Below are 72,089 nucleotides of genomic sequence, written 5' to 3'. Positions count from 1 at the left end.
GAAAGATTTTGCAAAACCTCAAACATAAACTTGAATAATCTGGTTAATTTTTGTAGCTACAAATGCAAATTCGAGAGTTACGCACATTCTGAAAGCTAAGTAGCTGACCCATATAAAATGTGGAAATCAAACTCACCGGAGTGTTGAAAGAGCGCTTACAGGGATAAGATTGAGTTCGTAGATGCCGATCAAAAAAAAAGATTGAGTTCGTAGCAGAGAAAAATAAATGTTTAGATCGAGCGATAACTTGACTTCTCTTACTTATATAGAATCTGCCTTGCTGTCGGACACGATAAATAAAAAAAAAGTAGGGTGTTAAATCAAGAAATAAATATTAATATAATAAATCGCCGATAATAAATATATTTAAAGACTACGAGACAAACGTGACATAACGAAATTTCGTCAAGACAGGACGGGCCTAAGGCCAAGGGCTAAGTGTGGCTATTATCCTTGCTTGCTTTTACTATTCGAAGTTTCCAGGCCAAGGGCTAAGTGAGGCTATTAAACTTGATTTTTTTTTTCACGAAAATGATATATAAACCTCAAACCCCTTCTCCCTACTCCTCCCCTGAGATTTTCCTATATGTTTGTTGAGCTTTCATGGCAATAAAATACCAAAAAATTCTTTATACTTGGAACTTTCATAAATTCTAGGTATACCAAGAGCTAACCGGAAAAAAAAGATCTATAACTTGGACAACTAATATTAGTCTAGATCTAGGACAACCAATCCAGACCTTCCATCATTTAAATCTTCACCCCACTACCAATTTCGATGCTAGAATCATTCCCACTCTTCAAAATTAAGATTGTGCCACATCGTGTCCCAAGATTAGACAAGCCCCGCTGTCCTGGGTGTCCGTTTTTCAGCTGTCATATAAATTATCTTAGGCAAAAACATCTTCCTCGCGATTTAAGGGAAAATGCTTACCATGGGACGATTGCCGAAACAAAGGAAAAAAACATGGTCCAGATATTGGACAGAGAAAAAGGGAAAGAGGAAGTGATGTGACACCCATCGATGGATGCACACAAAAGCAGCTCCCTGCTAATCTATAGTTCCAGGGGCGCCACCTCTTGTCCCATATCTGGACAAGGCCAATTGTCCCAGCTGTAGCAGCTTCGCGATTTAAGCACCAGAGTTAATTCATTTCAATGGTATTGCATAACAAAGAGTAATTATCGACGGCATAATCAGCGAATCTTAACAAAATTTTATTGAGGGTGGATCCCCTCACACTTCTATAATTACATTATCTCACACTGACACTATTTTTCGTACAAAACCAAATGGTAGCGTATTTGAAGCTAATATTTTGGTAATACGTTCGTCTTACCATGATCTACATACCCACAAAAATTGAGCAAATTCCGAAATGTATAGCTCTACTATCTACCACTTTGAAAATCAAACGTCGAAAATCAATGAATTTTCAACGGCTAAAATAAAAATCATAGATGGTGAGGTTTGGAATTTCGAAATGAGATCATTTTTTATGGGTTTGTAGAGCTTTGTTAGACCTGTATATTCCTAAAATATTAACTTCATATACTCTACCATTTATATTTTATCTAAAAAAATATCTCCCAAAATATGAGATAGTGTGAATATAGAAGTGTGAAGGGATATTCCCACCTAAGCGTTAACCTCTGTTAACTGTCATTTTTTTATTTGTTTGAATAAAACGGTCAAGGGAAAGGCACTTTAAAAAATTTATAAAAAACGGAGGCATTTTTTTAGTGTAATGTGAAAAATAAGGGTACTTTATCAAAAAGCCCAAAGATGTATAAAGTGGACTTAGTTTTGTTACGGAAGTGCTACACTTCCCCCACTTACTTCCCTCACTCCCTTGTTACGGCATAATCATCGTTCTTAGCCCTCGGTCCCTGGATTGAGTTTAGCAGGGGTCCCACTTTGAGTCACTGAAGAGGTAGTTTATAAGTTCTGTTGTGGCGGTACGTTAACTTTTTTGGACATTTTATTTACGTTCATAGACCAAAAGCTTTCTAAAAAGAAACAATGCCGGACATTACTGTATACGGTTTGGTATTTTTCTCCCTGATGGGAGACCAACAATAAAAATATAGACCTCCGCACCCTTTTGACGGTAATCCCCATTGAAACATAAGAAGGCTGCCATGTATCTTAAGTTGTTCTCTCTGTAACGAAAGCTTGTAGTATTCCACTCCAGCCACGTAGAATCCACGAAATCACATATAAAACATTATTCGATTTTTCCATTCAAGTTGTAGCTTGATAATAATAATAGTTTAATAGTAAGCCTGCATAATAATGTGTTATACAACACAGTACAAAAAAACATTCGACAATTTGAGCAAGCGATTGATAAAACTAGCAAGGCAGAGGGCATTTTATCCGCTCAAACCAACCATTGTCAATGTATCTCACAAGTCTTGTTATTCCTTAAATAACTGTTGAGCGGTCTCGGGTCTGGCAAAGGCTTGACGTTTTTTTCTTCCTCGCCAATCTCCACAAACAGGTACTGAACAACTAATTGCCTTAGTAGTGACCGGAGAAGTCTGAAGAGCGCGGACTAAAGAGACATTGTTGCATAAGGGACTGGAATTCGGTGAGGTTCTTTTAGAAAATTTCACAATTAATGAAGGATTGCTTTTCTTAGTTTCACGATTAATAAAAGGTACATGATAGGGGTTCATCGAACTGGTACGAACGGATGGGGGAAACTTGTGAGTTGAATCTACAAGGTTGGCTGGTGATGATAATGGGGGTGGTGGTGGGAAGACCGATAAAGGAGAGAGGGACTGCTTGCTGTTTAGATCCCTGGTAGCGGAAGAGGCGGGCTTGCTACTGGTAAGAATAGATAAGGATAACTTGGTAACGGGGTCTGAGGGGATGACAGGTGATGATAATGGGGACTGAACTGTGGGAGATGTGGATGGTGGCAGAGGAATAGGGGCACTTGAATTAAAAGTTCCATTAGAGCCATAACAAATTTCATGCTCAAGGGGTTTAGAGAAGGCTATTGTATGCGAGTCTTTTTTTCTTTTATGAACACTCGAAAAGAACTTTTTCTCATGCTTAACAAATAACCCTGAAGTGGTTAGATCTGATAGTTAGGGAGATGTGATACTTGAGGAGTCCGTTCCGGAATGAATTTGGTGGGTTGAGAAGGCTTTGACTGTTGCTGGATCATCATTAGGCTCCCATCGTCAACCAGTTGGCCTTTCCCATCATGAGGCTGAGCCGTAGTACATGTGAAAGATGGATGATCTATCTCTCTGCACATGGGACAGATGTAACTAGGGAAACCACCATAAAAAATCTAACAATGATCGAGTATGTAGGATCAAACCAGAACTTAAGGGTTTCAGGAAACCTTTTGTTCATCTTCGTCTTTATTTTAGCCTTGATGTACGGATCCCCAAAATGAGCTGTGTGAGGTCTTGTATACGAAACGGGTGAGCCTAATAGCGATGTTATTTGGTCTAGGATGTCTGCATCCCATTTGTCGGGTGGGATGTTGTACATGCAAACATCGAACTCCACAACATCCAGACCAACCTCGTTGGGGTTTTTTGTATACTCGTACTGTGCTAGAGCTAGAGTGAATTTTTTGAATTTCCAAGGAGCTCGGCATTTAGCCATAGCATCATCCTCTGCTGATTCAAGAGTAAATACGAATCTATTTTCACCCTTATAGTTTCCTATGTGGTTAACTCTGGGTTCATATGGAAGTTGCCATTTACCTTTTAATTTCGAAGGCATCTCGTCTGGGTTGACGTACTGGTTGGAGAAGATTCTACCCACTAACATATTTTCACTTTGGCTTTTGCATCTTTGTAAAATTTCTGTAAGGAGGTTGAACTCAGATTGAAGAGAGATAGAGTCGGACATTACGATCACAGTTTGTTTGTTTTGACTTCTTAACAATCCGGTGCCTAGAGGGTACTTGGAATTTTAATCATGAAGGTGGATGTGTGTTTCAAGATGCCAACAGTGATATCCTTAAACGGTTGAATGTTAAGCTACTTGGAACAACATGTTGAACTGAATATAAGGTTGGTTTTGGTTGATATTATTATAGTAGACGCCAGTTGTAGTTACAGTTATTGCTACCCCACCTAACCTTGCGCAACTATATAGGTATTGTGGGAGAGATATTTTTCTACGGTCAAGAAGGGAAAATAATAATCTAATTTTTCAAATTCCTTAAATGGTTCAACTGTGAAACGTTACACCATAAAATACCCCACAGATAAGGCTCCACTGTTGAACTACCCACATCACTATTAATAGTAGGTAGTTGAGAATAATTAATTATTTAAAAGGAAAAAAACTTTTATGGTAATACTTTCCCTGGCCTCTTAGCTTTGTTTTGTGCATCTTTGTTTAACTTATCGTTTTAACTAGTGCTACTTTGGAAAAAATGTATTTCAACTAGTTTTTAAGTCGATATGTGAGTTTCACGTAGAATATTTTTCGCAATCCGTGTGAGGACATTGTACACAGCACAGTGTTTGCGGGGTTTCCTATTCAGTTTCACAGTCTTGAATTAACACGTGATATTTGGCGACACAATTTGGGGAGAATAAAGACGAAAATGCTTTAGAGACACCGGTCAGGTGTTTGGCCGGAGTCCACTAACGCATCGCCGGAATAAAGCGATGGTGAAGTGGTTTTGGTCCAGAACTCGGGTCAGATATCCATGGAGTCCATTAACGCATTCAGTAAAACTTGTTGATAAGGTTTATTGTTATTAGATAAGGTTTGTTGTTATTATCTAACAAGAGGAGTAAAGGCGTTCAGTGAAACGAGTTGATAAGGTTGGTTGTTATTAAATAAGAAGAAAAAATTGGACAAACATTGGAAAATGTGGCCCCAGTTATCTGATTCTCATCCATGATGTGGCGTCACACTCATTGCATAAAAACGGGGGATACGTAGCACTTCCAGGAAGCATTTTCGCTTCTCCACGAAGCCCGAAGCAAAAAAGGTCTATCATCATTGCCTAATGGCGTGGCATGGGAAAGGAGTGGTGGAAAGGGTGGGGAAGGGTATCACTTTCGGAAATAGTTGGGTGAAGTCATTTGCAAAAACATTTGAGTAGCAAGTAGAGTGATTTTAACTGCCATAATGTTTCTTTCTATCTATCTATCGAGTACGAATTTGTGCACACTCGAGTGATTTTATGTGCCATAATGTTTCTTTCTACACAAAATTGGTTAAAAAGACCAAAATCAACAATTTTTAGGTGAAAAAACATTTAGAATTTGATACTGTTTAAATGGAAAAAAATTTAAAAATAGCCAGGATGTAAACAGTTTCATCCTTCCCATTTTCAAATACTTTTTCTTATTTTTAATTTACACAGGATGCATCTAGTTTCATCCTCGCTATTTTTTAAGTTTAAACTAGGATGAATCCAGTTTCATCCTTGCTATTTATTTTGTGTGTATTTCACCCATACTAATTTTTACTCGTACATTTGAACCGTGTTTTATAAATATTTGGACAAATGACCCATTTTCCGTTCTTTCAATCTATCAAGTGCGAATTCGTGAACACTCGTTCACATTTTATTCTCTATCCTTGATTTTAATTAGGAAGTTATGTAGCAAAGGGTCATGATTTTAAACATAGAGGGTAATGGATCATCCGTTAAATAATCTTATACACTCGTTAGAGGAATGTGAACAGATTTGGACACCATTAGGCGTTACACGACTCTTCCCCGCCATCATTTGACACCACTATGTGTCATATGGATCCTCCTTGATTTCTAAAGCGGACCCGCCCGCGGGCTGCGTCATTCGACAGTTGTTTGGTCCCGCTATTAACCCACCCGCTAAACCGACGGGAGAGGGACCCATTTTTGTCTCTGTCAGGATGGACTGCCATATTCAACATGCGGTTAATATATCACTCCCGGGAAAAACAGGTTAATAGCCGAGTTAAAATGGAAAAAATTATTGGTTTCGGTTCAAGTAGGAGAGAGTGTACCATCACCACCGTTATCAGTCCTCATCTTGGATCCCAGATTATCTACGACCATATTTCCAAATATCAGTCCTCATCTTCAGCGGACTAAGTACCCAAATCACTAACGGGCATAGAGGTGTTATATACAAGAAGAGACGTTTTCTTTATTCCTATATGTGCATGTTGATGTACTGCCGCGTAGTGTGAGGTTTCGGCTATTCATTTCTCATCATCGTCTGATCATCTCAACCTTGCTGCAGATCCTAGATAACGATGTCAAGAATTCTACCAACTGTATGGTTTGAAATTCTAGTTAGGGTACCAATGAAAACTACTTTTGTATGCAAGTGCGTATGCAGATATTTGCGTACCCTTGTTTCCGACCCTCATTTTGCTAGAATGCACACTAAAAATGCGGTCCAAATAAACAATCTTAAATTTCTTTATTTAACCTTGGATCGACATGAAATTAAGTTTTACGGATTCTCAGTATCAAAGACAATTATCGCGGTAAGTCATGATTCCGTTGTGGCTTCTTCACGTAAAGTGGAGTATACTATCGTCTCAGATACGCCTTACAAGTATCCATATTATGATGTAAGTTTATTAGGTTCATCATACGGTGTGGTTGTACTTTCGCATCGAAATATCTATTCTCGATCGTTTTTCATTAGTCTTTGGAACCCGGCTACTTCCGAGCAAAAACAAATACCAGAGTTACATGAATTCAGAGATTACGACCACTTTGAAATCAGGTTTACTAATTTAGGATATGATTGCAAGAACGAAAATTTTAAGCTGGTAATTGTCGCAATCATTCATGGAACCTCTGATAGTTCCTCAATCCACATTTTCAGATTACGAGAAGCGTCATGGAGCTCGCAAATCATCCCTTATTTTATTCGTTATTCAAAAGGTGAGGTGTTTCTTCATGGTGCTTTCCATTGGATATGTGGAAAGGGTGGACAAACATCTGAGTTAATATTGTCGTGGGACATCAACACATAGGAATTTAAAAAACTGCAACTACCATCTATAACTTGTGTTAAGGGCCATGTCTTGAAGGATATAGGAATTATGGATATGTGTATTTGTGCACTAATACATGTTCCCACGACTCTTGTAAAAGTATGGGTGATGCAACAATATGGACATGGAAAATCTTGGTGTCAGCGTTATATAATCACCCATGAAATTATTGTGAATCACCCTCGTTTCAGAGGTTGGGGTGAATGGCACTCGTACCCATTTAGAATGGCGTTTAACTTTAGCAGTGGTGATATTTTATTCTGGTTTCCTGGGGAGGGTCTTGTATACGATCCCAAGTATTGTAGAGTAAGAAAACTAAGAATGGGAACTCTTTCATTAACTCGGGGACTCGACAACTATCGGGAAACGTTAGTTTCCCTCGGTTCTGATACTCATGTTTTTAGAAAGGGCGGATCAATCAATAATAATAGAAAGAAGCAGAAGCTGAAACTGTTACAGGAAGTGGATTTGCTGCCATAGGGGTACTGTCGGCAGCTGGCCGAGTTCTTCTCTTTGTGAAAAGGAGAGGGTACCAAAATATACCTCAAGCTAAAACTTTTCCGACCTATAATTCCTTTCCTCCGAAAGTGATTGCCTATGGATACGAGATCGAGACAATACAACTAATCGGTTCACACTTTGTGTGATTGTCTATGGATACGAGATCGAGACAATACAACAACAAAGTGTGTTTACTTGATATAAAGGTCAGACTTAACCAAACACAATAGGATTGCTTATCAAGTAAATAGGATATTAACGTTTGTGTGATTTACTTTAATTATAATAAAAACAATTATAATGCGGAAAATAAAAGTAAATGACACAGCAAGATTTTGTTAACGAGGAAACCACAAATGCAGAAAAACCCCGGGACCTTGTAAAGAATTGAATACTCTCAGGATTAAGCCGCTACACAAAATACACTTACTTCGTATAGTTGAGACCAAACACCTAACTCTATAGTATACTTAGTTCCGTCTGTATTCCCACGCCTCAGTCATGTACTTGGAATAATCCCTTTGGTTCGTATTCCAAACAGTAAAGGAACAAGAAATCTGTTTGGTATTAACTCTATTAAACCAAGTGATATGAGTTAGACAAAGGCTCTTCCGTTTATCTCAACATAAAATCCTTTGTCAGGTCTAGATCTATCTTATGTTTAATCACCCCAAAAGGTAATCAATTAAGATTAAGCCAACAACACCTTTAATACCAAAGGAATCATGTTGATGCCGATCTACTTCAATCAATCAATCTAATCTACCACAAGGATAAACCGATTATTAATTGGATCCTCTTTTCCCAAACAAGTATTGCGCACACCAAAGATTATAAACCCAAGTCAGATCTTCAATATCTTCTTTGTCTTCAAATATTCTTTGATCTTCAATAAATACCTGCACACAATCACTTTAATCTCTTGTGATCAATCACGCACAGAACGGAGTCTGTTAACAATTGACTATCACAAGATCGTCTTTAGATCTACAAACACTCTAAAGATCCCTGTCGAAACTCTGAACTAGTTTGAGTGAATCTTATATCAAAATAGAAGATTCTCAATCATAAACAAACTAGGTGCAATCATATTTCAACCTCCGTTAGTCAATCAAATCAATCGAAAACAAAGATAAACCGCAATTATCTAGTTTCCCACCAACGGGTCGCGCTAGAGATTCTCAATCCCAAACAAGACTTTAAAACGAGCGGCCGTAAGAGATTTCACCTAATTAGATTACTCTCCTCTCTGATAGGAGGCTACACCAGTAACAATGACAAAAGAGGAAGTCAATTTTTTTACAAAGGATTAGTTTGCTAGAAAGGAAAACTTCGTGTATATATAGACAAGGAAGTTTGTACACCAAGGAATTTCCAAAACCGAAAATATTCTCAAGATATTCATAAATGCACAGGTTCGGTTTTCATAATTCCTGGAAATGCTATGTCCAAAAATATAATCGAAATCTCTTGGAAAAAATAATTAGTAAATGCACATTACCAATTCCATAAGTTTCCTTCCAACATAAATTTAATAACCTTAATTAAAAGATTCTTAACTTATATGTTTCGATTCTGGGATTCTCTTCCATTTAGCCTTTAAGGAATATCTTTGAACAATTATATAAATAAACATTCTCAGCACGTGTTCAAAGTTTGTCGACATCTTTACTTTGTAAGTTCTCTTTCACACTTACAATCTTGAAACCGATTTTCCACACTTCCAAACAAGTTTAGAATTGGTTCTTCTGAGTTTCAAGAACTATGTGATTTATCAAACCAACATTCAATCACAATCATGGGTTTGTGGTTCTACCAAAACAAGTTTTGGTTCCACCTCCATGTGAGTACTACGCATAGTCACACTATCTTACCAAATATATGGTTGACTAGGTACTAGGATCGGTTCCCCACTTATATATGGTATCTAACTTATATGTGTTGCAACCCTTCACAGGATCGGTTCCACTTTCTACTTTAAACGTGTTGCACCCCATACAAGGATTGGTTCCCTCTTTGCACTGCACCCCTTACTAGGATCGGTTCCCCTTCACCCCTTACAAGGATCGGTTCCCCTTACGCCCCTTACTAGGATCGGTTCCCTTCACCCCTTACAAGGATCGTATCCCCTCTTCCATTTGGTAGTTGCATAACCGATACATACCAAGGTGATTACTTAAGATTGGTTTTACTAATAAAAGTTCTACCAATACAAAAGTCAGGACTTTGTGAACAGTTCTACCAAGAACACAACAAGTTGTGAGCGGTTCTACTTTATCACACATATTGGTTGTTCATAAGATAAGTAATGAATAAAAAAACCAATAACTCCTGGCAATTTCTTTTTCGGTTCATAACACAAGTTTATGAACTTACTTCCTTAGAACACATGTAAACATTGTTCCCTAGGATGAAATCCTCACCTTATACCCATACATAATCACAATAGCATTCAAATGATTATGGCGATGTATTATCTACAAAGTTTAGTGGTTAATCAATAAACCTCGTATTGCATTCCTTAATACTATGTCTATCTAGAGTTCAAACATGCTTCGCAGTTATGTTTTCAATATGCACGACTTGAAAGATACGTTAGGGAATGAAACAGTTCAAGTCAAATATCACTAACCTCAAGTGGAAGGATGATTGTTGTCGTTGTAGCTACTCGCTTCTTCACATCTTCAAGACTTCGCAATACTTGTAATGTCTCATATCCTAATGCTTTCAAGCTAACCTATACGAAGTGTAACTCTAGTACATAATCAAGCGACTCTTAACATGAGTTTTGGTTCACTAAAATATGACAACCAAACTTGACATATCAACACTTGGTGGGTTCAACAGAGCAATGCTCTAACAATCTCCCCCTTTGTCAAATTTAGTGACAAAACTCTTACATCATATGGATAAACAAATTACAAGAATTCATTACACCGCTTGATTCCCGATTCAACAACACAGTAAACCTGCTTACATTCAAGCCTTGAAAATGTCGTTGTTGACATCATAATAACAAAGCAAAATACTCCCCCTAAGGAAGATAGGTAGATAATCAATCCGCACGGCTTTGTTATACCACAATATGATATGTTACCCCCCCTTAGTCTGTGCTTTAACTCTTTCGTAAGATATAACATTCAAGCACCAATATTCTTTTCCCTAGCGATACCAATTGATATATACAAAGTAAGATAAAATCAATGCCAGTATCACCTGTTTACTCCATATATTTCTCCCCCTTTTTGTCACAAAAATGACAAAGAAACAAAAAAATAAAGGACAACACGAAAAGAATCTTAAAAATCTCAGAAATAGCCTTGTAAACCTGTAGAGTTAGGCACGAGGGTTCCACACATCATGTTCTGATAACCAACATCAAAACCGAAACTACAAGTAGTTTTATTTTGAAGTGTTATCAAGGAAACAATTGCCCGAAACAATTTTTCCCATATGGTTTAGCAAACCAAAAACGACTAATCACATTAGTTCCTTTGCTAAACCGATTGTCCAAGAACAACCGCTTAATTCGATAAGACCAAAATAAAGTATACACTCCATTTTTCTCATTAGGTTCTAATTATCCATATACTTAGACCTTTCAATTTCAAACAAACCAAATACTAGGTTAGTTAACTAGTATTTCTTTGTTCAGGCATTCGATTAGACTTGAATAACCGAAGCCCCACTTTGATAAGACAAACTAATATCAGAATTAACTTAGTTTCTTATCCGGAATCGAATTGGACTAAAAAACTCATCCCATCCTTATGTATACGGGATTATTTCGTTAAACCATAAATAATTCATACAAACCAATATAAATCAACTTGCAAAATTATTTACCTCAACCGGAAGCAATTGAATCAACATAATACGTTATAAGCACCGCAATTGCACCGTAATTTTGTAAGCCTAAACCAGTGATACACTACCAAAGCAAAATACCAAAGGTTTTTCTTAACCGGAACCAATTGAATTACCAACATATCAATTGTACCGCACTTTTGTAAGTCTAAACCATCGATACCAAACAAAAGCAAGACAACAATGATTTTCCTTAACTGGAACCAATTGAATTATCACACACACATCAATTGTACCACAATTTCGTAAGCCTAAACGATTGATACCACACAATAAAGCAAGATAACAATAGTTTTTCTTAACAGGAGTCAATTGAAACACATCCACACAAACATAATGTAATAACAAATCAATTGCACCTAAATTTCGTTAAGCAAAAGTAATACATATATATAATATAAACTCAGGCTTTTCTTAAACAGGATTTTTTTTCTTCTAAAACTGATACATTATATTAAATTTGGGCAATACTTTTAAGATTTCATAACAACTTGCATATCAGAACTGCTTTCCGTTGTCGCGGAGCCACTTTGCACGACATCTTTTAACAATCTCCAGCAAGGTGTCACCACTTCTCATGTTTCAAACCTCTTTCCTTATCATAAAAATATACTTGGTAACATTCTTAGAAATTATGGAGAACCGGTCACTCAACACCATCGAATCACGATAGTTCATGTTCGTTGTTTCTTCTTCAAATTTCAGTGAAACACGACCCCAAAACGGAATCGCCTGTAATTCCCCATCAGCGTTTGGATGATTAGTGAAGAAAACATAATTCCTGCAGATGCATTCATCTTCTAACCTGCTAAATTTTTGCTCTAGTGCAACTCTCCAACTATTTGTTTTTCTTATTTCATTTTGCACATTAGCTCCAAGTTCAACTCTTTGATTTTCGGCCGAATGTAGATCTTCTATGAATTGAGCCATAGACATTCTTTGAGCCATTGAAAAGTATAAGAAAATAGGAAGACGGTGTGAGTTAAAATGGAAGAGGAATTTGGTATTTATAGGGGGAGATTTATGGATGTTGGATCGGTGTAGACTAGCCGCTAACGGTGTACAGGAAACCTAACAGTGTCTCGACCTCTCGGTAGAAACTTGACTTAGCGTGGCTAAGTGGGAAATTTTCCGCTTAGTGATAAATGCCATATATTGCATATTTCTACACCTTTTTATTAACAATTATCTCATCATTGTGCTTTAAAATCATATGTTATCCCAAATTCTGTATTTTCATTGTTTACAAGAATAAATACTTGTACTAATTAATTTTGTGTTATCAAATAAAGCTTGGATGAATTGAGAAGGCTAAAGAGAAAAAGAGTCGTGGCTAGCCGAAGAGAGACGACACAAGGCTCACGCTAGAAAGCCGTGAAACGCGAAGAAAGATCCGTAAATATCCATTGCAATCAACTGGCAACTCCTCAGAATCCGCTCGCTACTCATCTACAATCCGCTTGCGGTCATTCCGCAAGCCGCTTGCAATGAATAGACGGGGCAGTGGGCTTGGTAGGAACCCAAAACCCATATCCATATCCGAGATATATGATGTGATACAACTGCTTGATCTAACGGCACCCCCACTCGAAGTATCAAATCAAGAAACGTCCGATTAACAATCCAGTCTCCTTTATCCTTTCCCTCAAGCAGAAATCAAAATCAAACTCATCTTTGTTTTTCCTCTCTGCTTCAACAGTACCAGTTGTACCTTCATCCCCTTTAATAAATCTATCTTCCAACCGTTACCACCCTCATGAACGCCATAAATTAAGCATCTAATTCCTATCCCTCTCAACCTTATCTCCTTATCAGAAACAGTAAACCAAGAAGTTAGTTTTTTAGGGTTATTTTCAACAGTTACCTACGAAAGTAGTCATTTTGAAGAGAAAAATATGGTTATACACTAATGAGCTGTTGTATTCTGTAAAGACATCTAATTAATGTTTTACAGAAAAATAAGAAAATGATGGGAAGAGATTCGGAAAAGATTTGTCCCTGTAACCTAGCATGCTAAAGCTACGAACCCTGATTTTTCTTGTTGGCAGGTCCCTCCAATTCTGTGAATTTTGTGTATATATAGAGACTTCTTCTCAATAACATACCATTCAAGATTAGTTGGTGTGTGGGTAAAATACCCGATAGCCACGTGTCAGCATCTTAAGAGATGAACATATGATGAGATGATAAGGTAGGAGCACCGAATCATCCATCCGAAAAGGAGTTTATCTCAGTCGAGGCAACTGCACCAACGCCACATGAATGACGCGTGTAGATAAATGTCTAATCTACTCAGAAGGTCAAGTATCAAAAGCAAGACCGCATTTAATGAAGGATAAAAACAAGACGTGGGTAGTTCCGCATCGTGATGGAAGACTCGGCGACCCATACTACGACCCAGAGGCGATGGGGCACCAAGTTCTCAATAGAAATCCAAACAACTCGGAGGGAGAACCTAGCAAGCCACCACGAGGGACAGTATGGAAGTCATTCCGAGGAAACCAGAACGAGGGAAGACAGCTCACCAAGCTCGGACGATCGTGCCACCACGAATCTAGTTAGGCTATAAATACCAGTCCATGTACAAGGATATGGACAACTTATGTAACATTTAGATGGTCTTTCTACAGAGAATTCCTGAGAGAGACTTAGACAAAGAGAAAATGAGAAGTCTAGAAGAGATTTGTAACACTTTCAAGGGTAAGACCCTATAATCAATAAGAAAACATCTTCTTCTCCGTGGACGTAGGTCTTCATGGCCGAACCACGTTATATGCTTGTGTTAATCTTTACATTTCATGCTATTTACATCTTTTTCATCTTTGATCTTGTATGTTTAAGTAGTTTTTAGTCTTTAATTTCACTTGGGTGTAGTAGTCAGAAAATATGCAACTATATTTTGGCGCTAGAAACAGAGAGGTATGAAGATCTAATCTACCTCCCTAGTAACAGAACTATAGTTTTCATCATCTCCATGAGAGAGATGTCCCTGTTGAGATGAATGAGTAGAGCTCGGACTCAAACTCGGTCTTCACGATCTGGGTAGTCTGGAAGAACCTCAGGATCAACAGATCTATGTTTTTATTAAATTTCTTCAAGATTTTTTCGTCAATTATAGAGATTTTTCATCTTCCTCAAGAAGCTCAGGAGAGTTGTAGATCGAGTAAACATGGAGTTTCAAACACTTTGGTGCTCAAACGATTTCGTCCATGAAAGAGTTGGGAAGATTATCAAGTTAGTAAGCTTTTCGTGATGTTCATCATCAAACTCAACAAAGTCCAAGATCTCCTTCTTAAGAAGCTAAATCTAAGTCAAGGAGAAGGATTAATGAGTATATAGTTATTCATCAAACTCTATGTTTGTTCGGAATCAAAAATCAAAGGGCGGTGAAATATGTTTCTTAGAATGGGAAAACATACTCAATCGTCATGATTAGATTCTTTTCCTAAAAAAAGGAAGGTGCGATGAAGGAGTTATTTCCTCGAAGAGAGAGAACTGGAAAAACACCTTTCCCTCCGTCATCAATACCTCATTCTTGAAAGGAATGTTTTGACATTTTCATATGTCCCCAAAATTTACTACAAAGTCTCCATGCACTAAACTGTCTAGTCTGAACTAGGGCTCAGTAATTGCACGTGAACTGCAAACTTAGGGTCCCACTTTTCTAGATAAAAGACAAATTAAGCATTATTGCATCTGTTACAGGGAAGGTAATGGTTACGAGACGAACGTCTCGTGCGAGCCAAGGTGAAACTGGTGGAGCCCAGACAGAAGGACTCGACGATCTAGAGCTAGGAGAGGCTCAAGTCTCAGGCGAGGGACAACCCGAGGACCAGTATCGAGAAGGATTGACTGATAATTCTAGCTCCGAAGGCGAGGGAAAACCCTTCGATAGGAAAGACGATGTTCATTTAACTCAACCAGGAGGGTTGAACCGCTTGCCGAGACAAGCAGTGAACACTGAGACCAAAAAGGACAAACCTTTGGGCCTCGACGATGACAATGTGACCATCGCAGCCATCCTGAAAGCCAAAGAATCTCAGGATGAGAAAATGAAGAAGCTATAAAGGCGTAACCGGAGGCTAGAACGGAGGAACCGCAGGCTAAAACTCCAAACAAAGAAGAAAGCGCCGCTCGCTACTATTAATGAAATCGCAGGGGAGGAGGACCCCTTTGAACAAACGGAGGATCGCTTCCCCAAGGAAAGCCGAGGCATACTTGACCCCGAGGATGACCCATCCGGGGGATCATCAGATGTCGACCCTAAACACAGGCGAGAAAAGAATCGAACCCAATGGTGAACCCGAGAACCTCGCAGATGTAAACCCTAGGCGAGGGGAAAGCTCGAGGTCAACTCGCTCTAAAATTGTGTCATATGTTGAACAATCGGACGATGATTCTGGGCGAACGAAGCATCGTCCTCATGAACTATCTTTCTCGCCCGAGAGAGCATTGGGTAGAAAAAAGAAGGCGGAGACGAGACGAAACGACGACGAGCTTCAAACAGGATTCAAACGACTCGAAGCGATGTACAGGGAAACGACAGGAAAGCAGAAGAATAAGAAACTAGCAGTAGTCTTGCAGGAAGCAGGACAATCTTCATGTCTAATACTCTACTAAGATTACCATTTCCAAGGAAATGCTCTCTGCCGACGTTTACATCCCCGTTCACCGGAACGGGAGACGCAGTTGAGCATTTAAGGACTTATCGTATACACTAATCCAATGGGATCATTATGACGTGGTGTTGTGTAAGTTCTTTCCTGCCAGTCTAAAATAAGAAGCCTTAATGTGGTACAACAATCTGCCTAAGGGCTCAGTCAAGTCATTTGCTCACCTATCCGAGTTGTTTTTAGAAACATACATTCACAACAGTCGGACAAGACCTGAAGTTGACGCGTTATTCCAAAGTTTAAGAGGACCAAATGAGTCACTCCGTTCCCTAGTAACACGGTGGATAAAGCTGTGTGCCGAGATTGTAAAGGTCCCTGAAGACTATGCAATCTTAGGCTTTAAAAACAGTCTTAGAAAGACGGACCCTCTCTTTGTCCGTATGCATGAGGCCGTACCAAAGAGTTTGGGTAAACTAAGAGAAGTTCAATAGGACTACGTTGCCTTGGAAGAACTCCAAGACGGAACTTATGACAAAATGGTCAAAGCCACCAGTAGAGGAGCAAATGTGGTAGAGCCACGGAACCTTCCAGCCCAAGGAGCAGGGTGATCCAATGGTGGGTCATCCCAATTCGATAAACATTGGACCGGAGGATGGAAAGGGAGAGATCAAGCCCAGCAGAAGAAGGGGAAGTTTGTAGACCCTGTCTATACGAAGCTGAACACCCCAATTTCCGAGATCCTAAAGAAGATCGACGGACAACACATAATCACCTACCCATGGAATAAAGGTCAGCAACCAGAAAGAACTAAAAATCAAACTGACTTCTTTGAATTCCATCAGTTTCACAACCACACGACAGGCTCGTGTAGGGACCTAAAAAAGGCATTGCAAGACATGATCAATGAAGGCAAACTGCAGGAATATGTTGCAAAACCAACAGCTCCTCCAACCATTGGGGCACCCATACATCGTGTGAAAATTCCTCGCGAAGCACAATATCACACTCGGCGATTACTGCCCTTGTAAGAGAAGGAAACGTCACAGGACGTATTCACAAACGCAGCTTCAAAGGAGATGAAGTTTTCAGTGTGGCTAGAGAGCCACCAATGGAGGAGTGGATGAAAATCCCCATAAGCTTTTCAGCCTCGGAGGCACTAGATGGAGGACACGGCCACATCGATCCTCTCGTGGTCACCATGTCCATCGCACTCCCCGAACACGAGGGCGAGGAAACAAAAAACAAAACACTACCATGGGCAATGCCCAAAATCCTAGTTGATGGTGGTAGCTCCGTGGAGATATTATTTTATGAAACATTCAAGCAAATGGGCCTCAAAGACGAGTGCCTCATACCGTCCACATACAACATATTTGGCTTTAACGGGTCATCAACTCGCCCAAGAGGGGAGATAACATTAGAAATCCAGGTGGGAAGAATCCTTACCCTAACCACCTTCTATGTGGTAGACGTACCGTCACCCTACACATCCATTGTCGGACGATCCTGGGTACATGGAATCAAAGGAGTAGCCTCCACATATCATCAAAGGCTAAGATTTCCAACATCCGACGGAGTAGCAGAAATCGTTGGAGACTCTGGCGAAGCGAAATATTGGTATGAGTTGGACGTTCAAAATGGCGAAAACAAAGTAAATTATTCAAAGGCACGGGCGAGGAGAGCTAGAGGCATTGATGAATCAGATGGTACCCATGACTACATGGAAGTAAGTGATGCACCAACACACTTACCCGACACCCCAACCTCGTGCAACACCACGACCACGGAGCCGACAACACAGTCCTTATAGCAATCACAAGACCTCCCCGAGGAGGGAGAAGTCAGACCTCGTACTCACACTGAGAGCGATAGTAATTCCAAAATCAGAACAACCTACATCGGCACCCAAAACACTTCGAAGGATTATCTCCACAGTAGCTCATAAAAGTTTGCTGGTATAATTACTGCGCCGGCGAGTGCCTTAATATCTTTTCTAGATTGTTACTCAGGTTACAACCACTGCATTAGCAAGGCTAGCATGCAAACATATCTTGAACAAACAAGAACCCCCACCCCAGACGACTCTGCACTAAACCCCTCGCCACTCATCAAGAAGGCAACGAAGGTTCTCAAGCCCAATCAAGCTATGAAAAGACGACCAAATGACGAAAATGTCTACTTCAAAAGTTGGGCTGCATACAAAAGCCCAACATAAATAGCAAGCTAATGAGAAGCATTAGCAAACTCATAACATCACGCGACCCACGAAGGTTGATGTCTAGTAGGTTCAGATTTGAGGTCAGGGCTCTAAGCCCCTACTTGTAAGAAGGTCATGAAACCTCCCTCGAAATGTACTAAGGGTTCACACCCTCTTTTGACATTAATAAAATAACTCCTTTTGTCTATTACTTGTTTCCATCTTGCATTTATTTTCTAGATTATAATCTCCATCATGTGCACATATATTTTCTTCTTTTACATTTAGAAAAATCATACCACATTTTCACTTCTAATAAACATCGATGAGTCCATCAACAAATTATGGCATGGTGCTGGCCACACCCCATTCTACAAAAAGCACAAGGGTAAAACAACCCTTAGTTACCTTCTACGGACTACAAACCTAAGGTAACATCGTCACGATCATGATATCGGACGATATCCTGTTTCAACAGGTGATACTCAGTCTTGAGAATACGCTTCAACAACTAACTCAAAGCACAAAATCCCAACAACGGTCTCTAAGCAAAAAAAAATAAAGGCTAAGCGAAAGTTCCTACAGTCTCAGTCCAACAACGTAAGAGATTGCATAACCATATAAGGAATTGATCACTCCTCGGATAGGTTATCCAAAGTTGGACCGGCAAAGTACAGTTAAAACCCTTTCAAAGCCAAAACATGATAAAATATCATATGGCAGTCGCCAAAACAACAATGTTAATAACAATTAGCAGCAAAGTTAAAGTGCCTCCCACATACGAGGACTTACCACAAAAACAATAAAGCCATGCCTCCCACAACTGAGGACTTTCCAGCAAAGGGCGAAAATGTTCCCACGAAGGAGCAAGTAAACCAACAAACTTATGTCCATACATAAGAACCCAAAATGAGTAAGCTAAAAGAAAAAAAGGAGCAAATTCAGGCCTGTCCATCGCCAGGAGCCTCTGTCTCATCTTCAGCCTCGCCCTCGACGATAGTAACATTCTGCACGGGCTCGGGCTCGACAACCGGTGGAGGGACAACGATGTTCGCAGCAGCAGCTGTGCCAGCTCGTTGACGTTCCCGAAGGACGGCAACCTTACAAGTCTTCGATTATCACGATCTTGTACTGCGCATGGAGATCGGCTAGACTCTTGTCTCTTTCAGCACGAACATCAGTCAATTCCTCTTCATGACTACTCACCAATTCATTAAGCTCCTGATCAAGGCTATGCCTAACTGCCCTTTCCTCTTCCAATTGCCTTTCTATCTCAGCCAAACCTCTGCAAAACAAAGCACAGATGGTTAGCCTACAAAAATATTCAAGCAACACAATGCATAATTTGATACACAAATAACCTTCATTCTCATGCAAAACAGCGGCTAAGTTCTGTTTTAATCGAGTCCTCTCGGTATCTAGAGTAATAAGCCTTGCTTCTGCTGGAGTCACAGCCGTATCAAACCGAGGACAAGATAGCATATGCCTATCTCGCTCATTCTCTAAGGCAATATAATCTCGCTTGAGACGTCTCAACGTCTCTCTATCATCCTCAGCCTGTAATACGATGGGCCTATGATCACACTGCTAGTTAATAAGCTTATCCTTCTGAGCCCGAAGCATTTTGATCTCGTCTGAACTCTCAACGGCTATCCGCTTAGCCTTATCCAACAAATGACGAAGTTCCAAAATACGATTCCGATGTACCTCAACATCTTCCTCTGGAAACACCTTCTCTTTCTCTAAGGAGTCAATCTTGCACTGATGAGCAGTCACATCGAATCTAAGACCACTGTACTCTCTATCATGTTTATGACCGACAATACCTAACTGCTCCTCCAAACGTTTGAACATCACTACCAATACAGGGACTACTTCAGAAATCTGAACCCTACTATGGAGATGCAATACTAAGCAAAGTGGGTAGAAAAATACCTTCTAATTCCTTCTTATCTTGGCGAACGACCGATGCTTCATCCTTAGCCAATTGCAATGCAATACGAAGCAATTGAACCTCCTGTTCAGCAGCTTTGGCTCTCCTCCCAGCAGCACGAACCTTGGCGAGCATACCAATTCTCAAATTGTTACTCTAAACAAAACATACAACATTACCAGTCAGGACTGGAGCAAAGATACAATATAATAAAAATACATCAAGGGGCAAAAGTTGTCCATCACGTACTGATAATACGAGCTGCTGCTGTGCAGCCTTATCCAAAGAGGTTAGGAGGCGATCTTGCTCGTCCTCACTCAGCAGTGCATACCTCGCCGAGCATATCACATCCATTGCCTCAAAACCACCGCTAAACAGACGCACCGAAGAAGTGGCGGATGGACCCACAGGGGAAGAGGGAAAACCACTAGCAAAGTTTCTTGGTACACCCGAAACACCATTATTGCTCGGAGCAATGCCATGACCACTACCATCGGCGATACCGCTGGCCTGGGGCAGACTCATCTCAGATCCAAAGGCAACATCAGGATCGATCGGGTCGGCCAACAAAGCTTGGTCAAGACCATCAAAAAACGAATCAGTAACATCTAACACTTCATCCTCACCAAACAAGGCGTCAATATTTACTTCCATATCCTGCTCAAGTGCACCAGCATTTGACGTCCCAACACCATCAGTCAACCTCCTCCTCTGCCAAAGACACAAAAAACCTTGGCTGCTAAGGCAAAAAACAGGGGCAAGGTATATATATATATATGCCAAAACATAAGACAAGTATTTTTTACCTTATCATCCTCGTTAGCCCGAGTCGGTTGAGACAAACGCCTACGAGGGACGACCCACTTGATCACCCAGGGCTTATAAGCAGGCAGATGAGCATGCATCTCAAGAAGGAAAGGAAGAATGTTGCCAAGCTCATCCCAACCATAAATGTAAGGACCCTTAACTCGGATAGGATCAAGAGGCCACTTGGATCATGGGTCTTACGGAGCGTGTACTGAGTAGCAAATTTTGGATCCAAGTCGGACAAGTACGTAAGATCTCGAGCACTCTTCCGAGACCTAGAGATTCCAACCCCAAAACCATCATAGGTATCGGACTGATGACACCAGTAGTTCTTCACAAAGGTATCAGGAGTGTATAAATCCTTCTGGATAGGATCGAACCTATTCAACTCGTGCTGGGTAACCTTCCATTGGCTTCGGAGATTACACTCTCGGGCGATCCTATAGAAGTTGTCATTGGGTTGATTAATGGCTCGTTGAGGATCAAGCTTGCACAATATCTCATACTGAAAAGTATTCAACAGATAGTATAGGGGAAGACGAAGACCGGCGTCAAGTTGACCCACCGAGACAATGATCTCGTCAGGGCCACATGGATTCACCATCAAAAGATCCTTTGAGAGAACACCATGTTGCTTCTATGGAGTGGCAAAAGAAATTTCGAAGTGCTGGAGATGGTTTCTAATCCTCGCCGATTCTAGAAACGCCTCGTCAGAGAGGCCGAATACACGCTCAGAACTGGAACTCCTCATCGGACCTTTTCCAGGACTAATAAAAGCAAACAGAACAAAAAGAAATAAGTTAAACGGCTAAACAAAGTAAAGAAAATCCGAAACTAACAGAGATACACCGGCGAGAACTGCCGGAAAAAATGGCGAAAAAGCTTCACATCCGGATCAAAAGAGGAAGTTATCAACCCAAAATAGCAATGATAACCATAAAGCCAAAAAAGGGAAAGAAGACAATGATGAGAGTCATTGATACCAACAAAACTGAATGATTACAGGGGAATCAATGGTAACCATCGGAGAAAACAAAAAGAGAAATAAAAGCAGAGGGACCATACCGTCTTGAAGTTCGAAGCGGAGAGTTCCTTCCAGACATTGTGAGCCTATTTATAGGAGACAAGAAGTTAAAGAGAAACAACAACACACAAAGGAGAGAAAGAATGAAAAAGCTCTGAACTCTGAAAAGAGATATTAAAGGCGACATTCTCTCCTCCCAATAGATTTTATAAGAAACCAAAAGACCACCAACCGGTGCCTCAAGCCCAATGGGTAAAAGCGCATTAAAGATGCAGACGTGACCAAAAAGGTGCGACGGTTACATAGTTTTCTTCTCATCGTGACCTTGGAAAGTTGCAAAGAAAAGGAGCAAAATGTGTGGGTAAAATACCCGATGGACACATGTCAGCATCTTAAGAGATGAACATATGATGAGATGATAAGGTAGGAGCACCGAATCATCCATCCGAAAAGGAGTTTGTCTCAGTCGAGGCAACTGCACCAACGCCACATGAATGACGCGTGTAGATAAAGGTCTAATCTTCTCAGACGGTCAAGTATAAAAAGCAAGACCACATTTAATGAAGGATAAAAACAAGACGTGGGTAGTTTCGTATCGTGATAGAAGACTCGGAGACCCATACTACGACCTAGAGGCGACGGGGCACCAGGTTCTCAACAGAAGGCCAACACAACTCGGAGGGAGAACCTAGCAAGCCACCACGAGGGACATTATGGAAGTCAGTCCGAGGAAACCTGAACGAGGGAAGACAACTCACCAATCTCGGACGATCGTGCCACCACGAATCTATTTAGGCTATAAATAACAGTCCATGTACAAGGATATGGAAAACTTATGTAACATTTAGATGGTCTTTCTACAAAGAATTCCTGAGAGAAACTTAGAAAAAGAGAAAGTGAGAAGTCTAGAAGAGATCTGTAACACTTTCAAGGGTAAGACCTTATAATCAATAAGAAAACATCTTCTTCTCCATGGACGTAGGTCTTCATGGCCGAACCACATTATATGCTTGTGTTAATCTTTACATTTCATGCTATTTACATCTTATTCATCTTTGATCTTGTATGTTTAAGTGGTTTTTAGTCTTTAATTTCACTTGGGTGTAGTAGTCAGAAAATATGCAACTACAGCTGGATCATCTAGTTTCAATATTGCGATTTCATCTTGTTCTTCATGCTCAAATTACAATTTCTAGGGTTTCGATGAAACCCTTAATCTAATGCTAAGCAATTCATGTTTTGATTATTGTTTTTGTTGAGCATAAACTTATATAGGAATGATCTAATCTTTGTGTAATTTAGCCTTGCCTTGCTCATAGGAACCGGCCTAAGACCTTTCTTTACATTACGAATTGAAGGAATTAGTTGTACTTATGCAACATAGGACAGGCAGGAACAACAGAACCACACTTTTAAGGTACTGTCCATAATTTTGGTTAGATAACTGCCACGTAATTGATCTGGGTTGTCGTTGGATGGGCGGTTAGAGTATTTTAGTCTAGAGGATGTGTTTAAACTCGAGAGTCCCATGATTCAGACTGCGGACTCAAAATGATACACGTAAGTTGAAAACAAAAGCAAAAATAGAAAAAATGTGCAAGTAGTCCCCAAGTTAAATCCTCCTGGGGGGGGACTTCTTATTTCTCCCACCCTAATAAAACCCAGAAGTGTGGAATCGTTGAAAAGTTTATCCACACTATAATAGCGTCCACCCCATTGCTCGTAAATTTACTAGCACCTAAAGGTGATTTGACTACACAACCATAGTCTTTACCTCCTCTCTATTCCATGACCTACCTATTTATTTATTTCGAAACAAGTGAGACTTAAATTCACAGGGTCAGTAGCTGAAATATTGAATTTACTTTGAAAATGATTTACTCCCCCACTTGGAGGTATATCTCTACCGACATAATAAACTTTAGCGTAAATGGTTGTGTAACGTTTAATATTGGAACTAGGGTGTTTCTGGCTTGGAAGTCTCAGATGATCAATGAGCTAGCAATGCGTACAGAAAAGCTAAGGGTGGACCGGACCACACTGGTGGACCATCTAAATCGATCCATTTGATGCTGTTTGGGTGCCATTCAGATTTAAAAACCTACCAAATCCTGTTGTGGAGGGTAAGTGTATTAATACTGTGGTTAAACGTTGTTTTTAAAAACCTCATCTCGATATCGCTTTGGATTTCAATTAATGTTAATTCGTATCTGTTTGGAATAATTCGTATTTTATTGGTAGTTCATTAAATGGAGATTGACCCCATCGATAGCCCTTGCTTGGAGCCGCTAGCTCATTAACTGTACTCCTTATCGTACGAGACAACATACTTGATTTACAACTTACAACGATGCAATTCCAACAACCATATTAACTCAAAAAATGCACCATTATTACAACACTGAGACTTTTAATGCTACTCTATATTGCCTATTACCTAGATATAACGATGTGACTGAATGGGACTGAGAGTTAACTCCAGCTTCTCCAACACCTCTTCTTTTAGCTTAGCCCTTAAATAATCCTGTTGGGTTCCATTTAATAGAATTGGTGTAGTAGTTGGGTGAAGTTCTGGGGGACACATCTGGGGTATGGGAAGATATCCGTTTTTGACTTTCATGAATTAGGAATGCTGTCAGCGACTCAACATATATAAGGGACCTAGAGGATAAAAACTTAACAAACCCAAGTATCTTTCTACTTTAAGTTGCATTCATCCATTCCATTTCAGAAGCAGTGAATCATGCATTCAACTTCAGGTTTCACGATTCAACCATCTTTCGAACCATTACACGTCGACTTCAAAACGATCGCGATTAGGAAGAAGTCTACTTGGCTGGTGTAATCTTTGATCCATGTGGTATCAACGTTTTCGAAGTCAGTACTTAAGTAAAAGATCTTTGGTGGCTGAGTTGTGTTCCTGTTGTTAGGCTCGTCTCCAATACTGGAAATGAAAATATCCTCATTATTAAACTGCTAAATGAAGAAAAACTATCATAAATAATTGAAGGGAGTCCATGGTTTTATAGAGGTAGTCTTTTTTATGTTCGTATATGGGAGAACACAGCAGGCTTTAGCCCTACCCGAGATTGTTTTCCTACTTATGTTCTAGTTGAATTCGTGTACCATTACCCCGAAATGCCTGAAAAATCTGTCATGCTAGAAGAGGCAATTACTGTTGCATGGTCATTCGGCCTTCCAATAAACTTTAGTCATGATTACATCCGTAAACCAAATACGGCTTTCAAAATTATTTGGGACCCTAGCTTCTCTTTACCTGTTTCTTTAGACATACCCAGATACAATTTTGGTGAGAAATTTAGGTTAGTTTTACTCTGCAACTTCATTGCATCTTATAAGAATTTTGAGGAGTTATGGGAAGCCCAACCACTCAACGTCTCGAGTACATTCTCTATGGAGACAACAACATTAGGTTCTAGTTCACCAAACCCTGTTCAGGGGTCCGATAATATAAGGTGGTCTACGAAAGCAATCACGGGAGAGTTAAGCCCTAAGATTTCGAACCCTTCTCCAAAATTAATCCTTGGGATGCCATCTCATGAACGAGTATGTCAAAAAGGGGTAAGGGTGAAGCAAGAGTGGCATGGGGAAGTTATTCAAATAGAGGATGACGATCCTCAAGAAATCGAGCTTCCAGATTTGGAAAGTGTGATGTTCTATAATAGTTGGTTGCATCTTTCACAGGAATTTGCAACCTCACTCACGGGGCTAACATCGAACCTTGTTGCTGCAACTCCGCAGCCATGTTTCAACAACGAGTTTAGCAAATATCTCGGGCAGAACATCGGGAGCCAGGATTCAATTTCTTTCACTAAATCGTCTCGTTATGAAAGTGGGTTAATGCGCGTTGAAAATGGTCAGCTGGTTCATTAAGATTGTTAAAATCGTTAGACCGCAACGATATTTTTCTCCTTTTTGGTGTATTCCTCCTTTTTTATCAATGTTCTGTAACATCTTTTTTAAGTTTTCACGGTTAGCATATGCAGGTTTTTTGGAATCTACAGAGGATTTATGCATCTTGCGCTATTGAATAGTTTTTGAATTTCTTATATTTTTCCCCATTGAAAATTTTTCTCACTCATTTAGGGCTCCGGAGCGCCTGTACCCACCTTCCCTGTCTCCCCCTGTATCCTCAAAAATTAAATTGACACTTGTAATTTGACAGCTATGAAACGTCGTTGACTCCCCTAACGGAAGCCCGTTAATTAGTAAAGATCAAAACAAATAAAGTAAAAATCTAAATTAATAAAAGGAAATGTATCTCATCTTCCATCTTTCCTTCTCGTTAAGAGAAGTTTGATACTGTAATGAGATAGCTTAACCTAGATAATTAAATTCTACCATCCTTTTAAATACTACAGTTGAATGTATAAGTTATAAAGAAGCTTGCAAAACTTCCTCCAAAAAAATATTAAGAACGTTGATTGACAATTGATTTTAAAATTTTCAGATCCTATTGATTTTAGAACAATAGCAAATGGAGACCCGTAATAATTTTGCACAACTCATGATGATTTCAAATGGATTCTTCAAAATATGAATACTAGTGTCCAATCTTAGAGAATTTATTCGTGGTGATTATGATTCTATGAACCTTACTGTTGTTGCAAAAATAAATAGAAACATCCACCAAAATAAAATATCTGATGTGGACTCAAGATAATCTCATGCCAATCCTCCCTTCCTTATGTATGTCCTTAAGAGATCAGCTGTTACCTAGATGTGATTCACCTCCTACGTCGAGAATCAGCCGGTCGTATATCATTTTCGCTAAACATACCGCCCAAAAACAACCATAAAACAACACTCTTGTACAAAATTTGGTCCCATGGTATGGAAATTAGCAGGGGGTGGGAGAACCCCACGGGAACCAGAATGCGAATCTCGACGTAGATGTGAGGCTTAGATTAAAAAGAGGTGAATGGGGAGGTGCAGAGTATGGAGCCAAATAGCATTTTTGTTGTTTTGATGGTGTCCAAAGAGGCGGTACACCAAGAATTTTTTTTTGTGAGAGGCGGTTTTAAATTTGTTTGAAAGAGCGGTACGTCCAAAATTTTTGGTATATCGTTATTTTAACGGAAAAGGAGTTATTTTTCCAAAAAAATTAAAAACATGGTTCAAATGGACGAGTAAAAATTAGTATGGATGAAATGGACAAAAGAAAATTGGCAAGGATGAAACTGGATTCATCCTGGCTTAAACTAAAAAAATAGCGAGGATGAAACTAGATGCATCCTGATGTAAATTAAAAATGAGAAAAAGTATTTGAAAATGGGTAGGATGAAACTGGTTACATCTTAGCTATTTTTATATTTTTGTCCATTTAAACAGTATCAAAATCTAAGTGTCTTTTTCACCCAGAAATTTTTGATTTTGGTCTTTTTAACCTGGCGTTTTTAGGGGCCACTCGAAAGGATTTAGGGGCCAACAATAAAACAAAAAAGGTCACCCAAAGGGAAAATGTAGCCAGCCCTTATCTCGCGTAATTCGTAATGGCGAAATTACCCTTATTTATTCGGAGGATATGATAACATTGTTATCCTCCGATTGCAATCGGAAGCCAGAATATTTCCCAGACTTCCGATTGTAGTCGGTGCAGTATTAGAATGATTTCTGTTTCATTTTTCCATTTCTTTTTCATTTGTGAGTTGTTAGAGTTATAGAGAAGAAGGTGAAGGCTTCTATAATCGGAAGGGAATACAACTTAACAACCTACCGATTATAAGGAGCCACAGATTGAACCCTTGCCATATTCCATATGTTTTGAGTGTACACAGCCAGCCATAACCACTTGGTTCGTGTTTTGGATGCAGCGTTAATCGGGAGTTAAATATATTACAAAACCTACCGATTATAAGTTGCCCCAAATTCAAATTTTGAAAGCTACCATAATCGGTAGATATGCTAAATACAATACCTATCGATTATTGGTTTATCCACATTCAACTTTCGTCAAATTAGCCGTTGGAGTTTTTGGGAAAAACAAAAAGAGCCGTTGAACCCTAAACCTATATGAAGAAACTCATATCTATCACCCCAATTGCACCAAACTCTTTCCTCTCTTCAGTTTTAATTTTCATAACAAAAAACATGGATATTGCTTTTGCCGAAGAAGAAGATTGTGCTATTTATAGAGCGTGGGTTGTGGTAACTGCTCATGATCGTGTTCACAAGCTCCACAAATCGGAATTCGAAGAGCAGATATGGAACCGTATATTAATGGTATTTGAGGCCTTAGATGGTAATCGAATTCGAAGATCATCCAATGACATTAAGATGAGAAAGAATGCGCTCGATAAGGAGATTGACAAACTTGAAGATGAGGAACGGTTTGTTAGGAACGCTTTTCCTTGGTGGACGTATGAAAAACGAGTAAGTATCTCTGTAACTCCAACTCACATTAACAAAAGTTAGTACTAACTTGTTACTCATTCGTAATTTCAGAGAAATCTTGCGGATCGCCGGTATGTGGACCTCTACGGGAAACGATTTGAACATGAAGGATGCTACAAAATCAAGAGGGACAATTTCTATGGTCACTGGAAGTTATGATCTGTTTTAATACTTTTATGGTCAATTAGGAGTATGGATTTAGGTGCTTTTGATGAAATTGTAAGGTTAAGGCCGTTTGAATTTTATGTAATGGATGTAATCGGAGTATTATTAATATAAAAACTAGCCGATTATACGAAATCGGTAGATTATTTTGTTAAACGACCTACCGATTGTAATATTCGGTTATGTTATGAGTCAACTTTCTTTCCGATTATGGTGTTGTTTGGTTTCAGGAAACAGTTTTTTTACATAGAATAATCGAAAGGGTAATAAAAACTAAACCTTCCGATTATGGTTTGTTTTGAACTTGTAATATTCGGAGGATAATTTTTTTGTAAAGTTAAGAATGTACGATAGCCCAAAAATCAGAATTTGGAAAAACTTATACTTTTCAAATTTTGTCTTTGAAATAATCGGATATTAAATTAGTTACCAAAACTTCTGAATATTGGATGTCTAACCTTCAATATTGGCCCTTGGAACCACCTGGAGCCATGGCGTGGTTTGTTTTGAACTTGTAATATTCGGAGGATAATTTTTTTGTAAAGTTTCGAATGTACGATGGCCCAAAAATCTGAATTTGGAAAAACTTATACTTTTCAAATTTTGTCTTTGAAATAATCGGATGTTAAATTAGTTACCAAAACTTCCGAATATTGGATGTCTAACCTTCAATATTGGCCCTTGGAACCACCTGGAGCCATGGCGTGGTTTGTTTTGAACTTGTAATATTCAGAGGATAATTTTTTTGTAAAGTTTCGAATGTACGATGGCCCAAAAATCAGAATTTGAAAAAACTTATACTTTTCAAATTTTGTCTTTGAAATAATCGGAAGTTAAATTAGTTACCAAAACTTCCGATTATGGGTTGTCTAACCTTCAATATTGGCCCTTGGAACCACCTGGAGCCATGGCGTGGTTTGTTTTGAACTTGTAATATTCGGAGGATAGGTTTTTTGTAAAATTCCGAATGTACGATGGCCCAAAAATCAGAATTTGGAAAAACTTATACTTTTCAAATTTTGTCTTTGAAATAATCGGAAGTTAAATTAGTTACCAAAACTTCCGATATGGGTGTCTAACCTTCAATATTGGCCCTTGGAACCACCTGGAGCCATGGCGTGGTTTGTTTTGAACTTGTAATATTCGGAGGATAGGTTTTTTGTAAAGTTCCGAATGTACGATGGCCCAAAAATCGAATTTGGAAAAACTTACTTTTCAAATTTTCTTTGAAATAATCGGAAGTTAAATTAGTTACCAAAACTTCCGAATATGGGCTGTCTAACCTTCAATATTGGCCCTTGGAACCACCTGGAGCCATGGCGTGGTTTGTTTTGAACTTGTAATATTCGGAGGATAATTTTTTTGTAAAGTTCCGAATGTACGATGGCCCAAAAATCAGAATTTGGAAAAACTTATACTTTTCAAATTTTGTCTTTGAAATAATCGGATGTTAAATTAGTTACCAAAACTTCCGAATATGGGCTGTCTAACCTTCAATATTGGCCCTTGGAACCACCTGGAGCCATGGCGTGGTTTGTTTTGAACTTGTAATATTCGGAGGATAATTTTTTTGTAAAGTTCCGAATGTACGATGGCCCAAAAATCAGAATTTGGAAAAACTTATACTTTTCAAATTTTGTCTTTGAAATAATCGGAAGTTAAATTAGTTACCAAAACTTCCGAATATACCACACAAATCATTGTCATTTGAACTTCTCTAACTTAGTTACCCAAACAAATTTCCGAATGTACAACAAAAATCATTGTCATTTATCTGCTCTTCTTTACTTTACGACCGTGACTACCTCCCAGTCCTGCACGACCACGGGTTTGAGCACCTTCAGTTGGAGCAGCTTCAGTTGGAGCAGCTTCAGCGCTCGATGAAGCTCGAGTTCTTTTACCCGTCTTTGATACTGCCACCTTGGGCGGATGCCTCTTCGTTACTTTCTCCCCAAACTGGACATCATAATCTTCGTTATCCATATTATCAACTAGATCTCTAGCCTCTTTGATCTTCTCAGCTGGCATGGGATCTCCGCTCTTCAGGCATGCAGTTAACATTTTGGAAACACGCTTGAACCTATTCACCTGTTTTTTATACGTAATGACATAACATCAAACGGTAATTACCTAAGATTTATAGGAATAATATAAAATGAACAAAAATATAAGAACACGCACCAGTCTATCATAACCAGCTGGTTTGTCTTTGATGATACAATTATAACTTGAACCCGCCGCAGTAGTGTTGGATTTGATTTCACGGATAACCAAAGGATGTGATACCTTGTTATACCAACTCATATAGTCTGGAGAATTTTCATCACCTCGGGTGGTTCGTCTACCAGTGTCGATAATGAAGTCATTCCTCTTATCCCAGTTATCAAGAACAGTAGGTGGGCCTGTGTGAACAATCGTGAGATTGTCACCACTAGAAGACACAACTCCAATCCAATTTGTAGTAATCCCCCATTTTCTCCAGAGGTTGATGTTGTATATACCCGTGTTGTCGCATCACCCTAGAGGGGTTATACATCACATATCCTGTGGGGTGCCACAATGGTCCAAAATAAAGGGACAAGTCCGACCGAACATTTATAGCCCACTGACTCGATCTTCCTTGTATGGATCAAAGCATACGTCCGAGGCCTTCAATTGGTCCAAAATCTCCCTCATGCGAATCAACTGCTGCTCCTTTGTCCTAGAACGGTTGTCTTCAAATATATACTTTGTTCCTCTAGGAGTACCTTTGCACCACCCCGGGTTCTCTCCGGCCAACTTCAGGATAGGGAAGTGGTCATAGATCCATGCCTATATACATAAGAAACCAAGTTTAGTAAATAGATTGTGTATATTCGGTAGTAATTTCCAACATAATTTCCGATTATATATAATCGGAAAAAACTGAGTAGCTATCCACCGAATACCAAACATTCGAAATATATGGATCATTTCCTACCGAATATGCGTCATTTGGAGTTCAGTAACCTATAGTTTTTCTGGCCTGTATATTCGGTAGTAATATCAAAATATTTCCGATTATATAATCGGAAATAAAACTAAGTACCTAGCCACCGAATAACAAATTCGGAAAATAGATGGATCAATTCCTACCGAATATGCGTCATTTGGAGTTCAGTAACCTCTAGTTTTTCTGGCCTGTATATTCGGTAATATCAAAAACATATTTCCGATTATATAATCGGAAAAAACTAAGTACCTAGCCCGAATAACAACATTCGGAAAATAAGATGGATCAATTCCTACCGAATATGCGTCCTTTGGAGTTATGAATATGCATCATATGTATTGTCTACCGAATAACTATAGAGTGAGTTATAGAGTTAAAGAAAAAACCTGCAATAGAGCCACGTTCCCGGCAACTTGGCAGGTTCCTAGCCTCGACGCCTTTCTCAACTCTTCCATCAAGAATGCTAGGCATGCCGTGCCCCAAGAATAGTCACCGACTTCATGGAGAGGATCCAAAAGTTGTATAAGGTTGGCGTCGATCCGGTTGCCAGAAGTATTGGGGAATATGACACATCCAATACACAAGGAGATATGCAGTGGCAGCGTGGTTCACTTGCTCATCAGTTAACGTTCCATTCTTTTCCTTCTCCAAGGTGCCTCGGAACATATTCATCAAAGCTGTAATGTTGATCTGTCTTGTTCTATAACTGCATGCCTCCTAAACTCTGCTGTTGTTGTCTCTTCATCCCAACCTAAGCACTTGTTAGTTAGAGAATAAAGTTGTGCCCAACTTAACTGCTTTGTGTAGTTAAACTTCACAGCTGTGCCTTGGTCGGGAAGGTTAAGAATCTGCACAACATCATCCGGGGTATCGTCATCTCCCCAAACGGCATATGGAAAGTATCGGTCTCAGGATACATTCTCTCCACGAACGCCGATATGGCCACACGATCATGTTCCAACAATGAATTCTCGGCGGCATTAGCTAACCCCGAGTTGGCAACAATTTCTTGAACCTTTCACATTCACCGGATAAAGGCCACGCAAGCATTTTTGTTGGTGCGGCGGTAGGTTTGAGTAGACGGACCGCATCTTGATGATCCTATTAAAGTACATAAAAAATCCTTAATACAATATTACGATATAACACATAGACAATACATTAATAAAAAATAGTAATTTTATTACCTCGGTTTCGTATATTTCTCTGGCCCATGAGTCTTTGTATCCAAATAGCAATTTTCCTCCATCCGCTGGTAGCCAAGGATTGTGCCTGTGGAATACCCTTCTTCTTCAAGTGCTGAGGGACAAGATGTGATGCTTTCTTAGCAATATCCTTCTTACACATCTTTTCCTTTTTTGGCTTTTTGGGTACCACTTGGTTGTCCTTCTTCTTCTACTCTTGACTGGATCAACTGGTTCAACACTTGGTCCTGCACTTTGTTGAGCGGCTTGTTCAACACTTGGTCGCACCCCTTGTTCACTGCCTTGTTGTTCAACAGTTGGTTGCACTCCTTGTTGACTGCTTTGTTCTTGTTCGCTTTGTTGAGCACTGAATTATCTTTGGCACTCCTTTCCCTCCTAGCACTAGCTGTCACTTTCTTCCTCCTTCTCGACTTTGTCTAAACAACAAAGAAAGGAACAATATTTACAAACTATACAATCGGAAGACAAAGTATAGAAATATAATCCGAATGTACACATTCGGACGTAAGAAGACACATACTATTCCCGAATACAAAACAATCGGAAGCTAACTAAACATATTTGCAACCGAATATACATCAATTGGAGTTCAGAAGCTGTAAATTTTTCATCCTACACAATCGGAAGACAAAGTGCACAACTATAACCCGAATGTACAAATTCGGAAGTAAGAAGACACAAATGTTTCCGAATAAAAAACAATCGGAATATAACTAAACATGTTTACAACCGAATATTCATCAACTGGAGTTCAGAAACTCTAAAATTTTATCCTACACAATCGGAGGTATAAAACATTATATTGTCTTCCGAATAAATACTGGCCCCAAAATGGGATTTTTCCTATATCAGAAATTTTGAGATTTTTTTCAATATATACATTCGGTAGTGAAAGTTCTTCCGAATACTGTGTGTCTACTTAAATATATTCGGTAGCCAAAAAATTCATTAAACTACCGATTATTAGAGTTTGTATCCAGGAAGATATGGCCACCAATATTCGGCAGATAATCATCAAATCTTTCTCCCGAATACTGTCGATGTTCTTGAGAAATGAAGAACACGACTACATTCGGAAGTAAATGAGCATGAATATCGTCCGAATCTGAATAAATAACCGAAAACCCTAGAAATTTTTTTTCTCGATTCGACGAATTAAAGCGAAATAAACCCCAAAAATGATAGATTCTTACCTAATTGGGGCCATTTGAAGTTGACGAAGTGTTTGACTATCGGAATCGCCACCACCGACTACATTGCCGGGTACTTCTTCTTCTCGTTCTTCGCGTTCTTCTTCATTTGCAGCAACAATTTCTTTATTTCTTGCTAAAATTCCAATGTTTTTGGATTGATACCCCGAGCAACATTTTTGGTTCTAGGTCTGTGGGTTTCATTTCTCTTATCCATTGTTTTATAAACGAATCGACGATGTTTTGATTTTACGATTCGCGGCGATGTTTCGGTTGAACGAGAAATTTTTTTTTTCTTCCACAATCGGAAGATAATATGAAACTGGAAGAAGAAGAGTTGAAATGAGTAGAATTGTTTTTGATTTGGTTTTTATACAGTTTTACCAGAAGGGCATTTATGTAACTTCAATATCATATAGGGTACCCCTTAACTAGAGTCTTTGGCTGGGTATAAATTGATGGCCCCTAAATTTTTTGGGGTGGCCCCTAAAAACGCCAGGCTTTTTAACCAATTTTGTGTTATTTCAAGAGGATGTTCCCCTCTCTGCTTTCAGTTTTTGGTTAGGAGTTAGATTTTTTGCTGATTGTTTCAGGTCACCGTATTGAAAGCTCTTATTTATTAGGAGTGAAGGCACCAATTCGTGTGTTTATTTAGTGTATTGTTTTGGTTCTTTATAACGATATCAGTAGCTATTCGTAATAGATACATATTAACATAGGAATGGACAGGCATTAAGGACATGGGACCTGGAACTAGAAGGGAAGAAGAGTAATCAATGCTCCATATTTTGGACGGTGAGTTTGTCATCTCCCTCAATTTGAAATTAACTTCCTGATACTTGTGCATTTCTGCGTAGTTCTAATGATGTATGGAATCATTATGTTTGCCAATGTAGTGGAGACACATCTTAAGGGGTACCTCGACCCAATAAATACAACTGACATAAAAAAAAAATCGAATTTGGAATCGATCACCCAAAAAAGAACAAGGGACAAATAACTACGTGAGAATAATAAAAATAAATAAGCACCAAACGTCTCATCTCATATCCAACTCAAGAGGAACGATAAAAATACGAGTCCCATAAAACTATCACCATGTTAACCGCCAAATCCAACATTTTAATGTTTGACTCCGCCCAAAAGTAAGCTTGAATCTTGATATCTCGATTTAGACTTTCCAAGTTTCTCTTTTTATGATTGAAGATTCTAGAATTCCTTTCTTTCCAAATGCACCACCATAATGCACCCCAATCGTAATTCCAATTAGAGTTACATCCTTCGGAAAAATAATCCCACACTCTCTTTGTTCACCAACAATCATAAAATAAATGGGTACTTGTTTCATCTTTTTCTTCACAAAATCGACACACCCTATCCACATCCATACCCCTTCTAATAAGCTTGTCGGTCGTCATCAACCTATCATGGTATATAAGCCATAGAAAAAAGTTATGTAAACCACGATATTTTCCTTACTACAAATATATTTGTAAGTGATATCCATAATATTTTCCTTTCTTTATTTCTTTAAATACTTAGCACTGTTATGTAAACCGCATTAGACACACATAAAGCTAAGTTGGATTAAGTTGTAAATCCGGATAATTACTTCAATTGACGAAATATAGTATAGTACCTCATAACCAGAATCTGGTGTTGTTGTTTTTAATCATAAGATTTCTCTCTCTCTCAACTAATGAGCTATTGTGCGTGATTCCTAGCTTTATTATTAGCACTATATGCAATATTCAAAAATGGTATGCTAGATAAGGATGTAACAGTATTGTCCAAGCACTCTTACTATTAGACATACAACAACGAAGGACAATGCAATGATCATTCTCTCTCTCCTAAAAGAAAAACACCTTACAACTTCCTTTTCCTTCTTACTCAAATTTAGTCATTTGGACTAGATCTGAGCAAGTATTTGTTTGTCTTTTATGAATAAGAATAATCTAATCTTTGTTATTAGGTTTTATTTTTGTTGTTTTTGGTGTTTATGGACACATTTCTCCGCTGTTTGGGCAACTTCTTCTTCGTCTTTTGGACGATATTTTCTTCGCTTTAATAGCGATTCTTTCAAATCTTCATGGTGTTTCTTGGCTTGTTATTATCGATTCATCAAGAAAATCAACGATTCTGCTCGGCGTCGCTTTGGATTCGTCTTCAACAAGAGGGATTTAGGGCACCCGGATTCGTTTGGATCTACAAGATTTTGGGAAAAATACTACTTTTCATTTGGAGCATCTCTTATTGAAGAAGATAATTATTTTAAATGGTCGGAGTTGTTTCCGGTTTACACCATAATTTATCACTACTACATCTAGAAAAATTAAATGTCTTTGCGGTTCATGGCTCTTTCTCTTCGCAATGTACTTGCAATTGGTGTCATCATTTGTATTTGGGTTTTGATTATCTTGTATTTTGGTATTTTTGATAATCTTGTAAGCAATCATATAATCATCATTTTGGTTTGAATGAATTGAAATGTGATTCCCCAAAAATAAAAAAAAAAAGACAATACAATGATCAATGATGGATAGAAATTTTGTACCGGAATTTCTATTTATACTAGAAAGTTCAACCAACTACATTTTGGATAGATTATTTCATATTGAATACTTTATATCGAGAGGAGGTTGTCCACTGATTACGGGCATCAAATCAAAAATACATCGTCACGACTGGGGCGAAGCGCCCCGCAGACCTAGTAGAAAGAAAAAAAATGCCCGTTGCGTAGCACGGGCACTTATCTAGTAAATTTAAAACTGCTTCTCACAAAACTCCACAAAAGCAAGCCCCCTGCAAAATCGGAGAGGTGGGGTCCCTATTTTTGTTAGTAAACGAGTTTTAATATTGTTCAAAAGGACGGTACGCCCATAACCATTGAATACGGTTTGTATGGGTTAATACTTATCGTGGAGGGCCCTATAATTTAATAACCTTATCATTCTACATTGGGCGGTATACGATTACTATATATTAGAACTTACCTTTTCAATTCTACATCTATTTCAAATCTGCTGTAAATACAAGTTGCATAAATCCACCGTTTAACTCGCGAAGATGCAGAGACAGAAGTGCCATGATGTTAATAGGTAGAATCTTCTCAAACCTGTGCATCAACCCAGATGCAACGCCTTCCAAGCTGAAAGAGAAATGGAAACTATATATGATCCAGAAGTAAACTAAATAAGAAACTATAAGTGTGAAAATAGATTCGTGTTTACACTCCGATCAGTAGAGGATGCTGCTATTGTTAGATGCAGAGCACCTTGGAAATTCATGAAATCTACTCTAGCCCTTGTTGAATACGACAGTACTAAAAACCCTAATGAGGTTGATCTTGATGAGGTGGAGTTTGATGTTAGTATGTACAACATTCCTCCCGACAAATGGATAGATGACATCCCAAAGGAAATAGCATCAACATTAGCCACACCCGTTCAGTCACAATACCTCAGTCGGCTCACTTTGAAGATCAGTATATCAAGGCCAAAATAAAGATGAAGATGAAAAATATTTTTCCAGCAACAAGTAAGTATTGGTTCGATGATGATCACTCAATCGTTGTGAGATTCTTCTATGGTGGTTTCCCTAGTTACATTTGTCCCATGTGCAGAGTGATAGATCATCCATCCTACAAATGTATTAATGTCCAAATGGAACTGAATTAGGAAAGTCCTAAGAGCACTAAAAATTTCTTTTGATTGTGGGATTGTGGAAATCTATCAGATTTATTGGTATTTTGTGGTCACCTGTATTTTTCTACTATATTGTGGATTTCTCGGGAAGTTTGTGAAAGCAATATCATTTATCTCTTTTAAAGAGAACGGATGCTACTTTTTTTTTTCTTTTTTTTTTTGGGTTGGTTGGTTTCGAGTATTAGTTATATTAATACTTTGAAGATTCTCCAGTATGATCATCAAATGACATTAACTTAGTCATCCCGATGGGTCGGGAGACTCGGGACGAAGCCAAAGCCGAGCCACACATAATCAAAAATATATCGTGAGGGGAAGCAACCGTGCAACACCAAATCAAAAATGCATAGGGACGGGACGAGGCGAAACCGAAACCGAAACCGAGCCACACCTAATCAAAAATTTATCGCGACGGGGCGGGGGAAAACCACATCACACCAAATGAAAACATGATTACAATAGAAAAAATGATGGTGGATGGTTTTCGGGTCCGCCCGGTGTGTAGCACGAGCACAAAATCTAGTAGTATTAAATAACCTTGCTATATTTTCGGGAGTTGTAGATTCGATCTAATCTAACATCGAACAACACGATCCAACGGCACTGAACATGCGTTGCTTGCTCTATAAAACCAACCCAGGTTCCTTTTTTCTTTTTAATATAACCTTCTCTTCGAAAATAAAAAAATGACCTTGTTTCGTATTGAGTGTTGAAGTCCAAACTATCAAAAAAGTGAACCGCACTGGAAGAAAATGCAGTCACCAACGAACTTTGACGCCCTGAAACAGATAGATCTTAATGATTTCTTACCACATCGCATTTTTGAGTTAAAAAAGTTAGAAGCTTCTTTTCAAGAGAAAGAAGACAGGTTAGCTGCTCAATTTTTGCAGGTCCAAAAAATATCTCACCAAATGGATTTGGTTCTAAAGAATGTCCAATACATTGTTACTGATCTCATAAATTTTTTTAAGATTAATAAGACAATTGAGGCTAGACTCGAAACGCTTGAAAAAAAACAGTTGAAGACGATGATACCAGGTGATATGCCTCAGATCAGAAGTTAAAGCCATGTCTTGCGTAGTTTAATCCTAGTTAGTTATTTTTAGTCAATATACTTTTAGTGGATTTCTACCTAAGCTATATTTTATAAATCTTCTGGTCATTCCATTTTTTTTTATAAATTGAGGTTTTTATTATTAGATGACTTGTTTTGTTTTTTTCTTTTTTAAAGATCGTTGAACAATCGCAGTGCACATGTTTAAACTTGGAATGTGATGGTCGAGAGTGTGAGCTCAAGGGATAATTGGTCGACCAAAGAGAGACCTCTATATGGTCACTTCGTTCTTTTTTAGTAACACAAAGTGTAAAAAAACAACAACTCAAAATGAGTTTCCCACTCTCTCAAATTTTATGAAATTTAAGATCATCTTCGAATAATCAACCAAATTGACATGAAATTAATATCAACTACCGCTAAACAAACAAATTATATGTTCAAATATCATCAAAAACTCGATTGATTGGGCCGCAATCTATCAATTTCAGTAGCCTTACGAGATAAATTGACTTCAAATTAATGCAAAAAAAATCCAACGAACCCATTCCAGTGATTCAATATTTAAGGAACTGTACCTTTTTAAAAAAATTCCATGAAGAAATTCAAATCTGTAAAAAACAGAGATGGAAAGAAAATTTGCAGAGATTTATGATCAGGTCGCGGGTGAAGGAGACAAAGTAACGAGTTGGACTAAGACCATATCTCTATCCATTTGCCCATAATTCATAGTTGAAATTTTTATTATCCAAGAGTCAGTGATCTATAGAAGATGAAACGACACAAGACATAAGATTTTAAAAGAGGCTGAAAAGACGCAACTCAAAATTTTAACCGCCAAATCGGCCGTGATAATTAAAAGACGCAACTCTATTAAAATCTTATGTTTTGTGCCCTTTCATCTTCTATAAATTTTATATTAACGGCAAAATTCTAACCTTATGACTTCTCATTTCATATTACCCAAAACCAAAGAGAGTTGGCGGAAAAACCAGACACAATCAAGCCTTCAAAAACTGTGTTGGATATTTTCAACAAATCCTTGAATTGTAGGCATTTAGGTTGTTCGCGTGGTTCGACCTGTTAGAAAAACTGAACCAAAATCTCGTTTCACCAATGGACGCATTGAAGGAAGAGACGCGCCTGTTCACTCTGAAAAGATGCATGTAGAGATGAAGAGTCATCTCCAAAGGGTGTGATTTCCTCTTTAAATAGGTGACTTGTTTTGCATTCAATATTCATCTCAACTTTCTCTGTTTTCTTTCTTACAAGCATCATCAGAAACAAAATCAGTGTTTTCTTGGTTGGATCAAGGTCGTACAAGCTTTGAATCCAACTCGCCAATTGAATTGGGAAAGGGTCGGATAATTGTCGAAATGAATCTTTCATTAGAGCCTTGAAACCTAATACAACATTCTTTTCTTCACCCTGTTTTAGTGTCAATCTTCCAACAAACTGTTCATTTCCCCTTGTAAAAAAACAAAAAAACATCAGGGTACTAGAACCAGCGAAAAATGGCAGGATCAAAGACTGAACCGAAGATTAGTAAGTACTGTAATGAAATTTAAACTTGTATTTAAATGATTTCTGTTTGAGCTTAATTGATTAAGAAGGAAATAACTCTACACCAGAGAGTGAAAGATGAAGTATGTTTCTTTACATGCTTGCACACCACATTGTGTTCCTTTTTTAAGGATATTATTAGTGAGGTGCACAAGTTTGTACATTATAATGTTTCACGGACCTGGAAACAAAAAGATGTACTAATATGCCATATTTTGTGATCTTAACCATGATTATTTTTTTTAGTAGTGCAATAACGAGGATTTGTTTTTGTTTTTATTTTTGTGGTTTGTTAGGAGGATACAAGAACAAAATTACTACCCTGGAAGAAGAAGTTAACCATTTAGAAGAACAGATAATGCAAAAAGATATTGTGATTGAAAAACTGCTGAAAGTGGAAATCAAATATGAATCAATTTTGGGACATGCCAGGAGCATAATGGAGGACCTGCAAGTTAAGAAAATCAACAAGAGAGGAAGAGGAAGAGGAAAAGTTATTGATTTTCCATACAAGGATCTTCTGGAAAGCACCTTGAAATTCATTACTGGTAATGACGAGAACCCTTCAATCAAAAGAAAACTCAAGCCAGATGAGAAGCAAGAAGGGAAAAGAGTCCGAAGAAAGCAGGAAAGCGAACGAGTTGAACAACAACCCCTTCATCATTTGCCCGATAAAGGACAGTTAAGGAGTCTCGAAGGAAATGACTTATATGACATGATGTGTCCTGCAGACAAATTAAGAGTCGAAAAGTTGTGGAGCTCCAAATGGAGGTAATCGTTCAAATTTTTACACACTCTTCGCATATACTTTGAATCGAATTAAATACATAGATTATTAAAGACTTGAAGTAAATAATATTGTTTTTCTTATTAACATTTATAGAGAAGATGTAGCTCTTATGGTGCGAGAGAATCTTCGGGGATTAGATAATCCAGTACTTATGATTGTTTGCGCGGTACTTGAGGACCCACTCTTCAAAGAATATTTGGACATTGAAGTAGTCCATTTCTATATTTTGAGGAGAAAACTGGGAACTTTGAATGATCGACAACACAATGGAGACCACAAGTACCTAAACTGTGCTTACATAGATCCTTTTGCATGGGTAAATTTCTCTGAGAAAAGTAATACTAACTATATTTTGAGTTGCACTTAACATCTAAACAAGAAATTACATAATTAAGATGTTGCTAAAAATATTAATAATAGATACACTTTGCTTGCAGGAAACAGTGATAAAGGAATACCCTGACAAGGAGATTTTGGTGAACAAATTCATAGAAAAAACGACTGATAATTTGGATCGTCTCCTGATACCCATGAACAACCTTGGCAAACACTGGACCCTCTTGGTGTTCGATTATAATACTGAGGAATGGAACTACTACAACTCACTGTCTTCAAATGCACGTAAGTGCATCGAAGATGCAAATAAAATGGCATCGACGGTGACAGAGGAATTAAACAAGAAGAGACTGGCCTTGGGGGAAAAGCGAATAGCCAACATTGATGTGAAGCCAATCAAGTGTCCACAACAAGGAAGCCACCCAGATTGCCTCATGTACACTTACTACTTCATGAAAAGATGCTCAAAGATAAACAAGGAAATTGAAATGAATGAAGAAAAACTTAGAAACATCTGCCACAATATGAGGCAAAAAGTGGTGGAAAAAATGCTGGAGACTGCGGAACATGGCGATGTCTAACAATACACTGAAATCATGCTGCAGACTGGGGAATATAGAGGTGACTATACTGGCTAACGATGCACTTAAATCTTTTAAAGACTACTTTTATCATTTGTTGCAACTTTTGTTCCTACTATTATCACTACTTTTATTACAACTACTTTCATATATTCTAAAGAATGATATTATTATTCTATTGCTATTATTAATCTATTGCAACTGTCTTTCGTACTATGCACAACCACTTTCAAATTCGCAAACAAAATTTCTTGATTATGATTCTGAAAATACAATGACAAAATTCTAGGAATCAACAATAACAAGAAGGGATCCCATTGTTATTAGATTTAACCAAAAGATGTGCTTGACACATTGCGGGGAGGGGAGTGGGGGAGGGGAGTGGGGATGTATATTATTTTCACAATAAAAAAAATAAAACGGTCCTTTTAGCGTTCTTTTAGTACGGGGATAGGAGCCGCGTAAATCCGAAAAAAGTGACGGTTAATCTATATATTTTGCAAAAAAAAAAAGATTGACCGTGAAAAGAGATTATATTGAAGAGATAATAATTATTACAACCAGACTCTGAAAGAAAAAAAATTACAAGAGATCAAATGCAACTTTCGATTGAAAGAATAAGAACTAAGGAGAAAATCTATAGATTCCAAAAGATTGATTACAAATTGTAAAATAAGAAAATCCAAGACACAAGCTCATCGTAGCCCAAGAGAGATACCAACATTTGCTGATTTAGAAATTAGAACTGAAGATCACAACTGTTTGTACCGTGTATAAAATAACACGGGAGGTCCGCAAATTAAACGCACCCGTTTCATACAAATCTTCTTAGTTTGGATTCCGAATTGAGTGATTTTTGGCTCGTTAGAACCGTTTTTCAATTCCCTACAACATGAAAGCAAAAATTTCTTGGGGGCAGCAACATGATCGAGTTCGAGGTTCGTGGATAACGACATGATCGAGTTCGAGATGAGGATTGCATAGACCCTTCAATCTTCTTCCTGTTCCTATTCATGTTCTTCTCCTCGTTCTTGTTATTTCCTTTTTTCGTCCTGTTCATGTTTTCCTCTTGTCAGTTTCAATCATCATACAGTGTCTTCAAGAGAGATACCAGAGTTTTTTTTCTTAGGTTGAACAAGCGGACGTGAGGGACACACGAGTTCATAAAAATAATGAGAAGATACTCTCCACTTTGATTCAGCAGAAGATCAGATTAAATTTTTTTATAAAAGAATTAAGGTAAAATCAGTCTCAGGCCTCCCTTCACTCTTCCGATTGATTTCGAACGGGAGACTAAGATGTTGGGCTCAATTGAATAAACTAATAATGAACTGTTATTGTAGCTCTCTTGAGTAACCAATTAGTCCATTCTTTCATTGCTTTCACGATTCAATATTCTTCATTGTTGTATGTTTAGAATTTTTGTTCTGATAATGTTTAGCCCCACATTTAGAAAACTAATCTGAGAGGGTAGTTTGCGTGTGATTCAATGGAGCGGTTCGTACAGAATTTTTGCAAAAACAAGGAATATCTAGAAAAGTCTAATAAGTTCAAACATTTGGAATTAACAACGATCTGGTATTAGCTTGGGGTTTTCTTCGTACTCGAACATCATCTAGTAGATCGAATATTTTAACTCTTCGGTTTCCTTCAATATCCAAATGCTTCTGGTACCCTAACATTTTGGTACCTTCACTCCTTGATTTTTCAATCATTCGCCGTTCTCCGGATACTGGTGCCGAACATTCTGCTACATTAGTAGTAACCGACAAGGATTTCGGGAGGAAGCGGCCCAAAGGACTAGAATCCGGTGGTGATCTTTTTACGATCTTAAATGTTAACATGGGATCTTTTTTCTTGTTTTTTTGAGAAGTAATCGTAGGACAGGTATCAATGGAACTTGTTGAAATAGATGAGGGTAACTTGTTATCCGAGATGTTTTCTGATGATGATAATGGGGATTCAAAGGTAGTTGGTGGTAAAGTAGCACGGGCACACGAGCGAAGTCTTTGACTCGATTCACAAAAAAAATCAAGCTGAAGGGGATTCCAAAGGCGGGGATGGGAATCAGAGTTGGATATCCGATGTAAATCATCTTTTTTTTTTTTTCGAAATCTCCGGATGTAAGTTTAAACCACGCCTAACAAATAGTTGGGGAGATGTGGATACTTGAGGAGTCCGTTCCGGAATGAATTTGGTAGGTTGAGAAGGCTTTAACTGCTTCTTGATCATCATTAGGCTCCCATCGTCAACCAGTTGGCCTTGCCCATCATGAGGCTGAGCCGTAGTACATGTGAAAGATGGATGATCTATCGCTCTGCACAGGGGACAGATGTAACTAGGGAAACCACCATAAAAAATCTAACAATGATCGAGTATTTATGATCAAACAAGAACTTAAGGGTTCAGGAAACCTTTTCTTCATCTTCATCTTTATTTTAGCCCTGATGTACTGATCCCCAAAATGAGTTGTGTGAGGTTTTGTATACGAAACGGGTGTGCCTAATAGCGATGCTATTTGGTATAGGATGTCTGCATCCCTTTTGTCGGGTGGGATGTTGTACATGCAAACATCGAACTCCACAACATCCAGGCCAACCTCGTTGGGTTTTTTTTGTATACTCGTACTGTGCTAGAGATAGAGTGAATTTTTTGAATTTCCAAGGAGCTCTGCATTTAGCCATAGCATCATCCTCTGCTGATTCAAGAGTAAATACGAATCTATTTTCACCCTTATAGTTTCCTATGTGGTTAACTCTGGGTTCATATAAAAGTTTCCATTTACCTTTTAATTTCGAAGGCATCTCTTCTGGGTTGACGTACTGGTTGGAGAAGATTCTACCCACTAACATCTTTTCACTTTGGCTTTTGCATCTTTGTAAACTTTCTGTAGGGAGGTTGAACTCATGTTGAAGAGAGATAAAGTCGGACATTACGATCATAGTTTGTTTGTTTTGACTTCTTAACAATCCGGTGCCTAGAGGGTACTTGGAAGTTTAATCATGAAGGTGGATGTGTGTTTCAGGATGCCAACAGTGATATCCTTAAACGGTTGAATGTTAAGCTACTTGGAACATCATGTTGAACTGAATATAAGGTTGGTTTTGGTTGATATTATTATAGTAGACGCCAGCTGTAGTTACAGTTATTGCTACCCCACCTAACCTTGCGCAACTATATAGGTATTGTGGGAGAGATCTTTTTCTACGGTCAAGAAGGGAAAATAACAATCCAACTTTTCAAATTCCTTAAATGCCTCAACTGTGAAATGTTACACCAGAAAATACCCCACAGATAAGGCTCCACTGTTGAACCATCTACGTCACTATTAATAGTTGGTAGAAGATAAAGCTTAGATGTCTTGGAAGCAAAAATAGCAGAGATTTGGAGGCCGTAGGCAGAAGGAAAGAGAAAATGATATACTTCCCCCGTTCCCTTCCCCAACTCTTTTCCCCCGCCCATGTGTCGAGCATCTACCGGTTAAAGCCAATAATATTGGGACCCCCTGCTAATCTCAATATATGGATCAAGGGATAAGAACGGTGACACCTAATGGGGGAAAGGGATGGGGAAAAAGGAAACATCGCGCAGAGTGGATCCGTTTGCAACTCATCCGCAAGCCGCTTGCAAACTAAACCTAGCAATGGGCTTGGAAGAGGATTATTTTGAAGAGAAAAATGGGCTTATTAGAATTATAACCCAAACCCCGATACAGTTTTATACAGATGCTCAACACCCAACAACTCCGTCACTGGAAAATCAAACCCGATACACCTGCTTAACACCCTAGCCTCCTTTTTCCTTCCCAACTCGAACAGCCACTTTCTCTTCAATTTCTCTACAGCACCACCGTCTTTCCGATGCTACTCTCTTGGATTTATTTATCGGCATATCATATTGTAAACGACCCTCATATGAGTAGCAATGCAAGGATGCTCATCCCGTAACACCACAAGGATATCAACAGGTCGCATGCCTAAGTTGCGGAGCTTTATAACCTTTTCCAAAACCGCCAAGATGGTAAAGAGTCTTCTCACTTCTTCTACACTTGCGCCAAGAAAATAAGAATATTATCCGCGAATTGGAGGTGCGAAATAATTATACCATTCTCCACAACTTGAAAACTAGTAAGTTGTCCTCGTTTTGCAGCGTCATTTATCAACTTGGAAAAACCTCCACAACTAACAAGAAAAGATAATAATGGTCGATGAAGTTAATAGTTAGCAAGGTCCCCCAGTAATCTTGAAAATGTCATGGTTTGTGGGCACGGATGCGTTGGGAATTTTAGGTGTTGGTTTTTTTTTCTTTTTTTTAATTAATATGTCATATATATATATCCGTATTTTTAAATATTAATGTTATAGTTCGATTATTATTACCTTATGTGGATCCCAAATCTTACGCACCCAGCTAAGGCACTCAGCAATAAGTGTCATTTGTTTGAATTCGACTATTAAAGTCAAAAATATAAACTTGGTTTAAGCTGCGATTTTTCGTCTTTCATAGAGATGAGAGGAGTTTTCGGGTGTCTCTGTAGCACTAGGGCCCACTCCAAAGCCCAAAGCATTTTGGTGTAGCATCTGGTGTATAAATTTACATTTAATGAAAGTTTGTAGATAAGATTACGCCAGTTGGTTAAACGTATTCTAGGGGAAAAGGTTTTTCAATTTAATTGAATGCATTGGAGTCGTATGGCCGACAACTGGAGTTGTTTACATTAATGGATACGCAGTTACTATGGTCGTTAGAATATATATATATATTACGCGAAAGCAGGACCCAGGCCCCGAATCCCACCCGAAACCAGTTGAACTGGCCCCACTGCCACAGACCTAACATCACTGTAATCGTAGAATTGAACCCCGATTTCCTCCTTATTGGAGTTAATGGGATACCTCAGAGCTCAGGACCCAATGAGCTCATAGGGGCACGTTTTCTTCCACAGATCGGAAAACTATGAGAACCCGATCACATCGTGCTTGTTATTTCAATTTTATGGTCATTGGGGTATTGATAAGATAAGATTTAACTTCAGTTCGAGGAAATATAGGATGATGCATGGATGTATGGCATATCATCAACAGTCTTTTATGAAAAAACGTATATCCCAATATTGATAAGTTCCACCCTACCCCACCAGAGAAAATAGGGGGGCCTATTTTTAGTAATTAGTGAATAGAGTTTTGACACGTAAGCGGTGTAAAAATTTGGGATATAAAACCGGGGTCTACGAAGCATTTTCGGATAAGATAACACCCATATTCCCTCCGCTGTCATCGTTTACCATTTACTCCACCTCACTAAACGGAAAATGCTTCCATTCTTCAAAGTTGTCCTCCCCACAAATTAATGAGGAGTGGTTTTCCAGTAGTTTCACGGTGGTTAATTAATCATTTTTGGTTTGCTAAATATCGTTGTTTCTACCGAGAAAATTACGGGTCCCACAGATTTTATGAGAACTGTCACAAGAATCCACCTCTAAGGGAATAGTGAAAAAAGAAAAAATTCTTAACGAACCGAGTTTTTGAACTCCCTAAAAACCGAGTTTTTCGCTCCACAATGTCCGCATAAATAATCCTATATCTACATTGTGGAGCGAAAAACTCGTTTCCCGTACCACAAGGGTTTGACTTTGACCAAATCAGCAAAATTTATTACCTCCACAAGGTCCACATAAATGATCGACATACGATATTTAAGACTGAAAATGCTAGCAAAATTTATACAGACCGCCATATTAAACCACGTAGAAACCACCGAGACACAGAATTTATGGACCCCACCACTCCAAAAGCAAGCAAGGGGTTCCATTATTGGTTTTGTGCGAGGGTGTGGTTTTCTTGTAGTTCAAAATCACGAAAATTCTTGGTGTACCGCCCCTAAAAACACCTTAAAAAACCCCTCACGGACTCAAATCCATGGCCCACCAAATCTAACTCCCCCTGCTAACTCCATACCATGGGGCCCACTCTTGTGTGAGGGTGTCATTTTAATGTTGTTTTTTAGGTGGTACGGTTAGAAGCATTGTCAAAATCTCGGTTCAATTAGAATTTTTGGTAAAAGAACTTCCTGACCTGGAGGTTGCTTTATTGTTGTCTAGGATATTGCGAAAGGTGCAGTTACAGGCGCCGCGTCGTTTTCTCGCCCTTTTCCCCTCAGTTCCGCATTTGTCCGACTTTTTTTCTCTATTTAGCGTCCCACATTTAGCATTTTAGTTTGGAAAATTCTTATTGGTTTCATCCTTTACTCTCAAATTCTGGGAATATTATTTGGGTGTTGATCTGGGAGTTGAGGCTAGTTCTCATGTTCTTGCATGAGCAGCTGTAGCTGGGAAGAGAGTTCACCTGAATCTTGCAATTTCCGTGCCAACTAGTGTACTTTGTTAATGTAACTATTATTAAGTCTTCTAATCCTACTAGAAATTCTGTACAATCCTCTCTGCTACTGTGTCGTCGATCGACCCGCAAGTCAAATAAAGTGAAGGGCCACCAATGTGGTCAAACTTTTAGTTCAGTTTGTGTGAAAACATCAAAAACTTTTAGTTCAGTTTGTAGATTGGTTACGAAATTCGCCACTAATTAGTTAAAAGAGGCTGTTTGCTGTATCATTCATTCTAAGGTTTATTCAAAAACTGATTTGCTATAACCGCAGCAGGATTAGTTAGCAACAAGAAGCTTAGCCTGAAGTTCCCAAACATATAATTGGAAAACTGCAGATATCATTGCATTACTGAAGCCATTGAGTGATGATGGCAGTGACCGGAGTTCAAAACTTGTCCAGATTTATTTTTTCATAGAACGAAATAAGAAAATTAGAAATTCCAACATGACAAGAGCCATAGTAACCGATTATGATCGACAGCAGGAATAAATTTCCTTAAACACATGATATGCTAGTGTTTGACCAGAGTATTACACATGAACGGTCTTAGAACGTAGAAAAATAAACTAAAGAAGAAAAGGCTAACATCGGTATGGTCGAAGACTAAGATTCAAATTCAGTGAGCTAACATCGGTTGATGCTGATTGACGACTTGACGAAACTACTTGGTTCGATTGGTGTAAATCAACTCGTAATGTTCTAGGCCATATTGGATCGCTATTTGTTGTTGAGTCATGCTTTGCCGTCTTTATAATCGCACTGTTCCAGGCTTCCTCATCGTAAAAACGGCCAACGGTGATACCTTCTAATATGTTACGGTTTCGGAAGACCATTGGGTGAGCACTGGAAGCAATTATTCTTTGTTCATTATCAACGTAGGGTGTACTCATCACCGTTGAAGTTTTGAATCTATGTGAATGATACATTGTGGGGGCTCCTCTTTCTTTTTTGTGAGCATTTTGATGACCGCCCAATGCTTGTGCATTGTAGAACTTCCTGATGCAGAAGTTGCATGTAAAGAATGTGGTATTTTTCGGACGGTAAACCGCAGATTCTCTGCTGCCAGATGTCCCACGAAAGCTTGATTCAGGCCATTCCCTCCACTTCTTTATCTTGCTAATTCTTTGGATTGTACCAGTACGGTTTTGGTTGTTCACATGAATTTCTCTTGTTGGATACATTTCCTGTTTTTTTGAAAATTACTTCACTCCGGGAGATCATTTTGGCACTCCGTTTTTCTGTTTAAAATCAGATGTGATGGCAATTAAGATGAGAATGAAATTTGGGGATGAATGAGAAGAGAGTCTCAAGTCTTTATACAATATAATAAAAACAATTGGAAATAATCAGGGTATGCGACCTAACGTTGTGAAGTAGATGCTATACCCCTAAATATATAGGGACAGAAATATCTAGCTGTAATCTGTGGAAAATAGAGAAAGAAAGTGGAGGGCGACTTTGAGGCGATTTTTCAACGGCGTGACTAAAATCTAGGTTAAATTTCTTCACTAAAATCAGATAACTTCTTAATCAGATTTTTGTTTATTGATCTAGTATCGATGATGGGTGGTTAGTTTTTTCTTTAAATTCTTCAAATATGGTAGTTAATTCTGCCATTGATGGATCTTGGAGCTCAAAAATTAATAACTCAGGATCTAAAAGAATGGGAACCTTGATTGACCTTTCTTCTCTTCCTGAAGCAAGTAAACATGGTGATGATACTGCAATAATGATTCCTGATGAATTATTGGATAATAGTTTGGATGAATGGAAGTTTAGTCTTATAGGCAGGTTAGATTTCCAGAAATTGAAAATAGAGCTTGCTGATAGGGTTTTGAAAGATCAATGGAAGTTAAAAGGAAATTCTCAATTGATTCCGATGGGGAAAGGCTTTTTTGTCATCGAACTTGATAACGAAGATGATCAGAATAGAATTTGGAGTGGTGGTTTATGGCAGGTGGAGAATCAGATTTTGAAGGTTAGGGAATGGGAACCAAACTTCAAGCATGAAAATCAAAAGTCTTCCACTGCTTTCGTATGGGCTCATTTTCCAGGTCTATGTATTGAATACTGGAAGGAGGAAATCATTCTATCCATTGCTAAAACAATTGGTAGAGCAATTCAAGTTGATGAGACAACTCTAAAGCGTGAAATCGGTTATTATGCAAGTATGATGGTTGAAGTCGATTTAGCTAAAGAAATCCCTGGTAGAATTTGGATTGGCACAAAGTATGGAGGATTTTATCAAGACATTAAAATCCCCAAGGTTCCAAAATTTTGTGGGCAATGTAAGATTGTAGGGCACATTGTATCTGAATGCAGGGTTAGTAGGAAGGATCAAAATAAGCCAGAGGAAGGGGAAATAGTAGATGAAGGAAATAAATATAGAAAGAAAGGAAAAAATACAGACAAGGAGGAGAAATTTGTTGGTGCTTCTGATCCTAAAGATGATGTGACTATTGATACCATTCCTGTGGTGGATGCTAGAATTCCTGTTGCTAACGCGGAAGTTGGAATCAAGCTATCTAAAGCTTTCCATGCTCTTAAGGACATGGAGGATAATAGTTCGATCAATGAACTTCCTAATGAATTGCCTATGGATATAAGTAAGCCTCTTGAGATTGTCTCAAGCACTTCTTTGGACAATGCTGTTAAAGGGGCTATTGGTACTATTCATAAGGATATTGTCGTTGTAAAAAAGACTATTAGAAAAAAGATAAAAAGATCTATGGAAAACAAAGAGTCTTTATTGCTTTAAGAGGTTAAGGAAGGTAGTATGATGAGTTGTGAATCAAGAGTCCAGCCGTTGCTTGAAGCAAACAGCTCGTCTACAGACCCTTCCATTCCCCCTGGCTTTGAGACATATAACAGATTTCATGAGATTGAAGACGAGAATGAGGTTGTTTCAGCTCCCTTAGTAAAGGAAGATTCAAAGATTAGCATCTCAAAACGGAATTCGACTGCGCCAAGTTTAGGATGCATCACAAACTCGAGCCTAAAGTCTAAAGCAACGGTCCTCTTCCCAAATGGTACGTTAAGCTCCAAAAAGAAAGGTATATCTAAATCTCTCGACGATCCTCATAAAATTTCAGCTGTAAAACTCTTGGATGCAGGTTCTTTATGGGGTTTAAGTTTCCCCTCTTCAAAGAATGGTCAAAAAGAAATGTTTAGCGACCTTAGGAAAAACCATAAGGAACTAACCTTAGAGGAGGTCGATAAGAGTACTACGTAAATGTAATATTGCTGGTTCGCAATTTCAGTCATTAACTCTAGGTATTCAAAGATGAATTTCCATCTTGTGTACTTTAAGCTTCTTTTTCTGTAGTTTTCTAATTTTGCTCATGTTTTTGTTCTAGGGCTTTATCGCTCTTTTTAAGTTGTAATTGTCGGTGTACGGCTTGTGCACATTTTAATCTACTTTTTAAGTTGTAATTGTCGGTGTACGGCTTGTGCACATTTTAATCTATTTCCTCTTGATCGATCAAAAAAAAGAAATATCTAGCTGTAAGCTTTTCATGTTTACCTTCACTCCCTGCCTAGATTTCCACACATAGTGGGACCCTTATTTTCCCTGGCAGGGAGGGCCTACCGATGCCGGAGCGATTTTTTAATCGATGTGGACTGTCCGATCCCCTCTCGGCCCCGTAAGCCTTAAATACCCAGGCCTATAGATCCCAGTGGTGGAGGGGTTGTTCCACATTTGTACCATGGGTCAAGTTGTATGAACGCGTACCGTAGACGAGTTTGAAAGTGGACTCGGTGATTATCGATAGAAATTAAGGTAATCCTGATCCATAATGAATACCAAAACAACTAGGGACAGTCTATCAAAGGCACAACGCCGTGGATAAACTTAGTCTACGTCGTGGGATATTATTCGGCAAAAACTTTCGGTAAGTTAAGCATTTTCGTGACTCCGTATAAAGGTCTGCATCAATAATATATGGGCCCATCCCTTTCCGTCGGAGATAACTCGGGATACCTATCATTTCCAATTGTTGAGACGTTGGTGGTCCATTGGATCTCTTCGGTATGTTTCACGGAAGTCTTTGCGGTGTGTCATGCACTTTGTCTACTGACAAAAACCGCCAAAAATAGCCCTACCAACGGCAGCTGCTGAGAACTCGTAAGTCGGCCCATACGGATAGATATATTTTTTAGGTAATCCGAGTTACTTTTAAAATGCCTAATTGATTGTGATCGTAACAGAGATGGTGTATTCTTCTTTATACACAATCACTTTTCGGAAAGAAAAAATGTTTATAATTCAGAATTTTATTATGTTTTACCTTTATTCCTGGAAAAAATAATTCCTGAACCTTATCTCTCACTAGCAGACTCTTTTTTCAAATTAGCAGCAAAATCAGTATCAGATTCAGCGATGTCAAGCATACCATAAGCTATATGGTTTGAAATTCTTTCAAGGGTTCATGTGGAAACAACCTTCGTTTATAAGTGCGTCTGCAGATTTATGAGAGATATTATTTCTAAAGATGGTTTTTCCATGTTGCACATAAACCATGCGATTCAGAAAAGCAATCTAAGATTCTTTCATTTTACCTTGGAACTAAATAAATTAATGTTTTCTGGATTTTCGACATCTAGCACAGTTCTCTCAGAGGGTCATGACACAATATTGGCGTCGACGGGTTTACCGGCGTATACGGTTGTATCGGATGTCCCTTAAAATATTCAAATTCTTACGTTACTCTTTTAGGTTCATCCAAAGGTTTGTTTTGCCTGTTGTATCATAAAGACCCCTCTCTGTTTTTCTTCCGTCTTTGGAACCCCGCTACAACAGAGTACATGAAACTACCCGAATTACCATCTCTAAATGAATACAACCAATTCGATATATGTATTCATAATTTCGGTAACGATTATAAGAATGACAATTTTAAACTGGTTATTGCTGCAGCTATTCATGCCCCTGGTGATGGTTCTGATATTCACGTCTTCAGGCTACGTGAAAAGTTGTGGAGCGCTCAAACCATCTGTTATAATATCCATCCTTCTAACGGCGAGGTACTTCTTATTGGTGCTTTTCTTTGGGTATGTAATATGAGAGGCTCTGCCGCTCAGTTCATATTATTGTGGGATATCCATTTAGAGGTATTCAAAGAAGTACCATTACCAAAAATAAACTGGGATCAGAGCCGTGTCTTACTAGATATCGGGATAATGGTCTTGTATCTCTGTGCCCTTGTACGTGTTCCGACGAGTCAAATTCAGGTATGGGTGATGCATGAATATGGAGCTGGGAATTCATGGTGACAACGTTACATCATTATCAATGATACTATAGTGAATCATCCTAGTTTCGCAATGGGATACGCGTACTCATACACTATGAAGGTTGTGTATATTTTTAAAAGCGGTGAAATTTTATTCTCGGTATCCGGGCAGAGTATTTCATATAATCCCCAGTATCAAACAGTTAGAGATGTACGTGCGGGTAGTCCTTATTTGGTAATCAGAGGCCTAAGCTTTTATTTGGAAACCTTAGTTTCCCTCGTCTCTGATACATATGTTGCGAGTCGGGGCGAACCGATAAACATTACACCGAAGAAACGTAAGACGCAACGTGGAAATAATTGGACTAAAAGAGTGGATTCGTCGACGTGTTGTTAATGTGGAAAGAAAAAATTAAATTTAAAAGAAAAATTGGCAAAATTAGATAGGTAGCACCTTTGAAGACAAAGAAGAATATGATTATGGAGTCTCCCGTGAGTTTTCCGTGTAATCTATGTTTCAATCATAATATACAAAATCGAGTGACTGAAGTGCTTTATTTTCGAATAAAAGGTCTAGGACCTCATAAATAGCGAGAGTGGAGTGAGATGCATCGTTATAGTATAATTTAAAAATAAGAAAAAGTATTTGAAGGGGTCGGATGAAACTAAAACTGTTTAAATCCTGCCTATTTTTATGTATTCGTCCATTTAAATAATATCAAAATTTATATGTGGGATAATTTTATGTTTTCGTTCATTTGAATAGTATCAAATTTTATGTCTTCTTCAATGAGGAATTGTATTGGGTTAATTGACCAATTTTGTGAAAAAAGAACACGTTTGATGAAATCAATTTTACGATTATTTGTAACTCGTATTGAGGATTGATTTGTGGGGAAGACAACTTTGAAGAATGAAAGCATTTTCCGTTTGGTGAGGTGGAGTAAATGGTAAACGATGACAGCGGAGGGAATATGGGTGTTATCTTATCAATATTGGGATATACGCTTTTTCATAAAAGACTGTTGATGACATGCATCATACTACATTTCCTCGAACTGAAGTTAAATTTTATCTTATCAATATCCCAACGACCATAAAATTGATATAACAAGCACGATGTGGATAGGGTTCTCATAGTTTTCCGATTTGCGGAAGAAAACGCGCCCATATGAGCTCATTGGGTCCAGAGCAGAGAAGAAGAGGCTTATCTGGACCGTCCATCCCCTTCTTCACGGTGCGTTTAGCAAAGATGTTATCAGACCGCCAAAAACCGAAAATAAAAAGGAATATTCTAAACCGCCAAAACCATACAGACACAAACACAGAGCAGGGCCCCACCGCCATAGATTTCAAAAAAAAAATCTTGGCAGACCTCCTTTACATGATGGTTTTTAAGTAAAAAAACAAGTACATCATAATCGTAATAAAAAAACATATACAATGAAAGGTGCAAAAACGCAAATAAATTCCAAGAGTAAGAGCAACCTGCAAAGGTACATCTTGTATGTAAAGATTGATTATGTAATTGGCATACGAAATCGTAGTTGTATCCAAAACCCAAATCACTAACAAATCTATAGAAAAAAACACTATTACAGATAAAATCGATCTGAAGAAAGTAATCTCCCTAATAGCGAAGAAATTGATTAAAATCCAATAAAAATTCTTTGCTCAGATCTAGAAGTCTCATTTTCATTATAAACTGTAACCGGACTTAAACAACTTAGGGAAAAAACGAAAATGATGTATAAACCATGGTACGACAAAGCCTATGTTTCGTATTGCCGGCTGGGCCAATCGACTGACACATGGGACCTATCGCATATATTATTTTCCGGTTATTTTACGTTTCTTCTGATCGATGGATTTGCTCCTTCGGATCCAGAAAGTATCAGAGCCGAGAGGAACTAAAATTTCCACATAATAGCTCAGACCTTTAGTCAACAATTGACAATCTGCATATATTTCTTTAACTATCTGATGTTTGGGATCGTATAAAATACCCTCCCCGTTCAGCTAGAATAAAATTTCACCGCTATTAAAAAAACATGCCATATGCAAAGGGCATGAGTATGTTGGACTCCAACCTCTGAAACGAGGGTGATCTACAATAGCTTCATGGCTTATAAAATGGCGTTTACTCCATGAATCCTTAGATCCATATTCTTGCATAACCTATACTTCAACATGAACCATTGGAATATGTACAAGTGCACTTAGGCACAAACCAACTACCCCTAGATCCATCAAGACACAACCCCGCCCCATATTTATCTCTGGAAGTTCCAGTTCTTTGAATCTTTCATTGTTGATGTCCCAAGATAATATTACGCGAGAGGCCTTGCGTATCTTTTCACATATCCAATGGAAAGCGCCATTAAGAAAAATCTCCCCTTTAAAATTGTGAATATAATAAGGCTGAATTTCACTGCTCCATGACTTCTCTCGAAACCTGAGTACGTGAAACTTGGAATAATATCTGTTTGCACGAATGCGGGACACGATAACCAACTTAGAATTTTCTGTCTTGTAATCATAACCAAAATTATTTATCCGGATGTCAAATCGGTTGTAGTGTTGAAGTGCTTCTAACTTGGGTAATTCTTTGTATTCTGTAGTAGCGGGGTTCTATAGAAAAATGAAAGATCGAGAGGGGAGTTTACGATAAAGCAGACAAACCAGACCGTTTGATGTACCTAACAAAGTAATATCAAAATCAAAACATTGGTAAGGGACCTCTGATACCGAAGTATGTTCAGGACCGTTGCAAGCCAATATTGAATCATGACTTACCGAGATAACCTTTTTTGATAGAGAATATACAGCTAACCTTGACTCGTTTTCCCGGAAAAAATATAAGAATTTCTGGTTATTTTTCTGAAGGGCATGTTTTAAGTGCATGGTAACAAAATAGGTTTCAGAAATAATATCGCACATAAATTTGCAGACACACTTTCAAACAAAGGTTGTATTTACTGGAACCCTTGTCATGATTTCAAACCACAATGCTCGTGGAATGCTAGACATCACCGGCTCTCGCTGACTCCGCTACTGATCTGAGAAAAGAGCTTGTTAAAGAAAATTAATCTTGTAAAGATAGTATATACATTTAGTGTTAAAGAAAATAATGGTGTCAAAACAGAATTTTTTTCTGAAGGTATACATATTTATATAGAGAGAGATCAGATAAAAGCCTGGGAATAACTATCTTTCTAAGTGGCAGATAAAAATTAAAAAAGGTGACGAAATCTTTTTCTTGTTGCAATTGACCGAGATTAGTGACGGGGGCAGGGATGACTAAGTGTATATGTAAACGGGCTAGCAATCAGTTGTTGTAACGCCGAAGCGAGAGACCATTATTAATTATATTTGTAATTTAATATTAATTTTTAATTTATAATACAGGCGGTCACTCAAAGGTCTCATCCACAAAAATCCATCAAAACTCCAGGAGTTTTTGTCACTCCTTACTACCACTATTAGCAACCATCATCATAAAAAACACCCCTACCAACCACCGCATCCAGTACCACCAAAATTAAATTTCATCATAAATTTAATTTTTATCATTAAAATCTTTGGTTTCACGATATCAAATGATAATATTATGAAATTTGACCAAACCAATATTGTTCAGAGATTTTATATCAATTTTTAAAATTTGGGGTGTTTTGTATCAAAGTTGTTTAATGTATCCCAACAAACGGAGTTTTTTGAATTTTTGATACTCCCATTTCTAAAGCCTTGCGCACCGACACTGTGTAGGTCCCATAAAAACCATGCCCTGCAAATCTCAGAGAGGCGGGGCCCATATCCCCGTTCGGAACCACCTGTCCAATGCATTCAATTTATTATAAACCTTATCTACTGCAAACGCGTTTAGCTAACTGGCGTAACCTTATCTATATTTATCTGGTTATGAAGTGGGACCTACTATACCCGATGTTAGGTTTGTTCTTCAAAAATTCTAGACGGACAACGAAAACAAACCGCGAAAAAAGAACCGCGTGTAAAGTCATTCACAAATACCGGGCCCCCTGCTATCATTCGCTGGACTACCAGGACCCAGCGGAAAAAAATGAGTGTGGCGGTTTTGCCGTCGTCCGCTCCCTCGGCCGAAAAACAGTGTGTCACTTTTTTATTGGTTTGACCAATGCCTACATGGCACTTAGCGCGGAAAGGGATTGGTTTGGGTCATCTAGCATTTTCGTGGATAAAGCCACCGGTAGTTATGGATAGAATGACATGAAGCAGTTTCTTTTTTCGCAAAGAATCTTCGCCTCATCCATCAGGTACTGTAGTTCCCTGGACAATGTTTACAACAATCATTGTATTCTTAACCCTGGCCGAAGGCTATGGACCAATTGGATGACCTGTCCTTCCACCACAGGATTGGTACATGCTTGTCCAATCTTGGGACACGATGTGGTACAATTTTAATGTTAAAGAGGGGAATGACTCTAGCATCGGGATTGGTAGTGGGGGAAGATGGAAATGATGGAAGGTCTGGATTGACTGTCCTAGATATGGACTATAATAGTTGTCCAAGTTGTAGAATTTTCCGTTACTAATTTGCTAGTGGTACAGAGTTTTCCGAGCAGGGGACCCAAGGCCCCCTGCCCCATAAACCACTGAGTTTGACAGTGGGGTAGACAAGAGAGTGATCAAAAGTCAGGATTCATTGTCCCAGATTTGGATTGTATCAGTTATCTCGGTTATAGAGTTTTAAGGGACAAACCGCGGGAAGCGCTAGTATTATATATATACTCGAGATAGGTGTTCCAGGGTAAGAAGGATTATCAAACTCACAGGTTTCAATTATATCTTCACATGTGTAGAACGTTCAAATAAGTTTTAGTTGGGGAGCGAGGTATGTCCACGTTAGATGGCACTTTACGATATGTTTTAATTTTGGGGACCTCTATAGTATCTCTCTAAAGAGGAAATCCTCAGTTACAAATTTTGTGGATTGATAAGCAATTTATTAATGCACACTACAAAACAGAAGGTCTCTTGGGACGGTAAAAAAACGTCCCAAGAGGACAAAAAACCGTCCCAAGAGGTATTAGGGACGGTTTATGTACCGTCCCCTGTTCCACCATCACTAATACTATTTGGCCATGTTTTCTTTTTGGGACGGACATATTTTAGCCTTGATTTAAATATTTTATGACTATTAGGGACAGTCAGGCCATCACCGTCCCAAATATCCTTCTTTAGAGACGTTTTTTTTCAAAACAGCCGTCCCTATAAGCTACTTGTTTTGTAGTGGCATATTCAAAGTTAATTCATATTATTTCTCTTTTTACATGATTTTTAGTCAACTAATTGCAGGGCTACACTTGATATTATCCACCAAAATCGGTCGCCAAAAATAATCCTATAACCATACTAAGTATGCTCTTGTTTTTCTTCACATATTCTCTTGCTTTCTAAAATTTTGGGAATTTTCCTTTGATTAAGTGGTTAGTGATTGGAATACGTTATATTTCGAGACATTTCCGTTACTGTGCTCTTACTCTTCTTCTCCCTTTTTTTTGTCAATGGAAATTTTGCTTAGTCGATCAAATAAAACAAACTGCAGTAAGTATGGGTGGCAAATAATAGCGTAGATCGTCATAAGGACCAAATAGTTTTAATTTAAAGATTTACGCTATGATATTTTTTAACTGCTCTCTGGTTTCAACAGTAGCTACCGAAATATGTCAACAAATGATGTCTACATTCACTACAACGGAGTCTGGCAAGAAATGCCGAATGGAGATGATTCATACATCCACGATCGGGAACATCTGAAGATCGTATCGCTTCCCGATGATTACACCTGGGAGCAGTTGAGGGCCATAACAACCTCCGTTTTGGAATTGCAGCATGAATGTGCTATAGACATCTACGGCTTGGTTCATGTCCATGTCAAAGGGTTTAAGCAGCGGATTATTCTTAATTGTGTGGCTCACCTCAAATTTTATCAGAGCCAATACCCTAACCTTCCTAGTTTTTTCACTGTGAAACCCACTACCGAGTCATTGGGGAAGGAAGAAAGTCACACGCCCACAAATCCTGTTAAGTCGGATTCTAAACATCCTAGTGATTTCCATTGTGCTAGTGCACATGTGCAACCGAGCGAAGCTAATGTGAACGATCAAGGTGTGGTTCCTCTTCATTGGTTCATGCCGTTTCCCTTTCATTGTATATCCTGTTGGAGAAAATGAGTTTTAATTAAAAAATTTTTTATGGTCTTGGTATGGTTTGATCTAATGACCTAAGGGTCTAAGGATATTCACTCATTTTTGGGTGAATGAAGTGGAACCTTTAGTCCTACATTGTGGAAAACTAAAGAGGAGCTCTACTATATAATCATACACTTATGTATGAATTGTAAAACGTGGGTGAAACGGGTGGGCAAAAATACATATTTTGACCCATGCGATATACGCGTATACCATGTACCAAGTCCCTTTCCTACACAGATTTATTTTTGGGAGAATTTTTTCTTTAGGAATTTAATTCCAAAATTATTTTTTAAGAGTTTTAAATGTGGGAAATTCCTTTTACGAGTTTTACTTGTTTTTGAAGAAAACAAAAAACCTAACTTGATTTGCAAGTATCTCATCCTATAAATATGACTCGAAATTCTGTTTTAAAAACACACAAGCAGCGACTATTTCTAGGTCTATTTTTCTTCTTCTTCTTCTTATATTTTGTGCGGCGTTTTGCTTCCATCCCTGTTGCTGAGTTCAAGAGTGGGTAACTTGCGTTGTGCTAACTCAAGTTATATCGGGCAGTCTTATCCTGGACACATCTTCGCAAATTGGGGTTTAGCATTACTTCAGAGTATACCCGCGAACTAATGTGTTAAGGACAGCTTGTTGAACCTGTGATTCTGCCCTCATCAATTTGTTCGTGGTAGAGTTGTTTGATACTGTTCTTTATATTTATTGTTTGATACATCTGACGTTTCTTCAATTGTTGCAAGATTCCAACATATCCCTCCGCAGACCCTGTTGCCCCCGATTCTAATTCTGTATGGTTCATGTGTTTTTGATTTTTTTTTAGATTAAATTTCCATTTCCTTACGCTATTGAATTGGCAGACTTTTCTAACGTGTCAAAGCGGAGGAGGACTTCAACGGCAAATGCATCATCTCCTGAAGCCTTGCAACTTCGCAGACTTCATGATTCCCCGTTAATCCAAAATCCAGAACCAGACTGTCAACCCCCAAGTGCAATGAGAAGATTGCGATATGATGAGCTCTGTGAGAAAAACAACTTTAAAGAAAAAAGGCTTTTAGTACTATTCATAAAAATAGCATCCATAGTCCATGGGTTCGATTTTATGGTTGTTAAATCGGATACGAAAGTTTATTTCGTGAAATGCAAAGATAGGGATTGTCAATGAAAATTACGAGCATGCAGGTATAATGTATTGACCTGGTGGAGGATCACTAAGATGACTACTATACACACTTGTACCAACAACAAATGTGAAACTCGGACCAGAAGAGGAATCACAGATGCCACTGCTGATGTTTTGAAGAAAAAATATCACAGGTGCGACAGTGTTTACACTCCTAGACGACTACAACACGACGTTAAAATTAAGTTCGGTTTGAGCCTCACTTACAAGCAGGCTTATCTGTGCAACAAATGCGGCCTAGAATTATGTAGAGGAATACCAGACGATTCTTACCAGCATCTTGTCGGTTACTGTAGAAAATCTGATATCAAAGACTTAATGAAAAGAACACAAGACTAAACTCAAACAAGCTTCACTTAATTCATATATTTCGACTGATGGCTTAACAACCTATTTATATGATTCACAAACTTGACTCTCAAGTAAAAAGACTTTCCTAATCAAAAACAAACTCTAACAAGAAACTTCTAGACAATTCTCACGCAAGTAAATTCTTAAAACAAGTAATACTTGTAACCCAAGTAAACTTCTAAAAACTGTACCATGGATCAACAACACTTGTTTATCCATCCACTTCATGTCAACTGTACCAGTTGATCACACCACATTGGATCAACTCTCATAGTTGATCCACACTAATTGGATCAACAACATTGTTGATCCTTTTTGTCTTCTTCATAGTATCTTGGTTTATTTCTCAACATCCTCCCTTAAACCAAGATACTCTTTACTAATCATTCCCAACTTTCCACGCAAGTAAATGAAAATGTTAGACTTCAAAGACTTGGTGAAAATATCTGCTACTTGCTCTTCACTTTCAACAAACTCCACAGCTATATCCTTGTTACTGACAAGCTCTCTGATGTAATGATATTTAATATCAATGTGCTTACTCCTTCCATGAAGCACATGATTCTTAGTTAATGAAATTGTAGACTTATTATCACAAACTATTGTTGTTGGTGTCTTCTGTTCTTCAAACAATGACTTCAACATCATTCTCAACCACACAGCTTGTGTAGCACAATTGCTAGAAGCTATATACTCAGCTTCTGTTGTAGATAATGCAACAACTTGCTGCTTCTTAGATGACCAAGAGAAAAAACCAGTTCCCAACTGAAATCAATAACCTGATGTGCTTCTTCTTCCTTCTGTATCACCAGCCCAATCACTATCAGTAAATCCAACTAGTTTTGGATCTTCTGAAACATTATAGAGAATTCCCATACTGATTGTACCTCTAACATATCTCAGAATACGTTTTGCAGCTTGTAAATGTGATTGTCTGGGTTCTTCCATAAATCTGCTAACCAATCCAATTGCATACATGATATCAGGTCTTGTAGCAGTCAAATATCTCAAACATCCAACAAGACCTTTAAAGTCTGTTGAATTCACAAGCTCTCCTGATCATTCTTTTGTCAACTTCAGTCTCTCTTCTACTGGTGTTAAGATTGGATTACAATTATCCATCTTGAAACGCTTCAAAATTCCTTCAGCATACCTTTGTTGGTTAATAAAAATTCCTTTTTCAGTTTGTTGAACTTCAATGCCAAGAAAATATGACATCAATCCAAGATCTGTCATCTCAAAATCCTTCACCATATCCTCCCTAAATTCCTTGATCATCTCAAAACTATTCCAGTAAATATAAGATCATCCACATACAAACATACTATAATATGATTGCCAAGATCATCAGCTTTCAAGTATAAAAGTATGCTCATGTGGACATCTTTTAAATCCTTTCTTAATGAAATAAGAATCTATTCTTGTGTACCAAGCTCTTGGTGCTTGTTTCAAACCATACAAAGCTTTGTTTAGCTTGTATACTTCATTCTCCTTCCCCTCCATAATGTAGCCAGCTGGTTGCTCTCCATAAACTTCTTCTTCCAACACTCCATTCAAGAATGCTGACTTCACATCCATCTGAAATATCTTCCAATTCTTTTGTGCTGCTAAAGCAATGATCATACTTACTGTATCAAGTCTTGCAACTGGTGCAAATACTTCTGAATAATCAACTCCTTGTCTTTGCTTATAACCTTTATCTACTAACCTTGCTTTCTTTGTCTCTACTTCACCATTTGACTTGTATTTTGTTTTATAAACCCACTTAACACCTATGGGTTTCTTCCCTGGTGGAAGTTCTGTTAGTTCCCATGTATCATTCTTCTCAATTGACTTCAGTTCTTCATTCATAGCTTGAATCCAACCTTGTTCTTTTGATGCTTCTTCATAAGTTACAGGATCACAATCTCCAAATAGTGCAAAATTCACTATTTCATCATCAGTATCTTCATCATCTCTTGATACAATATAATCATTCAACCTAGAAGGTATGATATACTTTCTTCTTGGTCTTGTAGTTTCTTGTTGTTGTACTGTTTCTGTTCTTGCTTCTTCATGTTGCTCTTCAACATTATCTTGAATCTGCAGTTCTTCTTCAACTTCAGCTAGAACTGTTCTAACAGCAGCAGGTGGATCAACATTCCTTGTTGATCCAATATTATGTGGATCAACATCCTTTGTTGATCCATTGTTATATGGATCAACATTAGTTGTTGATCCATTATTCCAGTTCCATTTTGAATCTTCATCAAAGATCACATCTCTACTTGTAAACACTTTTCCTGCTTCTGGGTTGTATAATTTATATCCTTTGGTTACTGAACTATAACCAACAAGGATACACTTCTGACTCTTGTCATCCAATTTATTTCTTAGTTCTTTGGGTACATGTGCATATGCAATACAGCCAAAAATTTTCAGATGTCTTACACTTGGTCTTACACCTCTCCAAGCTTCTTCTGGTGTTATGTTGTTCAAACTATTTGTAGGACATCTGTTGAGTAAATACACAGTTGTGTCAACTGCATAACCACAAAAACTTTTTGGTAAATCTTTTGTTCTTCTTATAGTTCTTGCCATCTCCATTATGGTTCTGTTCTTCCTCTCCGCAACTCCATTTTGTTGTGGTTTATATCTTGCAGTTAGTTGATGATGAATGTCATTCTCTTCCATAAATTTGTCAACAACAGTATATTCTTTACCTCTATCAGTTCTCAAGATCTTGATACTCTTACCAATTTGTCTCTCAGCATAAACTTTGAAACTTCTAAAAGCTTGAAATGCATCACTCTTTTGTTTAAGCAAATAAACCCATGCTTTTCTACTAAATTCATCAATGAAAGTTATAAAATAATTATTACCTCCATGTGAAGTTACTTCAATAGGACCACAAAGATCACTATGAACAATCTCCAAATGTTGATCAGCTCTTCTAGCTTTGTTTACTGGGAATGGATCTCTGTGGTGCTTGCCAAAGATACAATTTTCACATCTTGATTCTGGTATCTCTATGAAAGGTAAACCTGACACCATCTCCTTCTTTGCTAAGTTTTGTAAACTGTTAAAGTTCACATGTCCCATCCTTTTATGCCATAACCAAGAGTCATTGTGCACACTGCTACTGTAATAACTTTCCTTTTGATGCTGAATGTTCAAAGGAAATAGTCCATTTTTAGTCATCTCCACTCTTTCTATCAATCTTCTTCTTCTATCTCTGATGAAACATAAACCATTGTAAATATTCATAGAATATCCTCTTTCAGACAATTGTCCCATACTTAGCAAGTTTTGATGTAAACCTGGAACATAATATACATCCATGATGTATGCTTTAGAACCATTCTTAAGAATAATCCCTATTCTTCCTTTTCCCATAACTGGAATTGTTGAGTTGTTTCCAAACTTTACTGTAGATCTTACATACTTAACCAAGCTTTCAAACAAATCTTTTCTTCCACGCATATGATTGCTGCAACCTGTATCCAAATACCACTTAAGTTGAGGTTTTCTTCTGCTGTATGACATGCAAGTAGCATGTTTTCATCCTTCTTTTCTTCTTCTTCTTTTTCTTGGCTTTCTGCAATGTTAGCTTTGAAATTTGCTTTGTAATTGTTAGCAACTGTCTTTCTTGGTTTTGGACACTCAGTAGCCATATGTCCAAAATCCCCACAATTATAACACTGCATTCTTGATCTATCAAATGGATTCCTATAACATCCATTATTTAATCTCCCTCCATTGTTATATCTTCCTTGAAAATATCTAGTATTAGATTTTCCTTGATTGTTTCTCCGGCTAACTTGGCTTTGAAGTGCCTCTTCAACTTGTTTTGCAGCAGTTGTCTTCTCTAGTAATCTTTGTTCATATGCTTGTAATGAACCCAATAACTCATTAAGAGTCACAGTTGCAGCAATGTTACACTCTTCTATAACAGTTACTTTTTCTTCAAACTTCTCAGGTAAGCTTCTTAAAATATTTTCAACAACTATTGAATCTTCTACATTATCACCATTATCCTTCATCTCATTGACAAGATTTAATGTCTTTGAGAAAAAAATATGATATTGTTTTAGTAGTTTCCATCTGCAGTAATTCATACTTTCTCTTCAAAGTTTGTAATCTAACCTTCTTGACTTTGTCAGATCCTGTGTAGTAGCTTACCAAACCATCCCAAGATGCTTTAGCTTGCTTAATATAAATAACTCTATCCATCAGAGATTCATGAATACCTTGATGAAGAATATATGTAGCTTTAGAATTCTTCTTTTTGTTTTCAGTTAAAACAGTTTGCGCAGCTCCTTCAACTACAACTCCTTCTGCTGGTTCTACATAACCATCTTTCACAATATCTCATACCTCTTGGTATGTGAAAATATTCTCCATCTGCAACCTCCAGTGTTCAAAGTTTTTACCTTCAAACACAGGTACCTTAATTGAACTTAAACTCGTCATCTTCTCTAACTCAAACTCTTACCCACAACCCTAGAATCTGATACCAGTGCTCTGATACCAGATGTAGAAAATATGATATCAAAGACTTAATGAAAAGAACACAAGACTAAACTGAAACAAGCTTCACTTAATTCATATATTTCGACTGATGGTTTAACAACCTATTTATATGATTCACAAACTTGAATCTCAAGTAAAAAGACTTTCCTAATTAAAAACAAACTCTAACAAGAAACTTCTAGACAATTCTCACGCAAGCAAACTCTTAAAACAAGTAATACTTGTAACCCAAGTAAACTTCTAAAAACTGTACCATGGATCAACAATACTTGTTTATCCATCCACTTCATGTCAACTGTACCAGTTGATCACACCACATTGGATCAACTCTCATAGTTGATCCACACTACTTGGATCAACAACATTGTTGATCCCTTTTGTCTTCTTCATAGTATCTTGGTTTATTTTTCAACAGTTACAGCCACATGTTGAGCGGAGACAACCCCGACACAGTGATGGAAATTCTAACAGATACGAATGATCAATTTGTGTATTACTTTATGGCACTGGGGGAAAGTGTTAGTGGATTCATATTGTCGTGTAGACCCGCATTCGCGGTCGATGGGACTTTTCTTACTGGAGAACTCTTAGGAGTACTACTGACAACCGTTGCATTGGATGCCAACGAGCAATCATACCCTCTTTCTTTTGCAATTGTTGACGTAGAAAGTAAAAATTCTTGGGAATGGTTTCTCTGTAGAATGCACAACTTGATAGGGAACATTGACGATCTTACTATCATCTCGGATCGAGGCACTCATGTATGCCCGGATGTTGAAAACGTGTTCCGTAACGCGAATCATGTCCATTGCGTTTTTCATCTTGCAGGTTTATCACTTACACACTGCCGTTTTTCTCGTGAATGGGATAATTATTGTTTAACAGAAATCACAATCACATGCGGTGTTTTTGGCTTTTCAGGTAATGTTAAAAAGAAATTCAGAAAAAGCGTGGTTCATGAAATATTTTTGAAGGCTCCTCTCGCTTTCACTGATGAATAGTACGAGGAAGCTACGGATGACCTTGAATAAGAAAGCCAGTTAGCGGCAGATTATTGTCAGAAAACCTGGAGTAGAATATTGGTCACGAGTAAAGGCAACCACCGGACCATATTCCCTTATGACCACCAACATCTGCGAGTCGTTCAACGGAAGAATAAAACACGCTAAACATCTGCCTGCGACTCATCTTGTTGATTTCTTTCGGAGAATTCTAATGGAATGGTTCAGTGAGCGTAGGCAAATAGCTAATGGGTGGAAGCACGATCTTAGTTCTTTCGCTAACAATGAACTCAAGCTTCTATGACATCTCGTGAAGACTTTCACACCTTGCCTTGTCAAAGATGATGAATATGAGGTTACAGATTACGGATCTGCAGATGTACACCTGGTCAAAATGAATGCTAGAAGTTGTAGTTTCAAGGTATTTGATTATCAGCACTTGCCATGTCCACATGCTTTAGCAGTATGTGAGAAATACAAAATAAAGGTATTTCCACTCTGTGACGACTACTACAGGACATCTAAGTGGAGAGCTAGTTACGAGGGTCCTATCTACCCAGTATTAAGTACTTCCACGTGGAATATCCCAGCCTCGGTAGCTGCTCGTAAGGTTTTACCTCCTTTGGATAACCGAAAAGTCGGACGTCCGCGATTGAGCAGGTATCGGTCTCGTAATGAACCGCGGGCCAAACCTGCGAATAAGAGGGCATGCGGGAATTGTCATCTCCCGGGGCATTTCCGTACCAATTTCCCTACCAAGTAAATGTTATGCACATACAGGAGACGCAATAGATATGCAGGCTGTCAAAAGAGTATTTTCGCTACTAACTTTGCTGGCTTGCCGACTGTTCTCCGTATATCAAGGTCTATTACCTACTGTTCATGATTTATGAACTTTTATTTTTACAATAAATTTCAATTTGTTTGTTTAGTTTCAGGTTTGTTTTTTTACTGTTTTTGAGTTTTGTTGATCATCTCTAGTTGTATACGCCTTGGGTGTGCTTATGAGCATGTTGTTCTTGCTTACCTCCGGTAGGCCTTTTATAAAATTTTACCTTCCGCTGATAATTTTTTTTTTTTATTGTGTGCAGTTTTCCTCGGGCGCGGATCCTCTGTGCCCAAAGTTACGTGTTCCTCTTTCCCTACCTATTACAGAGTGACACGTGTCCTTGCTATTTACCCCGTTAAATATCTCTTTTCGAATTTTTGAGATAACAAATAAAAAGAAACTTCTTCTCTCTTCATATCAAAATACAGACAGTTGCTCTTGTTCGTCACGAGTGACTAACACCGAATCATCATTCTTGACCTCTTGCTTGGTTTGTTTTCTCTTGTTTTATCTCTTGTTTTTCTTCTTTGACTTGTGATGAAGAGTGTCATTATCACAACCTTTACTAGAACCAGAGATTTTAGACATTATGTATTTCGTTAGCCTTTCAAAAGACTCTTGTAAATATTGTCACCAACAATTAACAGCTGAGAGTCATTCTTGTGACTAACTTTTGGTCCATTCTTGGCTATGGAGGACTTAAGGACCCATTTAGAGTTGGGTTTCGCAGGAGTAGCCTTCTCCTTCATTATACCATTAGGATCATCGCCCTTTTGAATATTTTTCGAAACACCCTTTCTCCAATTTGGAACATCAGATCTTGTCTTTGCATTTGAAACGTCATCTCTCTTTCGATAATTGGGTATTTTATGAGATGACCTTGTCGGGTGATATGCAAAATTTGAACTATCATTATAATAACTCTTTTTCCAAAACTTAGGAAAATAACGATCTGAATTCTTATGAGGAGAAAACTTAGCCAATCCGTTTGATACAATAGAAAGTGCATCTTGCATCTTACGAACTTTGCAACCCCATTGCAAGTGTTCTATATTACCACAATAAAAACAATGCTTAGTATAAAAATACGAAGTATGAGTTTTAGTGTTACCTTTTTGTGGACCCTCTTGCATTGGAGCTTGGCGAGTTTTCTTGTTCTTGTTCTTATCCTTGTTCAACGTTGTTTCCTTCTTGACAAACTTCTCTTCTTTACAAGAAATATGAGCATCTTTGTCATCAATGGAAGTCTCTGGTTGAGAAGAATTTGTAGCTTTAACAAATTTTACCTTTTTGCTAATATTTGAAGCATCTATTCCCTTATAGCCCAATCCTCGTGTATCACGATGATTTCTACTTTCTTCTAACATTGAGGTTAAATTGTTTGAGCTAGTATTGAACTTTTTGAGGTCCAAATTTTCTTCTTCCAACATCCTGATTTTATCAAGAGCACTTGCTAGATCAGCCTCAAGGCGTTTTTCTTGTGAGAGATATACACCTTCTTTATCTTCAAAACTCTTTTGTTGAGAGTTAATCCTTGCATCAGATTCAACAAGTTTCTTTTCCAACAAATGAATTTTTTCAAGAGCAACATCACGCTCTTTCTCTAAAAATTTTGTTTGAGAGAAACTAGCACTGACTTTTTCTTCAAGAACCTGTACTTGTCGAGAATTAAACATAGCTTCCGGTTCAGCACATTTGTTTTCCGACAAAAACAGTTCTCTACGAAGATTTTCACATTCTAATTTCTTAGAAGTTAGATCGTTCGTACGATCTTTAAGAAGATAATCAATAGTTTGGTAACCAATATAATATCCTTGAAAACCTTCTTCAATTTCTTGTTCTATCGACAAAGAGGAGTCAAAAGACCAACGAAATCTGAAGATCTCAGCTTTTGATTTTTCAAAGGTTCCAGCAGTTTAGAGTATTCTGAGATATCCTCTTCTACTTCTTGCTCAAAATTTGAGTCATCATCATCGGAAATTTCATCTAACCCTTCTTGTAGACGTATTTTCCATTCATCATCGGTTTCTATATTATTAACAAGATTAACTTGTCTCGTAGAATCTCTAGAGATGATTTCTTCAAATATTGAATCGTAGATGCCATCATCAAGTGTTATCTCAGAACTCTTGATGTCTTGATTTACGTTAACTGAATCATTCATTAGATTCAATTCTTATAGGTTGGATCGCACCAAATACAGATTGTTAGATCTTTTTGTGTTTGCCTGCTATGATACCAATTGAAAAGGCGAGGGTACCCAAATATACCTCAAACCACAAATTTTCCTACCTATAAGTCCTTTTTCCGAAAGTGATTGTTTATGGATACGAAATCGAGACAATACAACAAATCGGTTCACACTCTGTGTGATCGTCTATGGATACGAGATCGAGACAATACAACAACAAAGTGTGTTTACTTGATATAAAGGTTCGGACTTAACCAAACACAATAGGATTGCTTATCAAGTAAATAGGATACTAACGTTTGTGCGATTTACTTTAATTATAATAAAAACAATTATAATGCGGAAATATAAAGTAAATGACACAGCAAGATTTTGTTAACGAGGAAACCGCAAATGCAGAAAAACCCCGGGACCTTGTCCAGAATTGAATACTCTCAGGATTAAGCTGCTACAAAAAATACACTTACTTCGTATAGTTGAGACCAAGATCCTAACTCTATAGTATACCCAGTTCCGTCTGTATTCCCACGCCTCAGTAACGTACTTGGAACAATCCATTTGGTTCGTATTCCAAACAGTAAAGGAACAAGAAATCTGTTTGGTATTAACTCTCTTCAACCAAGTGATATGAGTTAGACAAAGGCTCTTCCGTTTATCTCAACATAAACTCCTTCGTCACGTCTAGATCTATATTATGTTCAATCACCCCAAAAGGTAATCAGTAAGATTAAGCCAACAACACCTTTAATCCAAAGGAACCGTGTTGATGCCGATCTACTTCAACTAATCAGTCCAATCTACCACAAGGATAAACCGATTATTAATTGGATCCTCTTTTCCCAAGCAAGTATTGTGCACACTAAAGATTATAAACCAATGTCAGATCTTCAATATCTTCTTTGTCTTCAAATCTTCTTTAATCTTCAATAAAAACCTGCACACAATAACTTGAATCTCTTGTGATCAATCACGCACAGAACGGAGTCTGTTAACAATGGATTATCACAAGATCGTCTTTAGATCTACAAACAGTCTAAAGATCCCTGTCGAAACTCTAAACTAGTTTGAGTGAATCTTATATCAGAAGAGAAGATTCTCAAGTATAAACAAACTAGGTGCAATCATATTTCAACCTCCGTTAGTCAATCAAATCAATCGAAAACAAAGATAAACCGCAATTATCTAGTTTCCCACCAACGGGTCGCGCTAGAGCTTCTCAATCCCAAAGAAGACTTTAAAACGAGCGGTCGTAAGAGATTTCACCTAATTAGATTACTCTCCTCTCCTATAGGCGGCTACACCAGTAACAATGACAAAAGAGGAAGTCAAATTGTTACGAAGGATTAGTTTGCTAGAAAGGAAAACTTCGTGTATATATAGACAAGGAAGTTTGGACACCAAGGAATTTCCAAACCGAAAATATTCTCAAGATATTTATAAATGCACAGATTCGGTTTTCATAATTCCTGGAAATGCTTTGTCCAAAAATATAATCGAAATCTCTTGGAAAATATAATTAGTAAATGCACATTACCAATTCCATAAGTTTCCATCCAAGATAAATTAATAACCTTGATTAAAAGATTCTTAACTTATATGTTTCGATACTGGGATTCTCTTCCATTTAGCCTTTAAGGAATATCTTTGAACAATTATAGAAATACGCATTCAGCATGTGTTCAAAGTTTGTCGACATCTTTTACTTTGTAAGTTCTCTTTCACACTTGCAATCTTGAAACCGATTTTCCACACTTCCAAACAAGTTTAGAATTGGTTCATCTGACTTTCAAGAACTATGTGATTGATCAAACCAAGCATTCAATCACACTCATGGGTTTGCGGTTCTACCAAAACAAGTTTCGGTTCTACCTCCATGTGAGTACTACGCATAGTCACACTAGCTTACCAAAGATATGGTTGACTATGTACTAGGATCGGTTCCCCACATATATATGGTATCTAAATTTTATGTGTTGCACCCCTTCACAGGATCGATTCCCCTTTCTACTGTAAACGTGTTGCACCCCATACAAGGATCGGTTCCCTTCTTGCACTGCACCCCTTACTAGGATCGATTCCCTTCACCCCTTAAAAGGATCGGTTCCCCTTACACCCCTTACTAGGATCGGTTCCCTTCACCCCTTACAAGGATCGGTTCCCCTCTTTCATTTGGAAGTTTCATAACCGATACGTACTAAGTTGATTACTTAAGATTGGTTTTACTAATAAAAGTTCTACCAATACAAACGTCAGGACTTT

General features: G+C 38.1%; 2 protein-coding genes across 2 annotated transcripts; one reads left to right on the top strand and one right to left on the bottom strand.

Annotated features, from left to right (window-relative positions):
* Positions 1-48,874: 48,874 nt before the first annotated feature.
* LOC113360046 (zinc finger protein 7-like) lies at positions 48,875-49,474 on the bottom strand. Its single transcript, XM_026603598.1, has one exon. It carries the CDS (start codon positions 49,472-49,474, stop codon positions 48,875-48,877), a length of 600 nt encoding a protein of 199 aa, XP_026459383.1.
* A 416-nt stretch (positions 49,475-49,890) lies between these two features.
* LOC113360045 lies at positions 49,891-51,051 on the top strand. The gene has a single exon (XM_026603597.1). It carries the CDS (start codon positions 49,891-49,893, stop codon positions 51,049-51,051), a length of 1,161 nt encoding a protein of 386 aa, XP_026459382.1.
* Positions 51,052-72,089: the final 21,038 nt, after the last annotated feature.

The sequence above is a fragment of the Papaver somniferum genome, chromosome 3 (assembly GCF_003573695.1).
Source record: "Papaver somniferum cultivar HN1 chromosome 3, ASM357369v1, whole genome shotgun sequence".
In the NCBI taxonomy this organism is placed as follows: domain Eukaryota; kingdom Viridiplantae; phylum Streptophyta; class Magnoliopsida; order Ranunculales; family Papaveraceae; genus Papaver; species Papaver somniferum.
This window is presented reverse-complemented; position numbering and strand designations above follow the sequence as displayed.

Bases quoted from the DNA above. Each gene is read 5' to 3' on its own strand.
- LOC113360046 (XM_026603598.1), bottom strand. From the start codon at position 49,474: ATGTATCCAACAAGAGAAATTCATGTGAACAACCAAAACCGTACTGGT.
- LOC113360045 (XM_026603597.1), top strand. From the start codon at position 49,891: ATGGTAGTTAATTCTGCCATTGATGGATCTTGGAGCTCAAAAATTAAT.